This window comes from Felis catus, chromosome F1 (genome assembly GCF_018350175.1).
Source record: "Felis catus isolate Fca126 chromosome F1, F.catus_Fca126_mat1.0, whole genome shotgun sequence".
NCBI lineage: Eukaryota > Metazoa > Chordata > Mammalia > Carnivora > Felidae > Felis > Felis catus.
In genome coordinates this window covers 61,470,804-61,542,892 of record NC_058384.1, presented here as the reverse complement: position 1 = coordinate 61,542,892, position 72,089 = coordinate 61,470,804, and the positions used below count along the sequence as shown (strand labels likewise).

Here is a 72,089-nt window from a genome sequence, read left to right as displayed (position 1 = left end):
CCAACCTTGCACACAGCGTTCATGGCCTGACATGGATCTCCGTCCATCGCTCCCTCAATTCGGGAGGTCTCGCCCAGGTTCTTTCTTCCTCATTTTCTTCTTGTGTTTGTTGGTCCCTGGGAGACAGATTCATAGGGCTTCAACGCAGGTACAGGGGACGTTGTCTTCTCAGTGTATCGTGAGCTGCTTCTGGTTCCTATGCTCAACAGCTAGCAAAAGAGATACTCTTCCAGAAATAGAGTGCGACTCTCCCTCTGGTTCACTTCATAGGAGACATGAGGACTTTGATGATGGGGGGGGCACAGTCTCCCCCCCGCCCCAACACACAATATTTTAGGGATTGGAGAACCTTCCACCAGCAACAGGCATCCTTTTGCTCCATGACAAATTGTGCTGAAGGTTTGACAACACCAAATCCATCATAAGGATTGGGCCAGCTCCTTCTCTCTGTCAGCGTAACAGATGTGGCAGCAGCCACAATGTCAATAAAGGTTATGTCCTGCTTCAGAGAAAAAGAGGCCAAAACACCATTTAAGTAATTGCTTGGAGGAAAAAAAATCAAGCTAGCCTTCTAGGCAGGCAATGGCATTATCAGGAAGCCTCCACACATAGGCTGCTTCTCCCTTCCTTTCCCGAATGAGTTGAAAGTCATTATCAGAGGAAGAAATGTGGGTCTAGTACCAAGAGAAAGGGCAAGGCATGCAAGCTGCGGCTTCAGAGGTCCCATCTACTCAGTGTTTGGAAATCCACCAGGAGTCCCTACTCTACCTTGTGACCCAGACTATAATACACCCCAGATGTTATGACACTTTCTTTGGCTATTTGGTGTAATGGGGGGGGGGGTGTGAATCTTTAAAGTGAAATCAGCACGTTAACATGCTTTCTATTTTAATACTACTACATTCTGAATTTTACATGAGACACCCTAATTTGTTTTTTACGCGTAGGGCCTCTAAATATCTTAACCCCAGCCTGAGCAAAGAGTATTCGAGGAGAAAGGGTAACATGAGAAGGGGGGACTGCAGGAAGATCAGTGCAGTTAGGGTGGAAACTTGGAGGCAGAGAGTGGCAGGTGTGGAGGTAGAAAGATACTCAGGAGCAACGAGGGACCAACCACTCTTAAGACAGAGCTGGCCAACCCACCACTAGGGTTCCCATGGTGATGGGGCTCTCCTGTGCAATTATCAACACGAAAATAACAGGATCGTACCCGCATCTCAGACAAATCACGCTGAGAGCTGTGTGAGAGATCAGGAAGAGAAGGACAAAAAAAAAATGGAGGCAGGCAAACCAGTTAAAAGGATGTTGAATTCGACTTGGTAAAATATAATGCATGTCTGAACCAAGACATTGGTAGTAAAGATGGGAAGAAACAATACGTGAGGGGTAAAATTAACTGAGATGTGGAGTAGTTGGACACCAGGGTAGAGGAAGAAAGACTCCATCCACAGACTATGTCATCCGTAGACTCCATCCATGACAAAGTCCTCATTTCTTAGTCTGGGTGACTGGAGATAAAGTGGTACCACTAGCTGAGATGAAGAATACTGGAAGAGGAGCCAGTTGGGGAGAGTGGATGATGAGCTTAGCCCTGGGCAGGTTCAGCTTGAATCTGGTGAACGGGACCAACCCCCGTTTCCCAGCCTGATTCTAATCAGTTGCCTCAGTTGCCTGTGTATGTCATTACTAAAAAGAAAGTTCCATGTCTACGGTGGAACTACACGTTTGGAGTAGGGTGTTGCCACTCAGTCTCTAGTCCATATTTCAGAAGATAATGTGTGCTTAGAATTCATTAGACAGTGCATTCCCATTGATGCCTATTGAATTCTAAACCATTCCTTTCTTTAACAAATATTTATTTATTTATTTATTTATTTATTTATTTATTTATTTATTTTAAAGGAGAGAGGGATAAAGAGTAAGCAGGAGAGGGACAGAGAGAGAGAGAGAGAGAGAGAGAGAGAGAGAGAGAATCCCAAGCAGGCTCCACACTGTCAGCATGGAGCCTGAAGCAGGGCTCGAACCCACGAACCATGGGATCATGACCTGAGCTGAAACCAAGAGTCAGACGCTTAACCTACTAAGTCACCCAGGGGCCCCGTGAATTCTAAACGATTCTTAACCCGGGACTCAGTTGTGACTTGCTGTAGCTTAATACAGCCTAGAGTAGGAGCATGCTGGGAATCCTGGAACACTCTGGAAAATAAGACCTGACACCAGGTAATTGAATTCTGCAGAAACAGATCTCTCTTGTAGATTAGTGGTTTAATACCATACCTAGTCTTTATAATAGACTCTGGAAAAATGCTAGTGTTGACTCCCTTGGTCATCTAAATTATCTTGGATACAAAAGGCAAATACCTATTTAAATTAAGGCAACAAGTGAATATTTCAGTTCTGTAATCAAACAGCAGGGAGTGTAGAGGACAGGGACTCTCAGGGATAACAAGAGCCTGGGCTGCGGACTCCATTGGCTTCTCTCTCTTGCCTTCTTTCCCATTCGTTTCTTTTTGTCCCCACTTCATTTTCTCAGATCACCTTTCTCCAAAAGTTGGAAACATGTCCACTGGCAGATCCCAAGCTGGCATTTAAAGTCCTTCCACTCAAGAGGGACTTCTTATCTTCCCATGGTTTCAACCTGAAGAACACTGGGGTGCGGGTAGTAGAGTGGTCTGACTGACCACACTTCGTAGAATCACACATTCGAAGAGCAGAGAATCAAGATTTGCGTGTCCAGAGCGGGTGCTGTTCTCAGAAGAAAGGAGCTAAGCCTGTGGGATAGAACACGAGATGCGTGCTGTGACATTGTTAGAAACAATATGCAAAGCCTTGTGCCTGCCATGCCTTCCCAAAGTTTTGCATCAGAGGGCAATCAGAGTTTATTATGCAGGCACTGAGCTAACCCTCACTGTGAGGATCTGAAATTGGTCAGGACCCATTACTGTACCCCCTACTCTGATTCATGACTCTCTCCCTTGTGCTCCTATAGCATCAGATGTGTGCATCTGGTAAACCACTTAATACGCTGCCTTGTAATGATTATTTATGTGCCTGTCTTCATCTCTAGACTGAGCTTTCTGAGATCGGTGACTGTGTCTTCATCACTTTTATAGGCCTGGTTCCTGGCACAGATTTTGGCACATTATTTCAGTGGCATTCTAGCTCTTGTTAAAGAGAAGGAAAAAAAAAAACAACAAAACTATTTCTTGGTTTGAAAGCCTGTTCCCAAGTCATGGGAGCAGCACATCTTTCAAACAACAGTATGGAAACGAAAAAAGAAAAGTTTTGCCATGGCAATGCAGACAGATAATGCCATTGAAAAGTCGGATTACTTCTGAAGCTCACAGCCGTCCGCCCAAAGTGACCCTGAAGAGATGTTTGCTGATGGATTGGGAAAATGGAACGGGAGAAGGAGCGATAAGCGGTCGTCTTCTTATATGTTTCATTCAGGGATAATGAGAATACCGTGTGTACATAAAGAGATTAACAAATTACTACTTAGTACGGTGTTTGGAGTTGCGCAGTGGTGAAAGGAGTAGGAAAAGATTTGCGTGTTGTGCTGTTTACACTCTGCCCATGCCCTGCACCAAACAGCATGCATGAGGTTGTGAGTCTTTTGGCCGGTGCGGTTCAGGGTGAGGCTGGTGGGCACAGCGTATTAGTGAGGCTCGTCACGCTGCCGATCGAACACACCAGTTTTCCTCCCCCGCGATGTCCCCATAATCCACACAGCCAATCGGCCACCCAATCCTGAAAGAAACCGCTACATTCCAGCAATTTCACTTGACTTTCAGCTATTTTCTGCCACTCCTGGCCCTCGCAGGTCTATACTGAGAAGAGGGTTTGGGGGAACATGAGAGAACCTCTTCTGGGGCCTTTGCAATAGCGTGGTCTTTTTTAAAGGGCCCACACACCTCCTTCTTTGTACCGCCAGAGCCTCAGACGCTGGGAAATTGATTTTAATTGATCAATGGACTGGCTTCTCCTCCGCCAACGGGCTTGTCATATGTAAGAGCAACACTGAGGATGAAAAATCTAGCCATATGCAGATTCCTAGTTTTGTTCCCAAAATAACTCGTGGTGTTGTTGGCTCCTTTTCCTCGTCGTTACCATCTGGGGTTTGTGTATGTCTGTGTGTGCACGGGCGCAGGCAATAATGCCTCCTTCCCACAATCTGCCAGGCACGGACACCCTCCACCGACCTCTCCCACGCTCGTACACTCACTGAACCGGGGATGGGGCGAGGATTTCAGACGGAATGAAAAGGCCCAGTGTCTGCCTTCCTGCCTTCCTGCCCGCTTGCCTAGAAGAGAGAGAGAGAAAAAAAAGTGCCGAACTGCAAGCAGAGACCCAGGAGACTGGTGACAATGGGAATTCGTTTGCGAAGGACTCGGTTGTCTGTGGCTCCTCGGTGTTCAAGCCGGTGTGTGGCAGCCCTTAAGGACCTGGGGGCCGCAGACACTTTTGCGTAGGCTGAGCAACTGACTCAGAGGATGGCCTGTTTCCTTTTCACTTCAGGAACTTATTTATTCCACATCCCTTTGGTTTAGAAATGACCAGGGCATTGAACTAATTAAAAAAATAATTTAATATGGAGGAATAAATCCTACCCGAGCAGAGACCTTGTCAGCCAATTTCAATCCGGAGTGCAACCTTAGAACAGACTAGTAAATCTCCTATAATAGGGGCTTCCAGATCCAGTATATCACGGCATGCTTTGCATACTTGTCAGGAAGCACAATTCACCCCGCCGACCGTTCTCGCAAACTTCCTGAAACATGAGGGGCTCGGTGTGTTAGTGGGGGGCCGAAGGGCCCGGGGGGAAAAAGGGAGGCTGGATCCAGCACTGACCATGCAAGGAAAGCGGGGCTTAGTCTCGGGAAGCCAAGGGGAGCTAGGGATTCATGGGGAGTGCAAAACGGAAGTTGGGGACGATGCAACCAGACAGCGCTCTGCCTGCTCCCTTTTCCCACGTGAAGCACGTGAACTCACACGGGAAGCAGCTAGCCTGGTCTGTGGGCCTTTACCCCCCCCCCCCCCCAGAACAGGTCAAGGAGAGGACAAAGGAACCATCGAGCAAACAAAGACCCGGAGGAGGACACCAGGAGAGGCTTCATGATAAGTACTGCTACTTGGAGTGAAAAGTGTGAAACAGCAGCCTCCTTCCTGGCCGTGTCGGTGTGAAATGAACCATTTCTGCTTGGTTTTCCTGTGCCTCCTGGAAGAGAGCTCCGGAGGCTGATGCTCACGGCGCACCCCCGCTGGGCCACCCTTCGGAGACACTGGTGTGGGTAGTGGCTGTCGCGACTTAGGGTCATCAACTCTGAGAAAGCCCCTGCGACCCTAAATTTCTGTTTGTAATGTGAAAGGTACCCCATTCCGGGGGCCCTGGGTGGCTCAGGTGGTGAAGCGTCCAGCTCTTGATTTCAGCTCAGGTCATGATCTCACTGGTCATGGGTTCGAGCCCCACAGTGGGATCCTTGCAGACTATGGGGAGCCTACTTGGACTCTTCCTCTCTGCCATTCCCCAGCTCTTTCTCTGTCTCAAAATAAATAAATGAACTTAAAAAAAAGTACCGCATTCTAGATTCAAGTCTTTTGGCGAAGTCTCTGTCAAAGGGACAGAGGGACGAAGGGGTAAGGAGAAAAGCTGAATAGTTAGTGAATTGATTATATTTAAGCACTTTCCCTGATTTAGATAGTAAGTCCTAGAAGAGAAGGGGAAAGGACATGCAATCCTGAGTGTCTGAGACAGAAGAAAGGGACATTCTTGACAGACCAGGTGAAATTAGATATTCGGTGTGCTTCCCAGTTTCCCTTCGTGAAAGGATATGGATCTGGTGAGACAATGTGATTGGAATAAACATTTCCTGATTTCATTCTCATTCTGCTGATGATCCAAGGCACTCAAAGTTCTTTCCCGCATAATGCCTCAGTTTCCAGACTATGGGAAAGAAAGTCTCTCTCATTTTTATTTACCTCAAAGGAAGAGACCGGGACCGGCCTTAAAAGTTTAGGATGAAGGACTCTGGTTCCATTGATCTCTTATATAATCATAATCAGATTATAATCACATGTACTGGGATTTTGTGCCAGGGCCATAAAAGTGCAGTAGTTTCAGATTTGAGCAGGTTTGCAGGGGTTTTCAGTCATACCAGCCATCACGTGACTAGCAAACATCCAATTTCCGAGGAAGTCACTGAGATGAAATAGGTTTCCAAATCCACACCATTATTCATTAAAATGTCATTTCTCCTTGGAAATTTCGAGTTCAAGGGAAAATGATGCATGGTCATAGGGTAAAGAAAGCAAAATCAGATACCGACTGCTCCTCCGAAGAGTGTTGTAGATGACTTCTGATGTGTTTGGCCTATCATTAGGATTTCAAGCTGATGGGGCAACAATGGTTTTATTGGGGGGAAAAATCTCTCTTTAATATTAACGGAGGGTGGTGCAATAAATCCTACAACTCACACTGAACATATGATTTAGCTTTGACCATAACCAAGAAATCATGAACATAGGGATTTATCTCCGTGATGTTTTGACCTCTTGCTCAGGGAGTCTCATATTGTATGGACGGAGATGCCAGACCCCATGCTCCACGCAACGTACAAGGTCAAGATGGACGTGACTCTTCAGTCACAAGGGCCTGCAGGTTTTCTAAGTGGCACATGTGTCCTCACATATTTTTCTCCTGGGTTCTATGGTCCTCATCCTATCCATTATTTTCTCTGAAGAATGCTAAAGAATGAGGCTCCAAGAGAAAAGATCAGAAGCTAATCATTTGGAGTAATTTGAAGAGCAGAGGAGGGTGAGTCTTTCCCATGAACTATGTGTAAATTTCTCACTACCAACACGATGCTTTTTTTAGGATAAAATTTTAAGTCCTTAAGGATGATGTAGAGAAAAGTTAAAAGGAAGAGGGGGAAGTTAGGGAGTAAACAGGTACTTTGATGACATATTATTGAAATTAAATTAATAATTTTACTTCCACTATGTGCTAGGCACTGATTCAGGACCTTTAGGGAATATTAATACATTTATGATGAGTCACCTGTCCTCATGGAAGCTTCTGTCTTGTTGGGTAGAGATACTTACAAACATTAGGTGATATCCAACAATAAAGGATTTAAATAGCATTTCTAGGCAACAGGAGCAATGTTATTAAAGGGCATCTATGATTAATTACTGAACAAATTGTACAGACAATAATTGCTGAAATATTTAAGAGAAAGAAGAGATCCCTTTAGGCTAGACTTGGCAGGGACATTGTTAAGGAAGAAAAAAAAATGCTTTAATTGACTCTTGCCAGGATGGGAAGTGATTTGGATAAGTAAAGAGGAGTACTTTATCTCTTGATTTTCAAAAGAAAGAGAAATAAATGATTATTCATCTCACAGTTATATACTATTTTACAATAATCCTGTGGAATACATATTATCATTCCCAATTTATAAAAGAGGAAACCAAGGCTCATAGAGGTGAATTACTTTGCCTAACGTAGCTATCCGAAATAAAAATATGGCATTTCACATCCAGCCAAGATGTAGTGGTAGAGAACATATTTACCTTTCCAGCTTAAAAAGGCAGAAAATTAGAAAAACATATATGAAGCAAATTTTTAGTCATTAGACAACAAACAATGCAGGACTGTGATCTCCGGTGAATGAGAAACAAACAAGTGAATCTCTATGCTCCCCCCACCTTGTTACTTGGAGTTTCTAAGACACAGAATAGAGTAGAAGAATGCAAATAGAACCCAGTAGTCTTGAGGGGAAGCTCAGGTAGCTAGAACATTTGGAATAGAGTATCAGAGAAGAAAGAATTTTACAGGGAGAGCTCTGGAAATCTGCAGGGTGGGGGGTCTCTCTGAGTCATCGATTGTGTAGTAGTCTATAGACACATGAGAAAAAAAATAAACTATTTGCATACAGGCAAAGAACCATGGGCAAGTAGTATGCTGAACAATTCCTAGAGCTCACAGAGAGTAGGGAATAGTTTGTATTTTTAAGAGCCAGAGTGGAAAGACCTCATAAAACATGGATCATTTGGCAGAGTACTCACAAAGGTATTGCCTTGTTAGTGGGAATAAATTAGCTCTAAAGAATGCCCTTGGCCTGCCTCAACAAAGTGTAAAAGTGAGACTCAAAAGGATCAAACTAATAATAAGTAACTTAACTGCCTTCTAGGGCAAAGTCTAAAACTATTTAAAGGAACGACAGCAACAACAAAATCCAGCACTAACAACATAAAATTCACGATGCCTGACATCCAAGCAAGAACGCGTAGGCACGCATATAAGCAGGACAATATCAACAGAAACATTCAGAAAACAGAGTGATAACGGAAGTAGCAGTAAAAGATATTAAAACAGGTATCATAAATATACCTCATCACCTGTTAAAGAAGGTAAATTAAACATGATAGGGAGAAAATGGAAATCTATAAGAAAGACCCAAATGAAAATCCTAGAGATAAAAAATACAATATTGAAATTAAAAATAAATTCAATTTAATGGATTAACACCATAGGAGGCATTGCAAAAGGACATGTTAGTGGAGGTAAATGCATAGTAAAAGAAACTGATGAAAATGAAGCCCAGAGAGAAAGAGACCAAACAGAAGTAAAGAACAGGGCCTAGTAATTGTGTGACAATATCAAATAATCTAAAATAGGTATAAGTGGATTCCTAAAAGCGGAAGAGAGAGGGGACTTTTACCAATTTGATGAAAATTATAACCCCACATATCCAAAACTTTGATGAAACTCATGCAGTATTAACTTTTAAAAATTCACACGAAATGACTAAGGGTTAAAAACCCAGGATAAAGAGAAAAATAAAATGATTTCAATGTTAAAATAATATTGAAAGCAGCCAGAGGAAAAAAGATACATATATCCAAAGAGGAGCAGAGTAACGGTGATGAGAATGGTAGCTAGCTTTTTGTTAGAAATAACGCAAGGCAGAAGGAAAGGAGGTTCAATTTTTAAGGAATTGTAAGATTAAAAAAATCAATTTCGAATTCTATACTGAGTAAAAATATCTTTCAACAAAGATATAAAAAATGAATATGGGAAGGGGGGGGAAGGGAAGAAGAAAGGGAAACCAACCACAGGAGCCTCTTCAATACAGAGAACAAAGTGAGGGTTGATGGAGGGAGGTGGGTGGGGGATGGGCTAGATGGGGGATGGGTACTAAGGAGGGCATTTGCGATGAGCACTGGGTGTTTTATGTAAGCAATGACTCCCAGAATTCTACTCCTGAAGTCAATATTGCACTGTATATTAACTAACTGAAATTTAAATTAAAAAAATTAAAATTAAAAAAAGAAAAAATGAAGACGTTGTAAGATACACAAAAGATAAGAGAATCCACCCTCCATGAATCTGTACCTCCAGGAAGGTTAAAAGAATTTCCTTCAGCAGAAAGAAAATAATGCCCGATGCAATTTACAGCTATACAAAGAAATAAATAGCACTGGATATGTTAACATGTGAATAAATATAGAAGGCATTTTCAACTCATCTTAATCACTGCAAAAGATAATTGACTATGTAAACTAAAAATAATAACAATGAATTTGGAGGTTTATAATTTGCATCAGAGTAAAATCTATAAAAGTAAGAGTTGGAAGAGGGTAAATTAAAATATTCTATTGTAAGCTTCTTACACTATATGCAAAGTGGCATAATATAACTTGAAAGTAATTTGATAAGCTACAGATATGTATTATAAACCCTAGAGCAACCACAATAAAAAATAAAAGAGGTGTAGCTAATAAGCCAATACTGGAGAGAAAATTTCCTACAATATACCCAATTTTTTCAAAGAACATAGGAACAGAGGAGAAGAGGAAGAAATAACTGATTTTAAAAATAGAAAACAAACTGAAAACTAGAAATTAGAAAAAGAAAACCAACTGTATTCCTAATTACACCAAGTGTGAATGGCTGCAATTAAAAGAGATTGTCAGTGGGGCGCCTGGGTGGCCCAGTCGGTTAAGCGTCCGACTTCAGCCAGGTCAGGATCTCGCGGTCTGGGAGTTCGAGCCCCGCGTCAGGCTCTGGGCTGATGGCTCAGAGCCTGGAGCCTGTTTCCGATTCTGTGTCTCTCTCTCTCTCTGCCCCTCCCCCGTTCATGCTCTGTCTCTCTCTGTCCCAAAAATAAATAAAAACGTTGAAAAAAAATTAAAAAAAATAAATAAATAAAAGAGATTGTCAGAATGGATTAAAACAAAACAAAACAAAACAACACCCACCAGACCCAGGTAAATGCTACTTATGACAAAGTATATAGTGACATAAAAAATGTTTTAAAAAATCATTAAAGAAATGTATAAAGGATGTTCTACCAGAAAATATTTAATTAATGCAAAATAAAGAAGTAAAGGGAGAACATCAGAGACAAAAAAAAAAAAAACAAAAAAACAAAAACAAAAACATGAGATTTGTAGAAACCAGTAAGTCACTTGACGGACTTACATACAACTGTATCTATTATATTACATGTGAATGGCTTAACCAATCCAACCAAAAGATAAGATTATCAGACTGCATAAAAAAACACAAGATCCAGATTTGTGCTGTCCACGGGAAACATACTCTATGTTTGAAGATACAAAAAGACTTGGAATAAGACAATGGGAAAATATGTACGATTATACATGAGGGCTTGGGTGACAATACTAAAATCAGACAAAATAGGCTTTGAAACAAAAAGGTTACTAAAGATAAAGAGAGACAACTCATGATGATAAAAGGGCCAATCTGTTAGGGAGTTGTAACTATTATAAGCATACACACACCTAACAACAGAGCCCCAAAATACATAAAGCAAAAATTGACAGAATCCAGAGGAGAAAGAGATCATTTTAACAGTAACAATTAGGGACTTCACTAATAGTTGGAGACCTCACTTTCAATAACAGATGGAAATATACATAAGATCGATAAGAAAATAGAAGACTCGAACAAAACTAAAAACCTATTAGAACCATCAGACATTCACAGAACCCTCCAACCAACAAAGGCCGAACATACATTTTTCTCAAATGCACGTGAAACATTCTCTAGGACGAGACCACGTGCTAGGACATAAAACAAGTCTCTTGAACACACATTATCTCATTTCTAATTTTAGTCCTCTCGATAATTGTGTGAGGTAAGCCTGGCAATCACTAATTTCCTCACATTACAGAAAAGCAAACTGGGGCTCGGAGAAACCGTGGTGTGGTTTCCCATACCATTCCGAAGAGAGAGCGTAGACACTTGCTCTCACCTCTTCTAATTCAGTTCTCTGGACAGCCTTGACTTGTCCCAGGGGTGCGGAGGTAAGGAGGGCATGGGGGTGCCAGCCTCTCATCTTCCCCGCTGTCCCAGAATCCTAGAACAGTGGGATAAAAGAAGCAAATTTCTTCTGCACTAGCCGATTAATGATAATCCCTGCACTATTTCAAGCAAATAACCGTAAGTGTCGAAAATCTCAGAGCTACCACGGAAACTCTCGTTTGTTCACATCGATCTCCTGGCGACAGCTACCATTCAAAGAGGGCCAGGCAGGATCTGGCTCAAAGACCAAAAAGACTCACAAGGTGTAGCACAAGGAGACTTCTGGGGAGATGATGCCGCTGGGGTCGGAGAAGGTGAGGAGAAGGTGAGGAGATTTTGCTTTGTTATTCTTGCAGAGCATAGGGCTGGGTTGAATGTTTACTCTTCATTGCCACCTCTTGGTTAACTATGTCTTTGTTTTACATCCAAGAGCTGTGTGTGTGTGTGTGTGTGTGTGTGTGTGTGTTTAAAGGATTCCATGGCCAAATAAAACCAAGGGAGTCTGTCTCCCAGGGTGGGTTAGTTGGTTAAGCATCTGACTCTTAATCTCAGTTCAGGTCTTGATCTCCGGACGGTGAGCGCAAGCTCTGCGTTGGGCTCCACACTGGGCATGAAGCCTACTTAAAAGACAAAACAAACAAAAAACCACCACCTACAAAACACACACAGATAAGTCCAGAAAACAGTGGGCTGCTGAGGAGTATTAAGGGGGTGTTGGGCCTTCGGTACTTATTCCTGGTGCATTACTTACCACATTAAAGCACACTTGCCTAGTGATTGGCCACTGCCAATGTGAAGCTCCTACAATCTCAGGTTAGGTCTTTTACTGTCTGTGTCTATGCACCTAGTAAAGAAAAGGCACTGAGTAAATACTCAGTGATGATAAAAATAATGATCTCCACTGAAACAGGAAGGAATGCCGTGGTCTCCGCCCTTGAGTCAAGAGGTTCGCATCCTGTAGTCATCCATTCCTGCTCTGAACACTCAGGTGCTTATGAGCGCTGTTCCCACATCCCTACTCCGCAGGCTCCCGGTCCAAACCCCCAAACTCCCAGTGGGCCTTTGGGCACCGCTGTGGATGTGCTGCATGCTTGAATATTAAAGTCCTCTGCTCTCTCTCCAGCTTAACCCCGGCTTCTCAGAGCTGGCCCTCTGGGACCTCTCCAGCCTTTCAAACGACATCCAGGCAAACCAGGCTGAATTATGAAATCACACCATTACTAATATCAAATCCCAGGCCTCGTATTTTAATATCATCTATGAAGTTCTGTCGGAAGGCCAAGATTAATTTAATATGTAAAACAATAGATACCTCAAATTAATACAAAACATTGTAATACAAATGACTTTTATTCCGATTTGAATACAGCACACAAAGGCTATAAGTAAATTAGTTTTATTGATCTATATTCATAGAATTATTTAAATGTACCCTCTGGTACTGAGAGCCAGGGGTTTTTCTGATGCTTGCCATTAATGCATTTTTCATTAGTGGCTAGTGCTGGGAAGCCCAAATTTCATTTGGCTGCAAAAGATTAATTTCCTCTTGACAACCGTGGCCAGATTTAAAAAAAAAAATGGGAGAGTTGAAACAGTGACTTGGAGGACAGTTCTGAGAACTATGAATTAGAAGACCAGGAAAACACAGATTATGTGTGTGTGTGTGTGTGTGTGTGTGTGTGTGTGTGTTTCTTGACTGTGTGTCTGTGGGGAAGAAACAGAATTTTGAAGAGAAATAAATCAGAATCTATGGTTCTTGGCCCTGTCTCAAAATCTGTGTATTTGCCACAATCATTTATAATTGACAATTGCCCTCTTTTCCACCGTGGAAATAGAAATAAAAAGGCACATAGACAATTAATTTCCAAATATTTTGGATCTATCATGTCCCTCATTTGCCTGTTGGTTTGTTTCTCTACAAGTCTGTCCTCATCAACCTCACAAAAGGAGCATACACAATAATAGTAACAATACAATTAAAGCTAATGAGAGCCCTGAAAATTAATTTTGTTTGGAGATTTATTGGAAAATTTGGAACTCCCATCGAGATAATTTATACACGCCGAGGAGTCACAAAACCAAGCCTCTGAATTTGACTGCCGCTTGGGTGTCACAACAGCTGAATGTTTCATGGCGTTTGCCCCCTCCCGAGGGCAGGGCGATCACTGTGCCAACTCTGTGGGGAGCGTCCCTGGTTTCTCCTCTAACTACCTCATGACTGGAGCCTGCCACTAACCTCTTTAGACTATGACAGTACATTACTGCTGGGATGGATCGTGAAGACTTAAATGTGAAATATTTTTATAAGAAGGCAGAGCAAGCAGTCATTTTTAAGATGTGATTTGTGAACCGCTAAATGCCCCCTTGTTTAAAATATATCTCTCACAGACTTGCCCCAGTGCCAGAAGATTCCCCCATTTAGGAAGCAGTCCTTAGATATGAAAGTTCTGTGTATTTTGGAGAGGTCCCCACAGGGTCTAAATTCCCCCAGGAAGATGAACCCATTATCAATTATTAGCACCTGGGCTTCAATGAGTCCTGCAGATTGTCTTGTAAACTTACAGCTTTCACAAAGTGTGGTGGGCAGAAAAATAGCCCCCTCCCAATAATGTGCACATCCTAATCCCCACATGTCACATGGCTACATGACAAAGGGGAGAAGGTTTCAGATGGAATTATGATGGCTCATCAGCTGACTTTGAGATAAAGAGATTACCTTGCCTTTCCCAAGTGGGCTTGATGTAATCATGACAGCCCCTATAATTGGAAGAGGGAGGCAGAAAAGAGATAGGGATGTGAGGAGGACCCAATAATGCTGGAGGAATGGGGTCATAAGCCAAGGAACATGGGTGCCTAGAAAAGGCAAGGCAGTGGATTCTCCCCGAAAGCCTCTGGAAAGGAATATAGCCCTCCCCAAACCTTGGTTTTAGCCCAATGAGATCCATTTTGTATTTCTTATCTACAGAACTCTACGATAATAAATTATGTTGTTTTAAGCCAGTGGATTTGTGGTAATTTATTATAGAAGCAATAAAAATGAATACACAAAGGAATGGGAACAGGTGCATTTTGGTAAATGTGTAAGCAAGTAGAGATTAAATGGAAAGGGGGAAAGGTCGAGGCAAGTACTTCAAACAATAAAGCGTATTGAGGAATATATTGTGCGGTGACATTGTAAGGGAGGAGGATGGGGGTTACTGGGAAGATGAGTGATTCATGTAGACATTGGACAAATGCAAGAGGAGACACACAGAGAGAAGGTAAACGAAAGGCAGAAGGCACTGCATTCATTTTCTGATGCTGTTTAATAAAATTCCCACAAATTTAGTAGTAATAACACTTATTTATTATCTCACTTCATAAATCTGGGAACAGCTGTGGGCCAGGAATTGGGGAACAACTTAGCTGAATCCTCTGCTTATGCTCTCACAAGCCTGGAAACAAGGCATCAGTGAGGCTGTTCTCATCTGGAGGCTCAAGCGGGGAAGAATTCATTTCCTCGTTTATTCACATTGTTGGCAGGATTTATTTCCTTGTGACTATAGGGCTTGTCTGGAGACTACTCTCAGGTGCTAGAGGTCACCCACAGTTTCTTGCCACATGGCTTTCTCCAGGGTGATGGTTTACTTTATCAAGTTCACAAGGAGTATCTTTAGCTCCAATTTGCTAAGACTGAGTCTTATATATTATAAGGCAATCACAGGAGTGATTTCCCAACACTTTGCCACATTCTCTTTGTTAGGAGCAAGTCATAGCTTTCTCTCAAATTCAAGGGCAAGGGATTACACAAAAGTGTGAACACCAGGAAATTGGAGAGTTCTGTCCACCACTAGACCTATTCTGTTCACCACTTTGACCTATCTCACAAATTTGCCTGGATCATGTGTCTTGGGAAAGCTGTCACTGCTGCTAATGATTTGTCTGATCGTAAGATAATGGAATTGATCCTTCCATGGTCCCAAGTGGAAGTTATTGGATCTCCAAACAAGGTCTTTGAAGAAAAGTCATCTCCTTGCTTGGTGTTTGTTGGAGGTGATAAACCTCATACAATAATGAATAGAGTTTGACCCTGGAGTATTTTTCCCTGGTCACTTACTTCTCCTGCTTCCTTGTTTCAGCTCCTTCATTACCTCTGGTTTCCCTAGGCTTCCTACCTCTTCCTTGCAGGCAGAAGTTTCCTGGATGAAACTCAAATATTTAAGGCAGTTTCTTGGGAGGTACCACCAGCCCCTGAGGCAGATGAGAGAGCACAGGATCTACCTCGTGGAGGCCATCAGTGGGAGGCTAGAACCACTGCTGCCATAGGGAGACGTGCCCAGCATTTCCGGAGGTTTCAGGTTTTCAGTGGAACCTGAAAACACAGATTATTTTGTTGTTGTTCATGTGAAATGGTCCAAGTCTGGCATGTTAGAAACAGATTCGATTGAAAGAAATTTAAGTGAGCGAAACAAAACAAATCTGTGGGCCAATGGGGTGTCTGTTTGCAATTGCTCCCCCAAAGAGGCCCTCTGGTTGTTGATGGGAATTCTATAATGTGGCAGAAAAGGCAATGATGAAGGCAGAATGTGCCGGCAGAGAAGGCAATGGTGGAAGGCCAGGAGGACACTTCTGAGTGACTAGAGATAGTGATCAGCAATATTTGTTGAATGAGTGATTGAAGAAATGATCCTCAATTTTTTAAATAGAGAGGACTTCTTAGGTTTTAGCAAGGAAATCAGTAGGTCTCTTAGTGTCTCCACACAGCCTCTGTTATGGATGTATTTTATGTAATTTTACATTAGAAAAGACTTCAGTTTGCCTGCAGAAATCATAATTATTATATGGGAGATATTGGGGAGAGAAGAACAATGTAGCTAGGTTGGACTAAGCTTATTCAAATTCTGAATGATTCTGCCTTGTTTTGGGCTAGTGGTGGCTAAATAACTCCTTCACTTTGCAAATAGGGAGGCTTGGTTTTCAGCATACGACTCTACTTTCTGGAGGTACTCTACAACTGGGCTGTGCCTTCCTCTAAGCATTGAAGGAATGAAATCACTCTTCCCAGAAACCTGAATTAACTTGGACAATTTCAGATGAGTCCTGGAAACCAATAAGTGAACAAGTCCAACCCAAGCCAGTCTGCAAGTAAATTAGATGATGTGTGTGTGTGTGTGTGCGCGCGTGCACGTGTGTGTATTTTCTTGTTTTGTCAGAAACATGAAAAAGGACCCTAGGAAGTCCATGAATGAACCGTAAGTGAAGAGCGAAGAGGTTCCTCCCAGGCTGTGCAAGAGTTGAATTTTCTTCTGTGCCGAGATTGGGTGATTCAGGATGGCAAGATGGCAAAAATACAGAAGATTGCGAGTATTAAGGCAAGGCAAGAGAATTAACTGGTCAGATAATGCAAGACCGATCACATGGGCACAATTTTTGCAGAGTATTTGTAAATATTTCTGCACTTTATTAAAAGGAGATCCCACATTGGAGCTCCCTCACTGAGAAGCAAATAGCCTAGGAAAAGCACAATTCAAAGAGGTGCATATTTTTATATTTCTACCTGAGTATTTTTTCATTTCAAGTAATTTGGGCAAGAGTTGCTTCGGAACCAAGGGAGAAATAGAATGCTTATGATCAAGGCTGTAGGAAGCTTTCTATGCCCAAGTCTGAGGAAGCGTGTCATAGCCATCCTGGTCGTGTCTCTCCCTTTCTCCCTGCGTTGACCAGAACCATATAGGCCTAGATCAAAGGCAGATAGGATGGCCCAACCTGATCTGAATTTAGCCTCCAGGGGAGCAGCCGGGATGATTTAATAGATCTCTGTTCATCTCCAGCTTCCACAGAGCTCAGCACGTCTCAGGCAATCATCGATTGCTTTAAGGAAATAACGTCTGGCTGGATCGTGGTTATTATTACAATTAGCCCACTGCTTTCTAGCAGTCTAATGACCATACCTTGCCAGCAAGGATTGAACACTACCAGCAGGTGCACATATAATGCCAGAATTCTAGGACTTTGGCACAGTTGTCTCTATCATGCTTCCTGTTATCTTTTACATATGACAAACCGTCTTAGAAAGCACTTCACTATGCTGCAGATTTATTTTTCACCATAGTGAATAGTGAAACCCTCTTTATCCTTCACAACCCAGATTAAGTGTTCTCTGCTTCCGGAAGCCTTTTCTGAGCACCTCTAGGTGAACTGAATGTCTCCCTCTTTAGCAATTGTCTGCTCTTTAATTACAGCATAGCTCCTTACATGAATAGTGTAGTTGTGGGTTTTTTTCGTTTTTGACTCTGAGCAATTCGAGGGTAGAGACTGGCTGATCTCTAAATTCCCAGGGCCTAGCAGTGGACTGTTAGAGTAGTCTGTTAAATATCTCTTTGAAGAATTGGAAAATAAATGAATGGCTCCTTTGTTCTAAAGGATACAAAAAAGTAGAGAAATGGGTACATCAGGTTTTTAAAAATCCAGTCAAAAAAATTTTTTTTGCACTAGAAGAAATTTTAAAAAAAGTTCCGCGCTGTATCCCAAAGTTTCACCTCAGACTCTTTCCAGTCTTTCTTTTGACCTGGGTATCCTGAGCCCCTACTATGTGAGAAGCACAGTTCTGAGCCCTGGAGAGTCCAAGGTGGCGGAAACAGGTAAAGGGCTGCATTCATAAAACTTACATTAAAATTGCAGATTTGTTGACTGTAAGTTTTCCCCCCAAAATGGCTTTTAAAGAGTAGTCTCTGTGTATAACATGTCACTGTTCCTCTGACTCACCTCCCTTGGGCTGTTCCCGTGGTTCCTCCTCCCAAAATGCAGGAGCCAAGGAGGCAGGGTTGAAAACAGCAACCTTCGTAGATCCAATAAAGTATTAGCTTTCCTCCGAAGGAATGTGTTTTATTTATTTATTTATTTATTTATTTATTTATTTATTTACTTATTTATTTATTTTTGTTACAAACTACCTATTTTTGAAAGAGTGATGTGTCTATAGCAGGCACTTTATATGGTCTATCTCATTTAAGGTAGACAACCATCCTAGGAGATGAATAATAAATGTGATCCCCTTGTATGACTTGCATTAGACATGCCACAGAAGGAGGGGGGATGGGGTGAACCAGGAAGAGAGGAGGGAAGGACAGAACCCTTGCAAATTTGATCCCTACCAACACTCTTTGTTGCCGCAGCTACGGAGGAGATTGGGATGGGTCAAGCACTGCCTAAGAAGGGTTTCACACGGCCTGAAGATCCTTCTAGCTCTCGCACTGGGAGGGTTTTCTGATTTTGTTTTTCTTCCTGACACACGATCCAGTCTGTATTACTGGAGGAGTGTTTGATAACAGAAGCCATCTGTACCCATGCTTGCATTTGTACATTTTTTTTTCCCCTCCGCACAGTAACAGGCAAGAACTGAACGAATAATATCCTGAGTAAATACACTTTGTCTCTTATTATTCATAGCTAAAGTTGTTCAAGCATTTTTGTAAAAAAAACAAAAAAAACACCCAACAAAGTAGCTTAGATCCATAAGACTGTCTCTTTAGGGAGAAAATACCAGGAGATGAAGTCATTTGGAAATGAATCTGTTTTGCATTGTTAGTGTTTATTTCTCTGTAGGACTGTTGGATTTAGAAGGCGTTGGCTATGAGATAAGCATGATTCAAAACTGTGCCCATAAATTGGGCTCTGTTTCATTCCCCATCTTCCACACCCCCCACATTTGCCTTCTGGCACTGTGAAAACAAGAGGCACCACCCTTTGTGTCTTCCGGAGTTGCCTCTGCCTGGACGGAAGGCAGAGCTGGAAGCAGCCAGCCCTCTGGAAGGTAAGGCATAAGCGCGGATTTCTTGGTCCTGCCTGAGACCTCCGTGCAGGGCAGATGGGCTTGCCACGGAGACGCCGTAAGGCTGGTAGAGACACCCGTGGACTAGGATGGTCTTCACTCTGTCCTGGCTTTAAACAGACACTGGAGAGCAAGTCTGCATGAGCACGTCTTCATGCAAGGTGCAGGTCTCATGGGAGTGGGGGGAGAGCCACGAGCAGTGAAGAATTCCTCTCATTCAGGAACTTCCAATTTTGTAGCTTAGGGTTAGGGTTAGGCTTGAACATAGATGCATAAAGAAACATCAAAGTCGGGAAACATTTTTGTGTGAAAATCTCTAACAGTACTTGCTCGCAGCACCATTTCACTCTGCTGTGTCTGCACGGTGACTCTAAGAGTCTCAGCTTATGACATCTGCAAAACGGGGACAATGAAAGTTACCTTACAAGAGTCCTGTGCAACTAAATAAAAAGAAGTTTATTAAAGTGTTCGGTGGGAGGGGCACCTGGGTGGCTCAGTTGGATAAGCGTCGGACTTCAGCTCAGGTCGTGATCTCACGGTTCATGGGTTCGAGTCCCAGGTCGGGCTCTGTGCGGACAGCTCAGAGCCTGGAGCCTGCTCAGATTCTGTGTCTCCCTCTCTCTCTGCCCCTCCCCTGCTTGTACTCTGTCTGTCTGTCTGTCTCTCTCTCAAAAACAAATAAACATTAAAAAAATTAAAAAATAATAAAATAAAAAAGTGTTCGGGACAGTGCGCACCGTGTGGTGAGTACCCATCAAATGAGAGCGATTGTGACAGTCTGCCTATTCCCTACAGGACAAACGCTCTCCCTTCCGTTCTGAGGAAGAGAATTCCCACTTGCTAAGAGCACCAATGCACTCAGGTTAAGTGGAAGAATAAATAAATAAGTAAATAAACAAATCCGCTGAGCCTATCTTTCCTAGCTTCTAGCTCAGATAATAATAGCTAATGAGATGTATGAAACCAGTAGGCGTTCTGAGGAATCTCTACACGGGGACCAACTCAACGGGTGAGTGTGCCCTTTGCCTCCTTCCTTCCTGCTGCTCAGAGTCTGTCAAGATGGCTGGCGCCCTAGGGGCCAGCTTGACCAGTGTGTTGGCTTTGAGGATGCAAGGCATGTGGTAAGGCAGTGAGAAACAACTGGTAGAAAGATTCTTGTGCAGAATTCCTTTGAAGCTGTCATCCCAGTCTTGGATTGTCTATCTTTAGAACTCCTTAATGTGAGAGAAAAATAAGCCTCTATCTAAGTCGCTATTATTTAGATGTTCTACATTAGACAAACCAACTTTCATTCTTCAAAAAAAATTTTTTTAATTTGTTATTTTGAGAGAGAGAGAGAGAGAAAGAGCATGAGCAGGGGAGATGCAGAGGGCATGAGAGAGAGAGGGGTAGGGGGGAAAGAGAGAGAATCCCAAGCAGGCTCCGCAATGCTGGCACAGAGTCTGACATAGGGCTTGATCTCATGAGCTGTGAAATCATGACCTGGGCCGAAATCAAGAGTCAAATGCTAATTGACTGAGCCACCCAGGTGCCCTGACACCAATTTTAATTCTAATTGATGCAGTTTATGGCAGTATTAGTAAACAACACACACACACACACGCACACACACACTCAACATGGTTGAACAGAAGGTCATCTTAACATGCCCACTGAACTGGTGTGTGACATGTGTTGAGCACACAGTGAGTGGAACAGATAGTGAAAGCTACGAGAAATAAATGGGAAGAGAGGTCATGGTAAGTCGCTGTCAATCTATGAACCCACAGGAAAAATCAGATCAAACCCATTCCACCTCAAGTTAAAATCCTGGATGTTTTCATTTTTTATATTGGATCCACATCTGACAGGTTACGTTTTAAAAAGTGAGCAAAGGGGCGCCTGGGTGGCGCAGTCGGTTAAGCGTCCGACTTCAGCCAGGTCACGATCTCGCGGTCCGTGAGTTCGAGCCCCGCGTCGGGCTCTGGGATGATGGCTCGGAGCCTGGAGCCTGTCTCCGATTCTGTGTCTCCCTCTCTCTCTGCCCCTCCCCTGTTCATGCTCTGTCTCTCTCTGTCCCAAAAATAAATAAACGTTGAAAAAAAAAATTTAAAAAAAAAGTGAGCAAAAACTTATAATTCTTTAGGTATTTTAATACCGCAACTTAATAATATCTGGGGTCTGCCTGACACCCTTCCAGGGAACAAACCATCTCTTGTTTGTCTATAGTTCTCCCTGTCCTAACAAATGATGTCTTCACCACCCGCCTCTTCTCCATTTAACTGCACCTTCTTATCTTTTTTTTTTTTTTAAGTTTATTTATCTATTTTGGGAGAGAGTGGGAGAAAGAGCTGGGGAGGGACAGAGAGAGAGGGAGAGAGAGAATCCCAAGCAGGCTCTGCGCTCTCAGAGCAGAGCCCCATGCAGGGCTCGAACTCATGAACCAGGAAATCACCTCATCATTTAGATCTCAACTTCAAATATCCTTTCTCAAGGAGGTCTTCCCTCATTTCCTTGTCAAATCAAACATCATTCTTGCTTTAAAAAAAAAAAGAAACAAACAAAAAAAACTGCCCTCCTCTAGACTGTTGGTTCTTTGGAAGTTGGAGCCATGCTTGTCATTTCCACAATTGTGTCCCCAGCATCTAGCACTGTGTCTGGTATTTGAAGAGCTCTTATAAATAAGTGACTGAGTGAAGAATGTTCTTCCCCTGGCTCTACAATAGTCGAATATTGAGACAGGTCACCTCGTGTGGGCAAAGTTTCAGCCTAAACTATCGCATGACTAAGAAACCAGTAAGTGATGATATGACTGTGCCTGATGGATTTTCACGTCAACATTACCCACTCTTGACTTTTCTGCCCAAAGAGATAACGACCTCCTTAATCTGTTTTGTTAAATGAAACAAAGGGAGGTTTCTGTGAACACCAACACCTAGCGGGCAGAGAATTTCCTGCTTACCCATAAAGCAGACAGGTATCCCAAACCATTGACAAGGAGAGAGAAGCAATTTAGGTTTCCTGGCTGACAGCCTCTTTTTCCAACAGCCCCTGGCCAAATGGGCAGCCAGCAAAAAGGCAGTTGATTAGGATTGGCTATGCCTGTGAGGGATGATCATCTGGTGAGCAAAAAGAAATGTGTTCAAACTGGCACCAGTTGGAGTAAAGGCTGGACGACTGGAGTCAGTTTCCTTGGCCATTAGGATGCCCCTTACGCATGGCCATTTCAACGGTTTGTCCCTCTCGTATCTGACATTGCGTGGCGGGGTTCTCAAGAACAAAATGAGGCCACAAACAACAGATGGTTTTAGGATAATGTTCTCATTTCCTGTTAATCTCCTGTTCATTTAGCTTTTACTCATTTATTTTTATGTTATTTAAATATTCTTTAGTTGACACACAGTGCAATATTGGTTTCAGGAGTAGAATTCAACGATCCATCTTATCACAAGACCCAGTGCTCATAACAAGTGTCCTCCTTAATGCCCATCACCCATCTAGCCCATCCCCCCACCTACCTCCCTCTGTGAACCCTCAGTTTGTTCTCCATTTTTAAAATTCTCACTCCTAAACTGGTGCAGTTGAACGATAACATCTTTTGATTAGGAAAGGTTAAGATTCAGCTACTCCAGGCTAGAGGTGAATAGGAGCAAAACCATCTCTATAATCACAACTGGAATTTCTCCTCTCAGGAAAAATCAACGTGCCTTCCAAAGAATGAGTTTTCAATTTTCTCAGTTTACGCTCAAGAACAAATTCTCACCATATCCCATAAGCCCAACGGCCATCATCACTGGTCACTTGAATTGTAATCAGAATGTTTTCAATGTCACTGCTCGATCACTTTGCTAAGTGTCACTGCTCTAAACTATGCAATGTTCAGCCTTAAGTCTATTTGCCACCCTGATTTTTTTTTAAGTTTTATCGTAAAAATACCTAAGGTTACAAAAAAATACAAAACAGAAAAGTGGAGCGTGCAATCCTCCAGCTTCAAGAACTGCCACCATTTTGTTCCATTTGTGCTTCCCATCCTTCGATCCTTATTTCTTTATCTTCTGTTAGGCCAATTTGAATCGAATGCTAGACTTGAGTTTTTCCCCCAAATGCTTTGGTTTGCATTTCAAAGGCAATCGTGTTTTACATAATCAAAATACCATTATGATACTTAACAAAATTAACAATAACTCCTAAATGCCATTTACAATCCAGTTTGTAATTAAGTGTTCCATTTGTCTAAAATATGAGTTTTTATAGTTGGCTTGTTCAGTCTTGTTTTATTTGATTATTATACTCATAAATACCTTCTAAATTTCTTTCAATCCAGAACTTAGTGTCCCTCGCCTTTTTATTTATATCTTTTGTTATTAATGTATTAATTGACTTGTTGGAGAAATTCGGCCAGAATGTTCCACATCCTGGATTTGTCTGTTTCTGGTGTCATTAAATTAGTTTCTCTACTCCTTATAGTTCTTATGGACTGAAAGTTAAATATAATACTTTGGATTCTGTTTCAATTTGTTTTTGGAATACTTCAGAGTTATTACTGTGTTCTCTGTAATATCTCACATCAGGAAGTAAATAATGTTTGGTTAACCAAGTTTTAGTGAAGATAAAATCAATCAGGGGTCCAATCACTCTGATGTTTGGACTCAACCTGTCCTTTTCACAGTGTGAGACTTTGTCTAGCTCTCTACTTCCCAACCTGCTGACTCAGTGTTGGTAGTGACTCAATAATGGATTCCTAAAAGTGATTTGAAAAACACCACCACAAGCCCCGCATATAACCAGGCACATATAATGGTTTCCTGGCTGGCGTATCACAGGATTCTGAATGGATCTCTAGGGTGCTTTTTAGGACGAAATACTCTCATCACTGCAGTCTAAAAATGGAGCCTAACTTTAGGAAGCATTAGAGAAATTTGACGGGGATTGATAAACCCACATGAAGCATATTCTCTACAGTTTGTAGGATAAAACACTGGATATATTACTCTCCATATCTATAAATAAAGGAGAAGAGTTGGATCAAGTGATGTCTTAAGACCTTTCTAGTTATCGGGTCTGCCATCAACCTCACTCTGTGTGCAGTGATCCTGGACAAATTGTGTCTGTACATGAGTACTGAATATTGCTCTGTGTATCCAGAATCAAAGGCTTATGTCTAAAGAAGTATATATTCGACGTTAAAAAGTGCTTCTGCTTCTTCAAAATGGAAGAATACATTCTAGATTCTGACATAAGGGATGGATGCATGAGTTATGTGTTAACCTCTGATTAACCTGTCAAAAGAGAATATAAGGATCACAGAAAGGGTAAGCATGGAAAAACCCAGCCTCTGGGTCCTAAAAGGGCAGCAAATAAAAACGAGAGACATCTTTTTACCCTCCTGGACCCTCTGAATGCCTCACTAATGCCTGGCCTCTTCCAGGCCTCCATCCCAGGGAAATGGGTGCTAGCTGACTGAAGAAAGACCACATCTCTCGATCCCCCTCTATCCCAACCCACTTTAAAGATTATGGATTGACAGCTGTCAGAATAACTTGGGACGTTCTGATTGGAAAGGAGGAGACTTGGGGCCTTTCAAATACTTGAAAGTTTCTTCTGTGGAAGACAAACTGAGACCATTCTACGCGGTCCCAGAAACAAAAAGCACAGCCAGAGCTCAAGAATGAGAGAAAAAAGTGGGTAGCATTCAGCTGAACATAGGGACGTCCTTTCTAAGAGTAAGTCTATGAGACAGTCGTGAGACACAGTTGGATGTTTCTCCCGACAGCAATTATCTCTGGAACTGTTGGGGTTGAAGCTAGGGGCCTGGCTATCCCAAACTTTGCAGAGAATCCTGGCTTTGGGTAGTGGGCTAGACTCTGTAATCAGTATTGTTTTCCAGGGTTAATGATGGAATACCTTCTTATTCATCGTTGGCTCCACTTTCTTCACAAAGCCTTTACTTAGAAATTCTGTGAATACCAACTTCTCCTTCATCTGATGCCCCAGCATGTCTTTGTTTGTCCCATCCATTCTGATGCTTCAGATCAACACTTTTGTTTTACATTGTGTTTAGATTTTCCTCCAACTGTTTCATATATATTGCCACCCATCTTCCCTTCTCTCTGCAAGATTGCATGCTCCTTTATATTGTGGGGACTGTGTAATATGTTCTTTTTTTATGTCCCCCACGGTGCCATGTTCATGACTGAACACATGGTTTGTATTCAATAAATACATGTGGAAATGGATTGAATTGATGTTCAGGGACTTTCATCCAAGAAAGCAAAGCTGTACTGCGAAGGCTCACTCTGAAGGGGAAAAAAAAATCAAGTACATTCTCCATCATGGCTCCCCTTAATTCTTCCATAGCTGCTCAATACTTTTCTACTGGCTTCCACCCTCCTTCCCCTTCTCCGCACCTCTCCCCATTCTCTCCTTCCCATAACTCACTTCAGCCTAAGCAGAAAGCTGTCTTTGGCTTTAACTTTCCTTCTGGATGTTCGTCCATTTTTTTTAGAAGGCTAAGGAAGGCATTTTGTATCAGAAGCCTTTCCTGGGTAGCTGAAACAAACAAGCAAATTCTTCCCTCTCATTTCCTATTGGGATCAAGAGGGATAAAGTGGAATAAACACACACACACACACACACACACACACACACACAGCTCTGAGGTTCGTGATTCTAGCTTTACCTCTACAAGTGTGCTAACAGTGCAATGTTGTGCACGTTTTGTTACCTCTTTGTGTCTCAGTTAATGCAGCTATAAAGTGGAGATGATTGGGGTGCCTGGGTGGCTCCATCGGTTAAGTGTCTGACTTCAGCTTGGGTCATGATCTCATGGATCTCATGGTTCCTAGGTTCGAGTCACGTGTCGGGCTCTGTGCCTACAGCTCGGAGCCTGGAGCCTGCTTTCAATTCTGTGTCTCCCTCTCTCTCTCTGCCTCTCCCCCACTCACACTCTGTCTCTCTCTCAAAAATAAACATTAATAAAAAAATTTTTAAATGGAGATGATAATTCTTGTCCTACTGACTTCACAGGGATTTTGTGGCAATGGAATAAGCAATTGGATGTGAAAACACCATGTAAATTATAAAGACGATGTAGATATCAGGGATGTTGGGGTTTTTATTAATATATCAAAAGCAAACCAGCCTTTCCCTATCTCTTTAAGATTTGTCATGTACCAATTGAAGGTAGGTAATCCTTCGCAGATGATGGAGATGTGTTTCTCTCTCAGTGTCTTGTGGGAAGAGAGGACTCCCAGAGCAAACCTAAAATCAAATGATCTTATGTATTTCAAGTTTACAGAAAGCAGTGGTCACTGCATCGTTAAACATGTGGAATCAAGCATAGGGAAACGGGAAGATCAATTTGTTTCTGTTTGCTTGTTTCTGAAGAGCAGAGATCTCATTCAAAATTTAAGTGTGCCTGCTTTCATGCTTTGTTCTTATTCCTAATGCTTTCAAATTGTAATGCAAAATCCCAAAGCTGATAAAGTGATTTTTTTTTGTTTAAAAAAGGGTTCTCTTTCTTCCTGACAATATAGGGTTGTTTTTTAAAAGATACAGAGTGGTAGTTGAAACACTTAATGTGCCTATGTAATTTGCTAATGCTTTCAGGAATAGGAATGTAACATCAGGGGCAGAGGCATCATACAAATGAAAAAAATTAAATTATTTAAAAGTATAACTTCTTGTTAGGAGAGAAACATGAGACCCTGCTTAATTGAGATGTCCACTCTCTTTGGATTTACTGTAATGTGTACAATAAGCTTTTCACTGATTTGAGAATTTTTATTTTTTTCTAATTCGTAGAATCAAATATAAAAGCATTAACATTCCTGTTTGCCAGCTCCAGCGTCCCCAGACTCTCCCAGTGACAGCCACTGACGTGATTTCCAGATTTTCAGGAAGCTCAGGTTGTGACATGGTCACGACCAGAGTTCGAGGTACGTTACCTGTCTACACCCATCAACGAGTAGAATCTGACCTTAGTTGATGGGTCCAGAATGAGATTCTGGAACCTGATTAATAAGTCCTAATGAATGGTCTTTGTCCGTTGACTTTCAGCTTTTTGCCGCCTTCTCGGCTGTGACTCCCTCATTTCTGTTGAAACAGTTCCTATGACCTGCCTTCTGCGTTGGTCTCCCTACTTAGCACTTTTGTATCTTACCAGACTAGAGTTTAAAGAGAAATCCCTGCAGCCCAGCTAAAGTCCTAGCAAACTGCTCCATCTTTGAAATAGTCCCTCGCTGGAATCGTGGAAAGCATCCTTCTTTTTCCTTATAAGCTATCTAAAGGGCGTGGGCTCTGTTACCGTATCATACACAGCACCAAGAGCCACAGAACCCAACTCCACCCCTCTTACTACAATGCGCCTCCCTTAACCTGGCATTCCGATATACCAGAGTGAAAAGTGTGTAAATACGATGAACACATCCACTAGCTCGATTATGTTTTATGTCGACCCCCACTGCCCCCAGTGACACGTCCCTCTCTTACGGGTGGACATCTGACATGACTCATGTTGTCCTTCCTGATGTCGAGGCAAAACCGCTGCCTAGATTCCCATGGTCATATCCCCCTGCTAGCTTAGCCGGCCATCCTCAACTGTAAACACTCCCCTTCTCTCTCTCTGGTTGGCTTAGTATCGTTAACGCAGTTCTCTCTGCTCTTGGATTCCACTCCTCTTATCCCAGACTATATTTTGATAATCCCTTTATACTGTACCCTGCAACCTTCAAAAGAAAAAAAAAATGAATCTGTATAGATTTCAGTAAGAACTTTTTTATAATCACCCATAACATAATATATACCTCTTATATAATAGGGCAGAACTAAAAACAGTCCCGTGTTGGTTTCTTAAATGAGTTTTATTTTGTAGCTCCATAGAGAAGGATTCAGCTCCTTAAGAAGTAAGAATCATTTACATTTTTTTGGTGTCTCCTACATTAAGTCCTTCTCAAAGAATACATAAAACACAATAAAAAGCAAGAAAAGTGTTTTTAGGATTGGAAGACCCATGTTCCCATACCAACTCTGATGCGGTCTGTCTGACCATGGAGAAGCCACTCATTTCTTTGGTTTTTAGTCTGTAAAACAAAGGAGGTAGACTAAGTCATATGCAAAGTTCTTTAGAGCTCGAACGTTTAATGGTCTATTTTAATTTAAAATCCAGATAGTTGCAATAATCACTGTTGTCACTCAGGAGACTCGGTTTATTCTGAATTAAAGTTAAAGGCTAATATTGGTGGGTCAGCAGAGCTGAAATTCTTGTTATTGTATATTACTGAGACCCGTTTCACTAGCAATATGGCAATACAGAAGCCAAAAGACAAGTACGTACTTATTTCTTACTCCTAGGGTTTTCAATCCGGATGCAATGCCCACAGCTGAGAAATGGGTGTAACTGTAGCCACATCACATGTTTCGGGCACTTGTGAGGCCTGTAACTTATGAAAAAGTAACGGGTAGATCTTGTGCACTGATCAAATGTAAACTAAGGCCGACAAAATTAAATAACTTCTAAACTAATCAAATGTATTGTCATTATTACCTAAAGCAGGAGTAATCAGCTTCGTACCTCTAAGAACCAAATGTTGATATAAACTAGCGAGGCAGCTGGGTGTTAAATGATGAGTGTTAAATGATGAGTTAAATGACCCTCCGACATAGGGTCCCAGCTTGGCAGAAGCAGGATCAAGTGAGGACCTCTGAGGCAAGCTAAAAACTACATCCTCTGTCTAAAGAACTGGGGGCTACTAATCTCCAAGCAAATGTCCAGTAGAAAGATAGACCTCATTGTGTGGGCAGGATTTCAAGTTTTTCTGTGGGGTGTGGAAATCCAAATCAGTGGGCACGATTTCCCAGCAAGTTCTATGTCGGCCACTCGTTCAAATTTAAAATACTATATGAATCCACATTGGATAGGTCACACAAAATATAACTTCAGGCCAATTACCAACTTCTGACCTAAGCTTTAACTACCCTTGTAGCTCAAATCTTTGCCGAATGCTCATATAAGATATCCCAGTTGCTGTGAGGGCAGCTTCTTCCACTTAGCAATGATGATCACAGGGGATTTAATTTGGGATTTGGGTGAGCAAAGCCAGAGAGCCCTGGAGAAATATGGGATGACAGTTCTAAGAGATGGAAAGCGTGAGCTTGGTGAACAAATGTGCATTTTGCTTACCACCCGGAAAGGAGATTCCCTGGATGCCTGTAAGGATGGTTACCAAAATGTTAGCTGGCAATGCACAGTCAGATTCTATTAGAGCACACAATAGCAGATTCAGTTTCCAGGTCCCCAAGAAACCTTTCCTTTCATTGGTTCTATACTACAGATCATTTCTGAAACTATCATGTTATCCTATTAGAGAGTAGACTGTATGCTTCATGAAGACTGAGCGAGTGTCTAATGTATCCTTCAGTCCTCCGTGATGTTGAACACACTATCTTATATGTGGTGTTCAATAAGTCTTGCTGAATATTGAACAGATTTGTGGGGTTTATATATGTCAGAACACAATACATTTTTTGAATGCCATGTGGTCTAGCTCAAAACAAAACGAAACAAAATAAAGGAAGGGAAAGAATCTACGAACCTTGTTCTACTACAGGTTCTACAATTATGGAGTTGAATGACCTTGATCACGTCACTTAAAATCTCTAGGATTCAATTTCAACAACTGTAACCCGAAAGAGGTGAATTAGATAGTAAGTTTCCATCTACTTTAACAGTCTATGAGTGTCTTCTGTCCTTGAAATCAACAGAGATGCCTAAAGAATGCAAATCTTTTTTTTTTGGGAAAGCCAGGATTTGTTGCTTTGACCTCTAAGAGAGGCCGTGCCAGATCCCTTGGTCCTCAAGTTCATTTTCTGATGTTGGCTCCAAATGGAAAATACTTGCTCTGCCCTGCAAAATGTATTTTTAAAAAGCCCCAAGGTATATTTCCCTCTGTTCTACCTGTGGACATGTTAATGATCTGATCAAACAACACCCCAACCCCATTCCAGCTACTCAAGAGGTCAAAGGAAGTGCAATGAAACAATCTTCTACTGGGAAATTCCAAGAAATAAAACCAGTTTCTGGAGCCGCTGAGATAAAGTCAAGGTTGAAATGCATTTCCTCACTTCTGCTCAGAGACACAAGAGAAGATCTACCCTCGAAGCCTGGAGACGGGCGCTCCAGGAATTTCGATAGATGCCTGACAGGCCTACATTCATCATTCAGTCCACCATGAGAAATGGTGATTGGGGGCTGATGTTATCAAACTGCTTAATCTCACTCTCATCACACTGCCTTTTCCTGAACCCTGCTACACAATGTTCTGGAAGAGAGACAGTTATACATTTGCCTCTGATGGCAGTTTCTGATTATCAGCCACCAGGACCAGCCTGGGTCTACTTGTGAAGTAGACATTTGTCTTTAGTGTTGCAGTCACTTTATTTTGGTCACTCACTTATTTATTTACTTCAACATGTACTTATTCATTCATTCAACAAACATTCATTAGCCACCTTCTGCGGCCAAGCACAGTTCTGTTCCCTGGGATCTAAATATGAATCACACAGTAGATGAGTGAATAATGAGTGACTGAACGAACAAGAGACAGTTCCTGCTTCCAAGGCATCCCCAGTCCAGTGGAGAAGATACACCAGTGAAGAGGCCATTATAATTCATCATGGTTAGTGCTATAGCAGAGATGGGCAATGTATCATGGGTCCCACAAAGGAGACACTGATGCTCTCCAAGAGGCTCATGGATGACTATTCCAAGCAAATAGGCAGTTATGCCAAGCAGCCAGCCTCTCAGAATGGCAATTGGTTCTGGAAAATTCAAGACTCTTAGCTGGTAGATTGCTAGTTCAACCCTGATGTGAATGAGATCACCAGGGATGGAGGAACAGTAGGGAACAGACATAGCCTGAAACCTGTCCCCTAGTCGGTGCGGTCTGAATTCCCAACTTTCATTATACGAGGCACCTTATGTCTTTAGTCTACATGCCTGTGACCCTGATGGAATCTCTTTGGATGTTTTTCATGTTCAGCTGAAAAAGGCTGATCCAGCTTACATTTCTAGTCTTAGGTGGCAGAGCTAGAGGAAGCTATAGATAGTCGTGATATTAAATATGCAATCAAGTCTGAAATTCTAATGATGGAATTTCAAATATGAAGCAAAAGGGGAAGATTTTCAAGGGAATGAGTTTTCCCTGCTGGCTGTGAAATTATATCTCTTGTCTCTTCTGTCCGTGGGTCAAATCTGGCTCATCCATTGCATCTATGAAGTTTTCGGTGCATGTATTAAAAAATCTGGTGCTGCCACAGTAAACATATCATGGGGATAGTACCACTAGCTTATTATTGGTATTTTATTAATCAGGCTTCTATTAAATCATGCATTATGATAGGTGATTTAGATACCTTGTCTCACTTACTTCTCAAAACAAAGATTTAGGGTAAAGGAGCAAGAAGGGTGGCTGACACTTTTAGCTTGGTTTATACAGGAAAACATTTGAAAAATGATACCCCAGGAATTGGGTCCTATATTAGAACTATCAGGTGAAAAAAAATGCTTACTCGTGTATGAAAGTTATAAATTTATTTATTAATACAACTAATGAGATAGAGATTAATGTTCATAAAATGAACTGACTTATTACTGGAACGATTCAAGTAAACAGCAAATAGTTGGTATTCTCCTATCATGTCATGGTAATAATGCCAATGACTTTCTTATTATATTGCAAAGAGTGGCTCCTTGCCCTGAGAAAAGAAAAATTCTACTCTGATGCCTGTCCAAGATCATTTTTGTCATCTTAAAAGGATGTGTGGTTCATTGAATAAATCAAATAAATGAATTTTCATTTGGAAGTCCATCTGGCGTGCAGAAGAAACCAGGCAAGAATTGGGAGGTTCCTTGTCTTTCTGTGGGCACTGCCCCATGTGACCTTGTGCAAGTTCACTCACTCTGCTTGCACAGCAGCACCTGATACAGACATTTATTAGAGTGATGGATACTTCATAGACAAAGCCTCACACATCTGAGTCCTCCGGAGAATGTTGGAAGATTGAGCTCCGGTAACCCCCAGAGGAGAGGTCCTCAGGACCAGGAAGAGTGCATTAAGTGTGTTGTTCCTCTCTCTGCTCCCTCTCCTGCCCTCTCCCCTCTCCCGCCATTAGGCATTTCCTCTCTTCTGTCGCGTAGGGGGGCTTTTCCAGCTGAACGCGTTCTTCCCCAGTGAGGACAATAATTGTAATTTATAATCTTCATTTAATAATCTTAATTTATTGAGTCCATACTGTGGTCCAGGCACTGTTCTAAATGATTTACATACATCGAGTCATTTAATCCTCACAAAACCCCTATGAATGGCACATATTATCACGTGCAATGTACAGAAAAGGGAAATGGGGGGAAAGGCACTTAAGTAACTTGCACAAAATCAGATTTGTTTTAAAAGGTGAAGGCAGGACTCAATCCCAGCCAGTCTGACTCTATATTCTACCTTTTAATATTACAGAGTCCGGGTTCTCCTTGGGTGACCTGCTGTCATAGTATCCAGAACATTTCATTGTACTCCACTCATTTTTGTCATGCACACCCCACTGTAAATCCTTGTAGGGGAAGAAATACATTGTATTCATCTCTCCTCCGGACTTAACACAGAATCTGACACACTGGAGGGCCCTGTGATGGTTGAGTGAAGGCACAGCCATGTTCCCTAAGAGCATCATGGTACAACTTTGGAGACCTCACTTAAGGCAGAGGGTTGAAATCCAAGAACCGCCAAAGGTCATTGGATGAGTTTTAGGGTGTCCATGACCCCCTCACTTCCAAGGATTGTAGGCGCTATATTATGGATAAACTTCCTTTCTTCCCCTAGGGAGAAGCCTTCTACAGCCTCTATAGCCTTCAACGGAACAAAAAGGGGCCCCGAAAACGTTTGGAGGGCAATTGGAAGCCTCATTGGCTATTGGGAGAATTGTAGAGACGATGATCACAGGAATTCGATGGCTAAATTGTCTTGTCCTTAGCGGTACTGAACTATAACAAAATGCCACCTTTAATCACACATAGAGAAAGTCGTTTGTTCTACAATCTTTATTATTAAAATAGGGACACTTAAAAATATTATAACAAAAAGTTACAGTAAGTAAAAGTCAGTGAATGGTGTATAATTAGATGATCTTTTCTTCAGGAATATTGTGTTGTATCTTTTATGCAAACCGATTTCCATGGATTTTTTTTTTGTCAATGTTAGTGATTAATTACAAAGGAATTAATGAAATTGATTAGGTTACAATGTACATTAGTCTTTTAGTTGGGTAAAAAATCACGGGTAACTCTGAGATTACCATCTCCCTGGGCATACCTTATGTTAATAAACAATCTATTTTATCATGTCTCAGTCTTTTTCAAAAATTTTATTCATCCTTTGTATGTTGTTTAGATTGATTTCTCACTTGGAAAATATTTGTTTTCTCAGATTAGAGAATTCCTTAAATGTCTAAGAAGATGATAGAGGAATGGTTCAGAAATATCTACTAGAGTCAACATACATTTACTGAGCACTTCTTGTTTGTGTAGGACTCAGCAGAGACTTTAGGAGGTATCCAACAGACCAGAAGACAGAGGCTTGCCCTGAAGAAACTTGTATTCCCGTAGGTAGTTCATAGGTGTCTCTAAATATTAGGCTTAGTGGTTTAGAGTTGATGTAAAGGCAAGAAATGTCTACAATGGATACTTGAACAGGGGAGGTCATGATCCAAACAGAAAGCCTAATATGGCATAGTTATGAAAACTGAATAAAAATATAATGAAGTTGGACGAATGGAAGCCAATGTAGAAGACTTCTGTGTCATCTAAGAAACCAAATAAATAATGGGCTGGTGCTATGGTGGTAGAAATGAAGATGAAAAGATGGGGATTGAGCTGCCTAGAGAAGATATGGAGGCTTGAAGGACTATGTCATTGTAATCAGTCATGAGGCTAACCGGGTTCATAGCTCCTTCTAGGGGAAACTACTTCACTTAGGCTCTTACAACAAGGCATGGCCTTGTGTTTATCACAATATGGCACCCCCCCCCCCCACTTCTGCAGGTAGTTAATTCGTCCAATAATATACTTCCTCCACAAGGTCTGTTAATCTATATCCAGATTATGGATTGACCTGGTATGAGAGGATGAGCTAAATCAATCAAAGTCTTTCTGGAATTTAAACTTGAAAATGACAGAAGAGAACAATTGGATGCATAAATTGAAACTGAAAAGATACACCAAGATAGAAATAAGTAGAATGGGAGTCATGTTAGAATATTAGTCATATTACATGGGGGCATATTAGTTGGCTATATTTTGGCCAAGGTGATGATGGCACAAATTAATGTTCTTTCATTCATGTCATTCCAGGAATTAGCAATCTGGGGTAGTGTTTCAACCTAGGTTCTCCCAAACACATACCTGTGACAAAGTTTTTTTTCAGGGAGTTTACTTAGGCTGTGATCACAGAGAATAAGATGAGGGACAGGGAAAGTGAGACATGGAAAGACACAAGCCATTAGAAGAACACATTATTGAGGTCACCATAGTGAGCGATGAGGCCTTGATTCCACAGGGACCACCTGAGAAACTTGCAAAATGCCTTCCAGAATTGTCTACCTGAAGAATGGAAGGTGGGATCATTTATCTACCAGTCCCCATTCCACATTATTTCAGGACTGCCCTCGAGGGCATTAACCCTCCAGCCTCTTAGAGAAAAATGCATGCTGGCAAAGCAAGTCCTGCCAGTGTCCTAGCTGTTTGGGAAACTCTAGAAGAAACCAAAAATATGTGGAGCATTCTTGAAGAGAAGCACTGTCAGCATGAAGTTACTTGAAGTCTGTCTGGAACTGCCCCCTGGCAGTTGTGTGGATGGAATCACATGTCTGTTGAGATGATGTAGGTTGGAGCACAGAGGCATCTCACACAGTCCAACCCTCACATTGTCCAAATTTTTTCATGCCTTCATCAAGCCCAATCTATCAATGACTCTTTAAGGTAGTGACTGGCTGCTCCCTTTGCAAGAGATTTAATAAGCAGAGGTGAGTGAAACAAACTACAATCTCATTGCTGGTCCAATGAGATTAGTAATCCAGAGAATTCAATTGATATATAAAATACCTTCCTTCTACCACACAGTTTAGATTTCCCCTACTCTTGCCTGACACTTCAGTTGATCCAAGTTGCTCGCTTGGATCTTCATTTTTGAGTAGTCTGGGTCCACAGTTTGCCTTGGCCTCATTAGACCATGGCTGCTGAAATTGTCCATTCTCCACTGTGATCGAGCATATGAACAGCAATTCTTGGCTCCAGAAGTCATGGCCTGACTCCAGAACCCTGAGGATGTGGGCTGCTTCCCTCACAACTGACAGCTTCATGAACCACTCAATAATTAGGTCAAAGCGATATTCGCAGGCATGGCATATGCTACTTCCAATTCCAAAGAGGCCCAAAGTGCAAAGCACACAAAAGGGATGCTCATTCATACGGTAGACTTTCAGATTCCTGAAAATATTACCAACGTGACAAGTCCTTAAACTTTGGGGAACTGAGCTCCCACACTTGTGGCATGTATGTGTCTGGGATGTACGTCTGCGGATGCTAGAGTATCCAGAATATTTGCCACATTTTGTGCACCAGGTCCAATTAGCATCATCGTACTGGACTAGGATAAGTTCTAAGGAATGTCAAGATGATTGAGGTCACTGCATATTACACTGTGGTAGAGAGCAAGAGAGTTAACCTAGCTCTTGGACACAACAAAAATGTGAATAGGTGTTGTCTCTAGGCAAATGTGAACAACTTCTGGTAGATGGAGAACGCATTTATGAGATTAATGGGGGACATATCAAGTTTCAACTACATTAAAGATACCACATTGAGCACAGCGGTTGCTCTGGGGCGACCAGTTGATTCAGCTTACAATGATTCATAATTACCTGCCTCCGATTATGATTCTTCTAGTTTTCCACAGTGATCCAGCCAGTGACCTAAATGGGGGATATAATGGGACGACACTCCTGCAAACTTTGAGTCTTTGAGAATGGCACTCATCTTTCCAATTCTTCCAAGGATGACTTATTAAGTCTGTTTTCTCTAATGGTAAGGTGGGGTCGAGGGGCTGTTTCAGGAGTTTCCCTTAGCCCTTGTTACCATCCAGGAAACCAATGTGAACATTCAGCTAGCCACTAAGTATACACATTTCAATTATGCTTTTGGAAAATAACGACAGGGCTTATGAAGCCATATGTTTTGCTCCCTCCCCAAGTCTAACTCATTTAAGATCAACTTTCTATTTATATTTACTAATTCAAGTACTACAGTTCTTCTGGTTGAATAAGCTATTTCCTCCTGGAACATGGGCTCTACTTTCTTACTTGGGTCTAGTAAGCTCTGAGCCTAGTATGGGGTTTAGGGTCAATGAGGATATGTAAGGGCAGATTTTAGAGATGATAACCCTCATCTTTTGCAGCATTTGCCTTAGTTGATGAATTTGCGTGGTTTCTTGACCAAAGGAGGCTGATCTCCAACTAGTGCCAGGGCACTTCTACTGGTTCAGAGATTTCAAGGGAACATAAGGTTTCCAGACTCTCAGATTCGTTCATCCACATGTCCCCATTCCAGGTCTTAGGGCCCCACTGCTTTCCCACCAGTTCTTGTCTCTGATGAAAGAGACACGTTATGGCTGCACATTCTGTATTTTTTGTACCCCTTACAAATCACACCCTCGCAATACAATCCTGATCGTGATTTTGAGCACTCTCTCCTATGGATGCAGGAGATGAGGGTCACTTGAATTATAGTCATGGAGGCCTCTTATTTTAACCCTGGACCCTGAGTTGGTTGCTTTTTTTCCTCTAAAGCATCCACAGCAGTTAATAAAAGTGAAGGGCCCTAAGTCTTGACTCCGCAGGACCTGCTGAGAAGTGTTCAGACTGTCTCTCAGAATTGTCTGCCCAAGAGGGGGAAGCAAGGAAATTTATCCAATGATTCCCATTTGCGATTGGTTGAAAGTTTTTTTCAGAGGATATGAACACCTTTACACCTCCCAAGTGTGCATGTGTCCTGGCTCAACAAGATTCTCTGGCCTTCAAATCAGTGGAGAAGCCAAGTGACAGACAGTGAGGACACGCGGAATGCGCCTGATGCAGGACACCGTCGGCACGAAGGGCGGCAAGGCTCTTGTGGAACTTTCTACAGCAGCTGCAGCTGAATTCAGAGGTCAGGGGACGTGACCCAGTAGACAGCAGTCTTGTATTCTGCACAACTTTTGGAAATTCTGAAGGACATCCAGGTATGTAGGAAAGTATTTTGTTGTTGTTGTTGTTGTAATTTTCTGAGTCTACAGCCTAACTCCATTTTCCATATAAATGGGCAATTGCAACATACGCTGTATTTTCTAGGAACGTATCCACTGGCTCAATTAAGGAAAAACTGTACTTTATTATATTTGTATCTTTACCCAGAGTTGTTTACCATTTCAGAAAAATAAGCACATCATCTATAATAATGCAGCTCACAGCATTTAAGTCATCATTTGTAAGTCCCTGGTTGTAAGTACTACATTTGTCCTGGTTCATGTTTGGTGTAATCATCTCACTACATCATTGCATTTTCTAGTACAGTTATGCCTGAGTGTTTGCTTATTAAATTGTGTATCATTTTAAATTAATTAATTTCATTTAAATACCGTAATTATTTGTAATGATGTAATGTAAATGTAAAAACTATTTTACTTTAAGTTACTTTATTTTCTGCATTTATTTTACGTTCCACTTAGGGCATTATTGATTCTTTTCGGAGTCTTTACATGGGAAAAAACGTGCTCACAAATTTCAGGTCCGCCAAGGGTGGCTTGTAAACTATTCCGTGTGAAAACGAGGTGTTTAGTCTGATAGAGTTAAAGCCACTACTTTGGAAGGAGAGAGCAGATACTGGAGACAAGGAGCCAACCACCTCTTCCACCAAGGGACATGGCAAGACAAACTAGGGAAACACCAAGTAGGAGTAAAATTGAGGCATCAGGAAACATGCATAACCGGAAGCTTTGAGACCAAAAAAAAAAAAAAAAAAGTATACAGCAAGCACACAAGTAGTCAGTTAGCTGTACGAAAATAATGGGGCTGACACTGAACATGCTAAAAGGGGAACACCACAGTCAAAATCCTTGAGCTTCTGTGCCGACGTCTGGAGGCGCCTGGATCCGAGTCTATCCCCAGGTCCCACGTTCCCATGAGCCAGTTGTGTTCCAACCCCGCCTCCACTGGTTTCCTCCTGCTTTTGCTGCCCGGCTACTCCACTTTGCCTGGGTGCCTCTGTGGTTACTCGCAGGTGTCTGAATGCAAGGGAAACAGCATCACATCAGCGGAGATGGAGACGGGGAACCAAAGGGAAGATGTTTAGGTCCCGGCGTTGGAGAGCAAGTTCACTGAACGAGACGAAGGAGAAGGTCGGAAAGAATAGTGCTGTCCTGATGGCAGCAGAGTGGTTTGGATCAGCGAGGAAGAAGGCGAGATGTTCATCTTTTTGTGCCGATCTCCGTCTCATTTGAGCTTTAATTATTTGTCCTTACTGGTCTCTTAACTCCTCACTCACCCCTCCAGTTCTCTCTCTCTTCTCAGGGTTTCCTTATGAAATCCCTTTTTATACTTTCCTCTTTCTGCTGTGCAATTATAGAGTGGAATTGACTTCTGAAGTTTTGCTCCCTTCCTGATTGGGAATCTGGGCAAAATTAAATTAGTTAATTCTATCGCTCTAAACACTGTCTATGCCAGAATACGCCAGAAATATAGATTATGGGTCATTTACTCTTGAGCATACCTGTGAGTACAAAGGAACTGATAAAAGTGAGAAGAAGCATAAATCTTGGTTCTCCTCATATGGCTAGTAGGGTAGAGGACAGATACTCTGATCATTTTTTGCATTAAAATATGAATTCCAGGGCGCCTGGGTGGCTCAGTGTGTAGAGTATCCAACTCCTGATTTCGGCTCAGGTCATGATCTCACGGTTTGTGGGATCCAACCCCACGTGGGGCTCTGTGCTGACACTGCGGACTCTGCTTAGGATTCTCTCTCTCCCTCTCTCTCTCTGCCCTTCCCCCACTCATGTGCATGCACATGCTCCCCCTCTGTCTCCCAAAACAAATAAACCTTTAAAAAAAATAGGAATCCCATCTTGCCAATATGTACAAGGCACTACAGAACCACAGATAAAAGTACTGTTAACTTTGTCTGGAAGACCCGGGCAAAAGAAGAAAATACACGGAATGAATTTTACAAGTCAAAGTTCACAAGATAAAGGGAACATAAAGAAAGTGATATATGTTGAGCCAGAGCCAGAGTCAAAATCTTGTCTACTCTTAGGTGTGGAAAATTAAGGAACAAACCTAGAGTATCTGAGGGTAGATGGGAGTGCTGTGAGAATTGAAGGTACACAAATGAAGATCCATAAAAGCTAGGATAAGGCATCACTCTATTTCTGGCTAAGAAGTTTGAACCTTGTATGTTTTTCATCTGTTGCTTAATTGCTTATTGACACTGATGCTAATAGTAATGCAAATTACGTAGAAAGGCACTTTGCTAAGTAATAATATAATTTTCTTACCAACGTAAAGAATACAACGTGCCAATATGATAGTCATACAGAAACTTGTTGGCAGTTGGAAATACAGAGCTTGGGCGTGGGGTCAGAGCCGAACATTAAGAGTAGCAAACTATTGGCGTCTGGGTCCTGGTTGAAATGACAGCAGGAACAGTTAAAGCAAGCCGAGAAGAGGACAAAGGGGAGCACCAGGGGGAAAGCCAATATTTAAGGAATGAGTATAGGAAGAGACCACAATGAAAGAACCTGGAAGCAGGTTTAAAGATGAACGAGGATCGAATGAGGTACCAAAGCTGAAATAAGCAAGAATTTCAAAAAGGGGGCCATTACTAAGCCAGATCCTACAGAGAACCTCCGTAAGGTCAAGACTCAAATGTATCCATTGCGTGCGGATACATTTCTCTCTTCCTGATATTAATTAAAATTTCTAGGAGTAACGCAAATCCAGCAAGCCTCTGAATCATAGTTTCTAGCCTGGAAATATTCCTTTCTGAAGGGTTGGGGCAGAATCGATGCACTGAATCCACTTTGGAAAATCCCACACTGGCAGAACATGTCCCCCCAAGCACGGGTTGATCCCTTACGGCATCTGGAGGTGGGACGGCAAAATGGCTGCGTGTATGGGCTCTGCTTTAATAAAATACTTGGTCTGGGAAACAACTCCACCCCTTAAACAGGTAGAATGACCATTGGAAGCTACTTGACCCGCTGAGACTCAATTTCCTCATTCATAAAAGAGAAACGTTACCAATTTCATAGGGGTGTAAGGGAGGATGAAATGAAATAATTGGATGTAAAGCACTTAATCTGGCACATGGGGAGGGTTCAATAAATAATGGCTGTTATTATTATCCAGGGCTCCTAGTGAGGAGAACCCTGCCATTGCTTGACTTTTCATTAACCATGCAGCACTGGGGAGTTTCTGGCAGCAACTACAAAGCAACTTGCTGGCACACAACCTTTCAATTATCTGCACTACTGATCCCCTCCATTAGCACGGATAAGAGAGAGTATACAGCATAGATAAACCAGAGGGAGGGCAAAAACAGTCCAGCCATATATCTATCTAAATCCCTATTCGGAATCTAGGAACAGTTCCTCAAGGCTATAGATTTAGATTTTGAAAGACAGGAGTCCAGGCTTCTCTGTACCTGAGTTGTTTACCGGGACCATGACGAGTGTTAACTCTTCTCTGTTGTTGCTTTATTTTTACATAACTATTTTTATATCACAAATTTCCATTTAAGGAAATATATACCAAGAGGCTTTTCTCTCTCTCTCTCTCTCTGTGTTGCAATGTTTCACCTCTGATTCTATTTCCAATGCTGTGCCTCAGTCTGGCTATACCAAGAATTACTCAAGTTATTTGAGAGTCAATGGAATGATAATAAAAGTTCCACCTTATGTGACACTGAATTCTCTGCCTTTGAAATATGGAGACAACTTTTTTTTTCTTTTTTCCGCAAGGCTAAAGAAGCTTTATTTAGAGGTGGTTGCAATTTATAGGTTTTATTTTTGGCCACTGGAGGGCTCTCATATTTTTCCACTAATGAAACAGAAGCCTTGAGCCTGACTAAAAACTGGAAATCAGAGATGAAAGTTTACAGCCAGTGAGTTTGTGGTTTCTGCCCAAATCTAGGTGCAGACAGAATTTGAGGACAGGTGAATCTAATGCTTTAGAGCAGTGATCTGGCCGCACGGAACAGATGCTGAGTTACTGACTGTGACTCAGGTCTCTGACTTCAGGGAAAAGCACACTGTACCCTTACAAGGTAGTGATTGTTCTTTGTCTCTTTTCCTTTCTGTCTGATTACCTCCCAGCTCCCTATTCATTCAAGATTTTGGGGGGGGGCAAGAAATTATGCTGACATTGGTTCTCTTGGACTGGATTCTCTCTCTTATCCCTAAACTGCGTCTACCTCCCAAAGTCTGTCCTCACTGGTGACCTTCCGTAACCAATTAATAAAGCACTTCTTTAGAGCCTTTGATGCACTCCAGCAATAAACACCTGCCCCCTGATCACACACACACACACACACACGACCATTTGTGCTGCCCTCAGGGCTTTCAGATCTACTCAGGTCAACCCCATGGTGCTAGATACTTGTGTTAGATGTTAGACTTTCCAACAATACTCAGGTTGGTATGCAAAGAAGGCAGGTAGGAGTTTGGATAATAGCACCCAAATGGATATCATGACCTTAGGGCTGAGCTCAGCTCTTGTGGCTGCCGAAGGAATAGGTAAGAAATGGCAGCAGGTATCTTCGGAAACAATAATACTCATAGGAAAATAATAGAATTGCTTCTCGGGCTTGAAATCGTTTCTCCCAAGCAGTAGCTACGGGTCGGGACAAAATCTGGCTCTTTGGTGAGAAAAGCCCGTTACATCATAAGTCAAGCAGACTGAGATTTTGATGGTGGGGGGAGTCAAAGAAGTAAATCAGGAGGGCAAGGTTTAAGACTTGCGAAGGCCTTGGGGTGCCTGGGTGGCTCCGTTGGCTAAGCATGTGGCTTGATTTCAGCTCAGGACATGATCTCGCAGTTGGTGAGATCGAGCCCTGGGTCGGATCTGTGCTGACAGCACAGAGACTGCTTGGGATTCTCTCTCTCCCTCTCTCTCTTCCCCTCCCATACTTGTGCGCTCTTTTGTTCTCTCTCTCTCTCTGTCTCAAAATAAATAAATAAAGTTAAAAAATGTTTCTCTTAAAAAAAAAAGATTCGCAAAGATTCGTCTTGGGTATTTGTGAAGAAAGCTAAAGTTTAGAAGATCCACAAGTACCCAGAGATTCACTCGAGACTATCAGGTACCTAGCCTGGAGCCACCTGAGTCATCGTAGACACCACCTATAGGACTAAGTTACTGAATTTGAATTCCTTGCTAAGCTTACAAGAGGTCCAGGGAACTGTAGAGCCAGCAGCTGAGAACAGATGAGACAGTCTAACGTAGTCCTTACTGGTGACTAGGTTCCTCCCTCCCTCCCTCCTTCCCTCCCTCCCTTCTTCCATTCTTTCTTTCCTTCCTACTTTCCTCCTTCTGTCCTTCCATCTCTCCCCCACCCCTCTCTCTGTTTTCCTTCCTTCCTTCCTTCCTTCCTTCCTTCCTTCCTTCCTTCCTTCCTTTTTTCAAGATATCATGGACTCAATCTTTTGATCGCCTTTAGTTTCATCCCACCTCACTGAGTTTGAGCTTTAGAGCATGATTGAAATAATACCCATTTTGGTCCTAGAGGCCCTTTCTGTGAGTGATTTTGTTGTCTGTCTACCAGAGAAAGGTTGCTCTGTGCTTTATATGTAATTGCACTGATTCATAATCCCTTCTCTGCGCTTACAAATATATACTGTGCCCACATCCAATCTCTAAATCACACACAGAATTGGTCTTTAAAACTTGTCATCCAGTAGTTAGTAATCATGTAACACGGTGGTTCATTAAGGAAGACAAATGCACGGCACTAATGTAAGATGAAAATAATAGGGGAAAACGTAGGTGGGACATATGAGAACTTTCTACTATCTTCTCCATTTTTCTATGCATCTAAAACTGTCCTAAAATACAAAGCTAAAATAAAAGAGTGGCCAGCCTTGCATCTACTCTAACCTCACTATCCATTAGAGCTGGAGGGGGAACGATGGTAGGAGACACATCAGGGAGGCGGAGACCAGCCATCAGGGCTGGCTTAATGCTTAGGTACAGAGTAGGGCTGCAGCCATGGGACAAGGGAGATGACTGTCTCCCTCATTCTGGATATTTCTGTTACAAGCATGGCAGATCCCCACTAGGACCACCAAGCTCTTCCCTGCTGCTGCTTCCCCAAAGATCATTTTTTTCTTTTCTGAGAAGCATCAGCCTGCCCTCTTTCACCCCAGAATCCTGAACTGAAATCAGTTCCCAAGAAGTTTCTGATTATCCTTGCTTTTTCAGTTTCCCTTCATGATGACTCCTGATACCCGGACAGGACCTTCCAGCTCTTTTTTCAACCTCCCAGCTCTGGCCTGCCCCCTGCTGCTTCACCCCAACCTCCTTTGCTGGCTTACCCAGAATGCCTACTCCAGCACCTTCTCCATGTGTGAATTTTTGCTGAAAGCTGACCGTCGGATGTTGGCTTTCTGATGATGCTGAACATCACAACCTAACGTTGAAGACAAATGGCTTGATGCTTAAAGGTGAAAGGACCAAAGCTAGTGCCAGGTATGTGTTCTTCTTCCTTCCTTTTGGGTAGCTCCCTATTTTTGACACCTTGTCTTCTTCGAGGAGCTTGGGGCCACCCTATGTATCTATGTAACCCCGAATTCATGATGGTGACTCATCAGATCTGCTCCTACTCTATACCAAACAGTTCCCCTCCACTTCCCTATCCAAACCTTTCCATTAAAGCCTAATTTCTTTCTTCTCTGAGTTTTCATTTTAATCAACGTGCCATGCACATGACACATAATCAATAGCCACTTCCTCTTCTGGGCATGTGAGTGGTTTATCATTTCCTGCCTCCCTGGAAGCTAGAAGTGGTCATGAGATCTGCTTTGGCCAGTACAATGGGAATAACAGTGACGCATTGAATCACGAGTCGGTCCATGACCCTCCTGTCTTTACCTTCTCCTGCCATGGTGATCGCGGGGCACGAGTCGATACAAAGGTGCCATAATATCAAGGCAGCCTGCAGTGCTGAGTCAACACATGGAGGACAGCTGCCCTGGAGGGTTGCCTGGACCTGCTGAGGACTTTGTGTAAGTTCAGTTGTACTAAAAGGAACTCAGATTGTGGGAATACTGTTTAGCACTGTGTAACCTAGGATACTTTGACTATTATGGCTGAAAAGTAATCTCAAGAGTACAACACATTGTTAGTAATTGATGATATCTTAATGTATTACTTTTTCCAGAGTATTTCCATTGTGATATGAGATCCCAGGGGACAATCTATCTTAACTGAGACAAATGAACTACTAAGATGGAGTAGGAGACTCTTGGGCATCTTTCGATTAGAAAAGATGACATTTTGGAAGGAGACAGTCTTTCTTTGCTCTCTAATCATACCATGGTGGCATCCGGCCAGATGATTATCCACGTATACGTTTTAGGCAGCACCACTTGTGACAAATACAGAAACTGCGGAGTCTGACCTCTTGTTATCAGTTTTTCCCCTTAAATCCATTCTGAATATCATGACCACGACGGTGGAAGTCAATCACTCTGCTCTCAGCATTCCTTGTGTCTTTAATTTCTACCCAGGTTTGAGGACATGGGCTTTTGGGGTGTGTCGTCACTCTTATTCTCTTCAAAGACTCTGTGACATATTGGCCCCCAAAGACATGTAGAGAGAATGTGGTGGTAGAAGCAAGATTTGAACCCAGTTCCTCTTGAGAATATATGCTCACTTTACCATGAGTGCTCTCTCTCTCTCTCTTTCTCTCTCTCTCTCTCTCCTTAGGTGGAACCCACATTTCCTCCAAGGCCCAACTAAAGCTTTACCTCACCAGCAAAGTGTCGTCTCTGGAGTCCTCTACGCCACGGCCATTCCCTCCCTTGCAATCCTTACTGGGTTTGGAACCATGAGAGCTTGTGTCCAAAGATGGACCTCCAGTAACCCGTGCCTGTCATGTTTAAGCCCTCAACAGGTTATCGCCATGACTTGCATTTTGACCCATAGTATGTGATGGAAGCAATACTATGTGGCTTCTAAGGTTGGGTCCTAAGAAGCCTGGTGGCGTCTTCCTCAGCTTCTGGAAACGCTCATTCTGGGAGCACAGGCTGTGAGGAAACCGAATAGCACGTGAGATGCCTGAGACCCTCTGAGACTACTGCTGTGAGGAAGTAAAAGTGGCCGTATGAAGATGCCATGTGGGGGGGGAGACAGATGCCTGGGTAGCACCTATCAGTGCCTGCCGCCTGGACAGAAGCACCACTTTTGCCTCAGAATCCTAGTCATAAAAAAGCATTCTGGATGTCTAGCCCAGTTGAGCCTGCAGATGATTCCAGCTCCAGTGGCCATCTACCAGCCACTACCTGAGAAACCCCAGAGGACAACCACCCAGCTGAACCCAGTCAAACCACAGAACCGTGAGTTACCATGACAAAATGGTTTTTTGAAACAACTGTAATTTGGGGAGGTTTATTTTCCCCCAGTAGCTACTTGGAACACGAACTTACCACATACTGTCCTCTCTCCCCACTACGGGCGTGTTGTAGCATCTGGTAGCCGCTTTTTCTATTCACTTCAAAATTTTTAATAATTTATATAATCGATCTACCACCGTCACCTTGATTGAAAGCCTTTTGGAGGCTTGTCTTACTCGAGACGAATCCCCAGCTTAGCACCTAGGACATGGTGAGACGTCAACAAGTGTTTACTGATTGACCGCTAAGCTCCTTCAGGTCAGAGACTGTGTTACATGGTATATTTCCTACCATGGCGAGCACAGAGTTTTACTGTAGACCTTCAAGGGTATTTATCGGTGAGGCTTACGTCAATCAGCACGCTCCAACATGCTGTAGCTGATGAGGGCCTCCTCTGTGATCTGTTTTCCACAACCCCCCTCTCTGTTCTGTCTGCACCCCGTGGGCTCTCGCCTCATGGGGCCATGCTTCCTAATCTGTGTATTTAATCACGCCGTTCCCTCTGCCTGGAATGTCCTCCCGCCCTCCACCCACCCATTCTGCCTTGTGAAAACCTATTCATTCTGCAAAATCCAGCTCAAAGATTGCCTTCTTTTTCCACTTTTCCTGTCCCATTGTGGCACCATAATAATCCCCTTTCTGGAGTTCCTGGTACCTGTTGAGTACTTACCCCATGGCATTCCAGCGACGCTTGTCCCTGTCTCTTTTGGCCAGCGAGCTTTTCAAGGACCGAGGCTGTGGCTTATTTAATGCTGACTCACCAGCACAATAAATGGCACAAAGCAGGTGGTCAATAAATGACTGTCAGATGAATGAACACATTTTTACAAGGAGACAACGACTGCGTGAGAGATAAGAAATCAACTCGGGGCTGCGTGTTTTGTCACCACAAAGTGCTATTAATATACACCTGGCACCCAGCTCCTTACCTGTTCTTGCTTCCGTCACGCCTTTAATCTCTCACCACAAAGCCGACAGCCATCCCTTCACCAACGCTTTGCCTTTCTCTGAGCCCTCTCTAGTTTGTACATTTGTGTGTGCGCGTGTGTGTCCTGAGATGCCCGGAGCCTCTTCATATGCAGCCCAAAATAGCACTGACCTTTCGGCGGCTGTATCACCTGGCAGCTCACATCTAATTTCCTTCTGCAAGAGTCTTGCTCCCTCGCATTTAGCATTTCTGCTTTCCAGGTTTCGCTCGCGGTGTCACTGAGTCTGTTTTTCCCCCAGAGAATCTGGTTTCCATTTTTTTTTCTAATTTGAACTCTACCTGGCTTTTTATTTCTTTTCCCACAGGCATTCGGTGGTCCAGGAAGGAGGAGGACTCGGGAGAGGGGGCCGGGGGGTGGGGGGGGCGGCTGTGTGGTGCGATTTCTCTTCTGGGCAAGGAACACCTACAACCTGGAAGACAGCCCTGCCCCAGCCCATCTTGCCCCTCACCCTGCCTGCTGTCCCCAGAGGACTTCCCAGCTTTTCCATGAGTTCAGAGGAAGCATTTCATTGGGTTGGGTTTTTTTTTTTTTAATTTATTTTTTTCTTACCTTTCCTTTTCTTCTTTCTTTCTTTCTTTCTTTCTTTCTTTCTTTCTTTCTTTCTTTCTTTCTTCTTTCTTTGTTTCTTCTTTCTTCCTTTTCTTTTTAATTTGAATGATAGTTCTCCCAGATTATGTGTTAAGGAATTCTGGATGATATGTTAAGAAAATGCTTTCTCAGCGATTCTTAGAAGCCATCTTTCTCAAGGGCCAGCCCCAGATTCCAGCTGACATCATTCTTTGCAAAATGGCCTCCTATAGAGAACCAGAAAGATATCTCCATCACGGTACCTCCTGGGAACCAAAACATGGAGCTCTTTGTGAGTCCGAGAACCGACCCTGTAACTGAGTCAAATGAACAAAGACATTGCAAAAGTGAACAACACACAGGCTTATAAAATCCGCGTGTTAAAAATTACTAACACAACATTTCTGGAATATTCCCCACGTTCTTCTGCTTTTGTGCTTATATATGTGCTGTTTCCTCAGTTGAGAAGAGTCTTGCTCCCCTTCTTGCTTTATTGAAATCTGACTTGTCCTTCAAAGCACCCCTTTGAGGCCACTTTCTCTTTGGAGAGTTACCTTATCACCCAGAGGTAGGTTCTCACTCTCTCTTCCAAACTCCCGCTGCTGTTTGTTTATACCAGTGTTCCAGCTTCTAAAACAGCCTGATATTTGAGCTGCCTATAGAGGCATTATTTCTCCCGCCAAACCGTAGACTCTGTGGGGGCAGGAAAACTGCCTTACCCCTCTAAAACATCTACCAAGAAAAGCTAAACCTTTTGAGACCGGGTCCTTGAATGGTCCATTGTCATTCTGCTTCCAGAGGAAAAAAGGAACGCACACAGAGCTCAGTGGCACTGTGGTTCTGAGAATTCAGCCCCTTCCTAGTTTATTTATTCATTTGGAGAGAGAGACAGGCACAGCGTGGGTGGGGGAGGGGCAGAGAGAGAAGGAGAGAGAGGAACCCAGGCAGGCTCCACGCTGTCGGCACAGAGCCCGGCGCGGGGCTCGAGCTCACGAATTGTGAGATCATGACCTGAGCTAAAACCCAAGAACCGGGAGCTCAACCGACTGAGCCACCCAGGCGCCCCTCTGACAACAGTCTTGCAAACAGTTATTTTCGCGCTTAACATCTGAGGGTTTGTACATTCCAGGAACTGTGTCTTACATGCAGTATCGAATTTGATTCTCACAACAACCTTAGGAGACAGGCATTCACATTCTCCTCATGGAACAGATGGGGAAACAGGTTCCAGCCAGAAAGGCTAAGCCATTTGCCCAAAGTCACACAGATAGAGAATGGCAATGTCAAATTCAAGCCCACACTAGCTGAAGGCAGGCCTCCTGCTCTTAGGCAATGCTTCTCTCAGTCTGCGTCTCCACAGGTGCGGACAGCTCTCCCTTCCTTGTGACATGGATCCTCTCCTGTGATCATAAATGATGAATATTGCAGGGTTGTGAGCATGGAAGTCACAGGATAAAAGGATTACAATCTACACCGCCAAGCGGAACAATAACTCTAATTACTACTACGTACAAATGATTCTTACGCTACTCATAAGTGACTCCTATGTGTCAGGGCTCCCTACATCCTCCCCACAACCTTCTCCGCCCTTCACAACAGCCCTATAAGGAGCGTATAATTATCTTCAAGAAACAGACAAGGAAACTCAAGGCCATCAAGGTGCTGCCACTTGCCCAAAGCCCAACCGTCAACAGGTAATAAAGCCAGCATTTCCCCGCCGTGCTATCCACACTGCTCTAGAGAAAAGGATGACAACGCATTCGGAAGTGATTCACTCGTGTCCCCCCCAATTCAAGGAAGGTTCTTACCAATATCGCTATTGTTTTTATTATTTCTTAAGGCCTCTTTATTTACTTTTTATTTGTTGATTTTGAGAGAGAGAGAGAGAGAGAGAACTAGAGAGAGCATGAGTGGAGAAGGTGGCAGAGACAGAGAGGGAGACAGAGAATCCCAAGCAGGCTCTGAGCTATCAGCGCAGAGCCCGATGCAGGGCTCGAACTCACGGCTGCGAGATCACAACCTGAGCTGAAACCAAGAGTCAGATGCTTAACCGACTCAGCCACCCAGGCGTCCTTGTACCTCAAGTTCTCTTTAACCTTACGAAGTTTAGATGATTGCTTAGTGCCCTCTGATCCTATCCTAGGTTTCCAGAATTTCCCAGGCCAGGCAGTGCTGAGTATAAGTGTGCTGGATGTTAAATTGAAATCTTCCATTTTTCTGCTCCCCTGTGAATGACTGAAAGGCAGGACAGTTTCTTAGCTGCCTTTGACACCTCGATTCCTGGCAACTAGTAGGTGGTAAATAAACATCTAACTGCATTGTTGTTTCTCCGGTCATTTTCCCACTTCATCCCCTTCCTTCTTCCTTTGCTGCACCCAGATTACTGCACCAGCCTTGGGAGGGCAGCAGCACCTGTGGGCACGAAGGACCCCAGCGATAGCTCTTGGAATAAAAGCGTGGCTGTCCCCTCCTCAGGCGGCCGGCCACGCCCGAGGGGACACAGCGAGGCCTCCCCTCTCTTCTCGCGTGGAACGCCAGCTCTTCGTATTCCTGTTTAGTAGCACTCATGTTCGGATTCATTAATTAATGAAGATTAATCAATAATTAAGTGTTCTATAGCCACCCAGAGGCCATTTCGTGGTGCGGTGATATATTTATTGCCTCATCCCGTGGAAGGGCTGTCTGTGCGGCTCCCGGGTCCCTTTATTGTAGGATGTCTGGGCCACAGCCTCCGATTGGAAGCACCTCCCTCCTGGCCCCTTCCCCTCTCGGGGACCGTCACCCAGCCTCCGGGCGCAGCTGCTGTCTGCACCGGCTCCAGCCTCTCAGTCTGTCCCTTGTAGATGGCAGGCTGGGCTCAGGTTCCTGGAGCTGATCTGCGCTGGGGCTGCACCGGGGGTAGAGCCAGGCGGCTCGGGAACAGTGCCCTGGGTGGTTTTGAATCCCGCAGGTTTGCCCCGGGAAAAGCAGCAGCTGGTGCTTGCTGCTCAGGAGAGACAAGACCGTCAAGTTCAGGGCTCTTTGCCCTGTTATTAGAAGGTACCCCCTACGACCTTGAAACAGTGCAAGTGCAAGGTCGTGGAGAGTGGGGCTGTTGGCAAAGAGGCAGAGCGCCCTGCTCCCCGCCGGGGGGCGGGGGGCAGCATCTCTAGGGCTCCAGGAGGGCGCGTGTTCCCGCCAAGTCAGGTGCAGGACACAAGCACACGTACGTGCTCCAGTCCTGGGGTCACCTGCTAAGCGGCTGGCGCTCGAGGCTTCCATCCCGGCACCAATTAACGTGAGGCCCAAAGTGTGCCATCACTGTCCAAACCCCTGCTTTCCACTTCTGGCTAAATGTCACCCTTAGGGAAGAAGCATTGTTCCCTGGGCCCAGGGCAGCATCCGCTGGGGTAAAAACTGTGTGCAAATAAGACAAGTTCAGCCTCCAGGCTCCCCAGGCTCTCCTTTTAGATGTATGTGGGGGGAAGGGGAGGCTGCCCAGAACCCCATCCCCTCAAACTGCCTACTTCTAGCAACACCAGCGCTCAGCTCCGCCATTCATATTGTTTAAGAGACCAATGACAGCTTAACCAAAGCCAGGTGGAACTTCCAAGCCCGTTCTGTATAAAGAAAAATGCCTGTGGTCTGGCATGTTGGGCTTTTAGTCGAGAAGGACCTATTTACTCTGGTTCCCACTGACAATGACCCCGTTAATAAATCTTAATAGCCATGACATAAATATAGACAGTGTTGACTGAGTAGTTACTACGTTCCAGTCTCCGTGTTAAACATTTCCCATTGAGCAACCAGAAGAGCCTGGGTCTGAGATCTAGAAATCATCATGGAAGGAATAGGGATTATACGTCAACTGGGCTGGAGCAAGCACTTTCTTTCGATTCTCTCCTTTTTTTTCTATTCCCTGCTGCCCTGCGGCACCAGGAAGAGCAGGCGACCTCCCTCTACTTCCCTCTACTTCCCTCTACTTCCGGTCAGACCTCCCTCTACTTCCGGTATTAGGGGAGCAGGAAAGCAGTTTTCGGAGCTCGTTCTAAGAGGGAAGTGACACACTAGGATATGATCGTTTGCATTTAATGAAGAAACTGAAGCTCAGAGAGGCTGGGGGACTTACCTCTGGTCACACAGCTCGTGAGTGGCTCGGATGAACTACAGCAGCTCAGTCTGACTCCAAAGCTGCAGCTAGAGAAGAGCTAGGTAAATTTGATTTTCTTCCCATTTGTAAGGGGGCATCCTTTTCTACGAAATGTATCCTATTTTGACAAAAGGTCAGGTGCTAAAAGGTTTCACGTGGTGCTCGTTGTTCGTACATACACAAATGAAGCAAGTACTTAGAATCTCACTTTTCGTTATTAAAGACCTGAGTTGTTTAGATGAGAAAATGGCGACCCTCAGTATTCACCTTATTGATTTATGTACAATCGACAAGCACCTTGTAGAAATGCCATAGATTTGAAGCTATGATACAGACCAGGCTGCTTCTCTTGCCCTGAAATTAAACATTGTTGAGATCCAGAGTCTCCACCTTATCAAAAAAAAAAAAAAAAAAAAAAGGCCATCTCCTGGTCACCACACTTGGTGACTGGGCAAGCTATTGGTTCAGCCCTCTTTCTTAGAGGCCGTCGCTTCTAGAAGAGGAGAAGGCGAATAGCAGAGTCTCTCGATTCTAGGGAAGAAACCAGGGTACCATCTGCTAAATCTTGGCTTTCCTATTTTTTGTAATTTTCTAAATGTTTTGCATTCCCAACAGAGTTCCAAGATGGTCAGCAGTTAGTACTAAAAATTTTCATTATGATTTTTAAAAAATTGAGACAAAGGAAGGGAAGAAGGTACATGTGTTTTTTTTTTTTAAAACTCAGCAGCAAAATGTCTTTCCTGTGTTCCTACCTCCTGGACAAAAGCACAGTCCCGGGGGGGGGGTGGGGGAGGGTAGGCTAGAAAGCAAGGTACATGCAGGGCAGTGGGCTTTGTCCATTGGCTTCATTTTGAAGCTTGTGGGGGTAATATAGGAGGCAGCATATGAGGAAATTGCCCAGTGAGAAAATGGCACATAACCAACGCAAAGATACAGTGCAGAGCAGCAGAGACCGGGTATGAATCTATGGGGAGGGCAGAGGAGAACTAGAAAGACAAGGCTGAAAGAGAGGGTAAGAGACTGTTAGGAAAGGTCTCATTGACTTTCTGTGAGAAGTCACAATCTCAGGTACCAGAAGAGAGAGAGTAGTTGAAAGGATTCGCCTAAAGGAGATTGTGACCGTGCAGGGGTGTCTTGTTGAGATGTTGCTAGAAATGAGGTCAGCCATTACCTGCCTCAACCCACCATCCCTTTGATGTAAAAAGCAGTGCACAGCTCTTCTCTACTTTCTTCCTGTCTGAGGATGTCGTGCGGATCTCTCCCTACTCACAATATAACCGGTCTACGTGTCAGTTCGTTCAGTATTCCCAGCCCCCAAAGGAATCTTCTCTTTCCCCTTGTTGGCCTTGTCCTTAACCTATAGGCATTCCAACCACATTCTTTCCTTGACCCAAAGTCCTGTTAATCTATTGTCCAATCTCATGTCTTTCTTTCCCATCGCCGATCTTCCCGTTCAGTTTACAGCCACTACTTCCGGTCTCCATTCCCCATTCCCTCCTCAGCAAGCCAACTCTACCTGTGAATACATCTCTCAACCAAGTCCTAAAAGAACCATCATATTGCTTTTTTCTGCTTTTTTCTGCTTTTTCACTCCTCATCTTACTGGATTTCTGTTCCTCCTTCTCCAACACCTTCAGTCTTTCTTGACACTTTTAGGAGCTCTTGTAGCCCCAAGGTTCAGGTGCACAGATGTATCACTTTCTGCTGGTGGCAGACATTGGAAATTTATCAGTTCATAGAAATCATCCCTTTGGCTTAAAACCGTGAATTTTGATGGGGCGCCTGGGCTCAGTCGGTTGGGCGTCCGACTTCAGCTCAGGTCACGATCTCACAGCTCGTGGGTTCGAGCCCCGTGTCGGGCTCTGTGCCGAGAGCTCAGAGCGTGGAGCCTGCTTAGGATTCTGTGTCTCCTTCTCTCTCTGCCCCTCCCCCCCCCCCCCTCTCTCTCTCTCTCTCTCTCAAAAATAAATAAACATCAAAAAACTTTTACAAAACCCTGAATTTTGGTTAACTGCATGTTCAGTTTTCTGGGTTCTTTGCTTCCCCATTTCCTATTCTTTTCATCAGAGCAATCATGGCATTAGGGGAAGGACATGTGATTTGAAGGGTCTCAGGAAGCTCGGTTTCTACTGTCAGTATCTATCCTCACTGCAACCTGATGAACCTTCTGCATTTCCACCATGGCCAAGGGCCCAGTTTCCTGGATCTCCTCATCCACCCTGGGAAGCTCTTGCAGAACCATCAGGCCGTTATCCGGCTCTTCTGTGGCTGCCTTGGGGACGTTTTCTTTCTGCTTTGCCCACCCTCTGCCAGTGTCCCGAGCAGTCTGAGTGCTGTCCCTCCCCCCAGCTGGGTATCAGCCCACTCACCACTCACACACACTGCACTCAGAGCTGCTTCGAGAGGCTTGGCATCACCAACACTACAATCCTTTGCTTCATTGTTAACATCCAAAAAAGCTGGAGACGCTGACCTCAGAAAACCCCACACCAGGATGTGCCTGTCCCTGTTGGTCAGGCCCTCCGTTCTCGTTTTATTTCATCAAGGGCTCGACCATTCTGGATTGGTCTTTCTTCACGGTGATGCTGAAAGCATCAAAAGTACCAGAGCTGAAGGTATGCTCCATAATTCTTCAATCTATCACCCTTGGCTTGACCTCCCTACCACATTCCCATCTCTCTCGGGAGAAGTGCCAAGCCAGGGGTTGTTTTCAGGATTAAGGCCCAATTAGATTTATCACAAAAAAAGAAGAAAGGAATTTGGGCCATTTAGTGCCAGTTATAGAAAAGAAAGGAGAGGAACTCTTGATCGAAAGAAGAAAACTAACGTTCAGATCAAGAAGGCTTAGGCCATGATGTAGTCTCAACCAGATGATGCAAAACCCCCTAATTTCACACTGACTCAGGCTAAGCATAGGCCTGAATGGCAACTATGTATTTGCAGTGAACCCAAACTCAGAAAAAGCTACATTCTTCCTTAAATGTAAACACGGGTAACCCTCGCTTCACATAAAAATCCAGAGAGCAGAAACTGATAGGCTCTCGCAGGTATTTACACAAGCTAAGAAAGACGGTTATGTTTTTCTTTTCATCAAACATGTTATTATCTGTATATACCTGGAAGTGCCCCAAATTCTTCTCTCTTAGAAGTAAAATCAGGCCTTTGTCTAGTAAATTCAGACATTCCTGAAGAAAAACATAATGTCTATCTCCTATCATGTCATGTCACAATTTGGAGAACAGTGTGCCTCCCGCTTTGTTATTTCTGTGCCTGACTGATCCCAGTGCCTAATTCGCGGAAATGTCCTGAGATGACACTATAAATCAAAGAGTCATCCTCTAGAAGCTGGACAGCTTTACCCCAAGGTGCTGAATCACCTGATCTCCGCCAGCAGAAACAGTGGAGGTCTTGGCTCCTCAGCCTCTTATTTGAGTCAGAAGTGAAAAATACAAAAGGGGCGAGAAAAATGGATCGGGTTGCCTCATCACCACCTCCACCACCACCATCATCACCATCACCAACATCATCATCATCATGATCATGGACGTTGCCAGTGTGGGTTGGTTGTGTAACCCCAGCACGCTGTAATATATCAAGGCCTGGCCCATGTAGGTCAGATCCTAAGGCACTCAAAAGGATCGGAAAGCACAATCCTATGATATGACACTTTGGCGTAAGGATGATTTTGAATTAAAGGCAATTAAGAGGCAGCAAATGCAGAAGGAGCTCTTTGGTCTCCACCCAGCTGCCTAAAAGCAAGACATAAATTTCCTTTGGGGAAGGTGTTCCCCTTCCCCTCGCCTGGAGCGGGGGGAGCCCGTATCACTGGAGACAGAGCGGCACCAAGACGGGTCTGCACAAACAAACCCTACTGAAGTGACCTCACCTTCCGTTACTTTCCCACAGGTGCCTACCTGCCCACAGCTACTGCCCTGAGAAGCCTAGACCCCCTTTTCTCTGTCCTGTCATTTCTCTACGAACTTATTGTGCTTCGTTAAGACGGGATGAAGGCTCCGACTGCTAACCTTCTCTCTGCATTACTCATCATTGAGTTCTCCACCGGGGCGCCTTGCACACGTATATAATCTGAGTTGTTTTCCTCTTGTGCATCTGTGTTTTGTCAGTCTACTGTGCAGATCCCAGCCTCTGAATCCAAGCGAGTAACACCAAAGGGAGGACCAAACTGAGTATTTCTGCCAACATATAAAATGAAATACTGATGCCTGGGTCTCTGGTGAAGCTAAAATTCACTAAAAGCTGGTCAGGGCCTTGCCATTTTGGGTAGACTTCATGTTTGAGTGACTGGCTGCAAGAACGCAGATGGGTGGCTGACGGTGTCGGGAAGTTTCGGGTGAAGTTATGCATCTGCCCCAGGTGGGGCAGGGGATGGAATGAATCCTTGACTCTATGGATGCCAGCTTCCTCCAAGTCCAACCTACGTTTTTTTTTTTTTTTTTTCCCATGAAGCTATGGATCATTGTTGGCCTAGGAAGTCAATTATTCATTTAGTCTACAGCTGCAAAGTTCAACCAACATTTGGGTTTTCCGTGGCTACGTTAGACTACGTGTATCTCCTTTGACGGTTTCAACATAAATTAAAAAAATAATAAATAGGGGGAGAAAAAAACCTGTATTCTTTTCCCATTTCCTTCCCTTTACATCTTACATGTCTATAAAATATCTACTTCAACTCAAAACTTTGGAAACTAAGAAAAAAATAAAAATAATAAATAGGGCGCTTTTATTGTTGTAAATTGGAAGTTTATTCAAGGATGTTTTATTTAAATTTTTTTAATGTTTATTTCTTTTTTTTGAGAGAGAGATATTGTTGTAAATTGGAAGTTCATTCAAGGATGCTATGTTTTAAATAAACTTATTTTGCAAAACTTGGGACACATACCAATAAAGCACATTATTATTATTTTACAGAATACAGTCTAAAGACATTATCAGACAGGAGCACAGCATGTGGTATAAAATAAAGGCACCTGGCAAAATACAGTGGTAAACGGTGTCCATCATCACGTGTAAAGACGTGAGGGAAAAGAAGATCCAGGGGTTTGTAGTTTACGGACAGGAGCAGGTCAGCGTGTCAGCTTCTGTGCTTAGTCGGCTGGTGGAGAGTTGGGAGTGTAGGGAAAAAGCGAATAAAACAAAAAGATGGGGTAGCAGAAGGCGGAGAACAAAGTTCCAAGAGTGCTGTTGAAAGTTCAATCAGGAATATTTGATCTAAACCACCATTCGGGTTAATTAAACCTACTAGCGAATTTTATATTTTCAGTGATTACGTAATGAAACATGACACAGAACAAAATAACTCGGTATGTCTGATTTACTTTGCTTAAAACCACCTTGCCGGAACAGAGACCGGGGAGATGCACCAGCGTTCGAATTTCTCTGTGAGCCAGAATCCCGAAGCATAAATCTTACGACAAATTGCCCTTATTGCAAAAGGTCAAAAGCCTTGCCACTCTCTCTTGTTTGACAGGAGGGGAAAAGGAGAAGATTATCGTGTGGATCTTCATTTCGTAGATTAGGAAGCCCGGCCCATGGCTAATCCAGCGTTCTTGCTTTGAAAAGCTAGCAGAGGGCCTTCAAGTGGGAGTCAGCTCGCCGCACTTCCCAGCTCCACACCGGGTGTTTGTATGGAATAATGAGGCCCATAAGCTTGGGCCTGATAATGCTTTTATAATGTAAAGGAGGAAAGCCAAGTAAAGTGGATTTGTGCATCCCTCTAATGAAAAGTTGGCCTGTCTGTTTTTATCAGACTAATGAAGCCCCTACCCCATTCTCTGGGCCAGTGTAAGCCTCACAATGGAGACAGTGAGCTCTCTCCAACAGATGCTATCTGCTACTCTCTCCGCAGAAGAGTTCATTTTAAAGGGATCCTGGCTTGATTAAGGCTTTGTGAGCTTCCCAGCCTCATTACAAATCAATGGAGATGAACTGAGTGCTTAATACTCAAAAGCCAAGCTAACAAAAGCTGACTTATTACAAGCGAAGGGGCTGGGACTCTCCAGGGTGTCTCAGCTTTGTTTTATTTTGTATTTCAGCCCCCTGTCCCCTCCCCTTCTCTTCCTGGCCACCCCAACCCAATGGTTTTCAGGGGAAATATTCAAGCGCCTCTCAATATCTTATTCCTTCTTCCTTCTTTCCCTCTATCTAAAATTGCAACCTCTAGAAGAAGAATATTTCCCACGGGATATCATGCCCCACTGTGACCAGATGAGTCTTCTGAATGGCCGGGAAGAGGTCTCCCTTGGCCACACTGCGTAGCTTTTCTTTTTTATACAAGAGTGAATGGTTCCAGTATCATTTGGAAAGCCTCCTGCTTACGATTTCCCATTTACTGACTTCCCACGGATACATTTAACAGACACACCAGTGTAGAATGGCAACAGGAAATTGGAAATACCTGACCATCCTTGAAGAAATGGCATGAGTTGGCATAAACCTACTTCCAGATCCTAGAGCGATTTCAGACACGTCTCTGCCTGTCTCCCTCTGTCTCTCTTTTCTGAGAAAATTGCACTTAGAGTGTTTTTCTCCTCCATATTCAGAGATAGGAAGGTGTCAGAACTGTAATGAGATAATGAGAGCCCCATATGGGAAGGGGGAAAAAACCCACTCCAAACGAAGGAAATTTCAAATATCACTGTAAAATCAAGCCTCATTGTCATAAAGTCAAGAGTGTGGGAATGCTCCTCTTCGAGAAAGATCCGAAGGATCCTTACAAGATACCACCCTCTTCACTTTCCCTGCAGAAATAAATAATAAAAGCAAACACCGCGCATCGACTCTGTCTTCGTCTCGACGTTAAGCATTTCACACGCAGTATTTCATTGAATTATCAGAATAATTCTGTGAGGAAGGCTTGGTTAATGTTTGCACTTTCCAAATATGGGAACGAGAGAAAAAGAAGTATAAACATACTTAGTAAGCAGGGACTGCATTGAAGCCCAGATCTTGTACTGATTTCCAGACCCTGTGAGTTAAGTGATTGTACTAATCTGCCACAGTACAGGGTTGGGGGATAAAAAGTTTTAAAAAATGAAAACAAAGATTTTACTGGACTGAACCCAGTCAGGGTTTGAGATCCAAGGAGCACGTTCCGCAAATGGCTTGCCCCTCCCCATTGCACGGTCAGTGGTCCTCTGCTCTCCAGTTCCAAGGCTCTTAGCTTCCTCCGAAGGGAAGAGGCTGGACTTGGGAATCAGATGCATCAGATTTAAACACCAGATCCTCGGGCAATTTGCCTAATGTTTGTGAGTTCCCTCTTCCACATCTGAAGCGTGAAGCTCGGGTCACGTGAAGGTTAAATGTGAATATATGTAAAATGCATTTAAGAAGTGCTTCTTCTTTACCTCTTTCTTCTTTCTCAGGTCTTTCTCTTTCCCCCAAACCCTCCAGAAAAGATCTGCTAGACTAATCTGCAGTAATGGCTTCTAAAGCTTAATATGCCATTTTCCCCGGGGGGGACAATTGCGTTTTAACAGACTTAAAATTCTGTAGGACACACAAAAAAATGGGTTTTTAGTTAAGCGATTAGATTTATTTTGGGGTGGGGTGAATCTGTACCTTTGACATATTTCCAAGCAATAAACGCCCTCCTTCATTTGTGGGTAGATAATAGATCCACGATGAATCACAAATCTTTGAAATATTTACTTTGTTAATAAACATAACGTAGCGACAACTATCGCCTACAGAGGGCAACAGGAAGAGTAGAGATACTTAGCAAATGTCCAACTGTGATTCCTTCATCTGGGAATCTGACCTGCGTTCCATACTCTCCGTCACTCAATTCTTTCCCCCCTCTTTTCCTTGCACAGGGTCAGAGATGCTTACTGTTGGCCCCACAAAAGAAGAGTAGCTTCAAAGTACAAGCTGCCCAGAAACAATTGGCAGTGGCAGAAATGATTGTAAATCGTCACATAATTATTGTCTCCAATAGCTTCTTTAACTGAAAAGATGTCAGGGAACAGGCCCATACAGCTCTTTGACAGTTGTGAGTTCCAAAGGAATTTCCTCCTGGAATTATGGCCCTTTGTCACCACCCTTCATTGCACACACACGTATAAAGCCGCATGTATGCCACATCATGCCGTATAATGTGGTGTTTTGTGCCAAATCCAACTTTCAACAGCCCGTTGACCTTCCGCAATTCAAGACAAGAACCGGGCTCCTTGAGAAATTCTTCCATTCTGACCCCAGAGGATGATGATTTCCTCCGGACAAAATTCGCCTCCTGGGAAGTTCATGGGCAAAGCAAATTCCATTCCTAACACAGGACAACACCCAGCAGTGAGTTATCGTACCGCAAGCTTAGGACATTGCTCAGGGACTAGGTCAGGAATGGCGTATCTGACAGAACAGACCAGAGCAGCCAAGCCCTTTGGCCTGCTTCCACTCCCAGCTCTCTGTTCCATCTAATTTATTCACTCAGCTACATTTACTGAGCAAGAGCCATTTTCCAGGTCTTTGAGGTGGGGTCAAATTAGAATTCCACCGTGACTTGTTCTTACCAACGGGTCTGCAGCTGTCCGGAGAACTGGCCGTGTAGACCAAGACCCAAATAGCATCCGCAGCTGCTGTGTGAAGAAAACCGTGTCAGGGACTCTGGGTCCAGCCACCGAGGGGACCCTGACACGTGAATCCTGACCCCACTCAAGAACCAAAGTTCTTGTCCTTTCAGAACCCTTGGTTTAGATAAAAAGGTGGAAGGGAAGCCAACTCTAGTGTTTTTAGTTTGCTTTTACTGCTTTTCGGTCTTTGTTTTGTTTGCTTTTTGTTTAAATATACATGTCTCCTATGTGTGTATCATCGGTATCCACAGAACTGACTGCCTAATCTTTTGATCATTAATTTCTGCCTTTGGAAAAGAAGAGAATCAAGATAAACCACTGAAATAATAGGATAAATGTTGCCAAAGAGGAATCGTGAGGCAGGGACCGTAATGATCACATTACGGTCCCTGCTTTGCATCACTTTTTAAACTAGACTTTTTGCTTTGAAATTAACTTTAGATTTACAGAAAAGTTGCAAAGATAGTGCAAAACTTTATCCACTTCCTCCTAATAACTATGGTGCAAATCTGAAAGCTAAGAAATTAACAGTGATACACATCACTAGTTCCCAAACAGCAGGCTTTATTTGGGTTTTGCCACTGGTTTCCCTCATGTCCTTTTTTTTTAAAAAAAAAAATGTGTTTATGACTATTTTTTTTTTTTAATTTTCCAGGGTCGAATCCACCACACCATATTACATTTAGGACACCACGTGCCTTGCAATTTTTGTTGATATTACTAAACATTAAATTTAGATTTCAGACATTCCCCATGACCTCAGAAATATAAGCAACTCACTGTTGGCTTCCATCGAAGCTTTCTTTGTAACGAAGAATCAACAGGGTAATTATTATTTTTTATCAGTTAAGCTAGTAGAGCCCAAACGGGCAAGAAATCATGTCTGTGGTTAAAGATCACCTTGTAAAGTCTTGGCTCTATTTCCAAGGTAAAATCTTTCTCTCGTGTCTCTGAACCACGTGTTGGTATTTTGTGTTCCCAGCTTGATCTTCAAACTCCTCTTAAGGGCTTGGCTGAGAATCGATCTACTATTATTTATTATGACTAATTATTATTACTGGCACTTTGGGCTACTCAGTGTAGGAAACCTAGCATTACTGGGCTCTTAAGTCCCCCGTTCCTGTCCCCAGTTTTCCGTGTTTTCATACTCACACTTGTCCAATGCCCCATGTTGATATCTGATAATCTATAGCGCAGCACTCTTTGGAATAACGCGTCAATGCTCTGTCGTAATCCAAGCATAATTCCCAGAACTGGCAACATTTCTTACCACAAAGGAAAAGCCAACGTTACCACACAGTGTCTATCAATCTTACTAGTATGGCACCGCTCTTACAGGCGGGAAGAGAATATTCAAATGGGTGTCCTTCATCTGTTTGTGAATTTGAAGGACTCCTCAAATGGCATCAGTGAAGATTAGAAAAATAAAATGGAAGATAAAACAAAACAGTGGTGGGAAGACAAAACAAGGAATTAACAATTTCCCCAGAACGGGACTCTGTTAATTTGAGCCATTGCTATCTCAAAAGTATAGTTTTGGGGGTGCCTGGGTGGCTCAGTCAGTTAAGCATCTGACTCGATTTCGGCTCAGGTCATGATTCCAGGGTCATGGGATTGAGTTCCATGTCTAGCTCTGCACTGACAACAAGGAGCCTGCTTGGGGTTCTCCCTCTCTTTCTCTCTTTCTCTCTCTCTCTTTTTCTTTCTCTCTCTTTTTCTCTGCCCCCCCTCCAGCTCATGCATGCTCTCTCTCTTTCTCTCCCTCTCTCTCTCTCTCAAACTAAATAAACATTAAAAAAATATATAGGTCATGATCTCACAGTTCTTGGGTTTGAGTCCCACATCAGACTCCACAATCAAAGTGTGGAGCCTGCTTGGGATTCTCTCTCTATCCCTCTCTTTCTGTCCCTCCTCTGCTCCCATGCTCACTCTCGCGTTCTCTCTTTCTCTCCAAAGAAACAAACTTAAAAAAAGAAAGAAAATCCTATCAAGTACCTTTTCTAACCACAATGACATCAAACTAAAAGTCAATTAGAAGTACCAAACAAAAAACAAAACAAAACAAAAGTATCAAGTATGTGAAAACAAAACAAAAAGCAACATTCATAAAAGCCAAGACATGAAAAAAATGTGTGTGCACTGTCAGATGAATAGATAATGTGGTGCGTATATAAGGTATATGCTGGCTATATTAACCATACCGTATTGCCTATTTGAAAGATGCTGAAGGGAGTAGCTCCTAACACTTCTTATCACACCCAAGAAATTTCTAACTGTGAGGTGATGGATGTTAACTAGATTTATTGTAAATACTTTGCAATATATACATGTATCAAATCCTTAAGTCGCACACCTTAGTCTGATGTAATGTAATATGTCACTTACCTTTGAGTAAAAGTGGAAAAAATATATATAGTTTAAAAAATTAATATGGTTAACTTTCCTTTTTAGCTGTCGTGAGCCGAATTCCTTTGCCCATAAGTCAGCTAGTCATAAGTCTTGTGGGCCACATTCCTTGGTCTGTAAGTAGCCTTTCAGGCAGTCACAAGGACGTCTGTTAATGCCAGACATTCCCCGCCCCTACAAGAAGACTAAGTGAGCTACTTACTGGACACCATAAACCTCTGGAAACTGGTGACGGGAGATACTATCTGGGTCTTTGGGCAGAGGTGTTACAGTGGAGGTTCTATTGATGAAGGCAGTGTTTTGACCTCAGGACACAGGTTGTCGGACAGACCCAGAAATGGGAGTAGCACTTGACAATTCTTGAAAATAGATGCATAGCAAAGCACCAAAACAAGAGATGTTGTGGCTGCAATCTAGAGGTCTGGAATAAAAAATGTTTGGGGCCAAAGTGGAGGAGATGGTTACAAATGGTTTTGTAGCATAAACACAGCTGGGGATATTTTATTTAAATGAACCGAAAGGGCAGCTTTTAAAAGCAAAGCTCATCTTGAGATTCATAAAACTGCACCCATTGCAAAAGCCTTGGCCAGCAAGCACAGTAAAACATTCAGGACAGCTGGGGTCAAAGAGTCTTTCACAAATATATTAAGGAAGAAAGGCATACTAGAGAGAGAGTGGTCGGCTAATAAATCAGAAAAGGGATGAAAATCATGATGGCTCAAACATGACTGAGTTACTGGACTGACGTATGGTCAAAGAAATAGATGTTAGCAACAAAGCTACGGAAAAAGCAGCCTGGGTTATTAGAAGGCAATGAATACTTTGTACATATAAAGCAGCTATTGATGGAAAGCACTATTAGAGAATATTTGAAAAATCTGAGACATAAATCAGTAGTCTGGGAGGAAATATTGCCCAGCTCAAGCCGAAGATGATCTGGTTCTCTACCACGCAAAGTGGTATATACTGCAGACCTTACTAAAATGAAGGGGGTTGGGGGGAAGGATACCTGTAACTGTCACAGCATGAGCTATGGAACCGAAATCAAAAAAACAATCATGAAGAAAAGAGAGGAGGAGGGCGGACATGGAAAACAATTTTTTTTTCATAAAATGGTAAAGGTTAATGTCATCGAGACATGGCACACTGGTTTCCCCCACTATCTGAAAGTAGAAGATTCCTATGAAACCATATTAAAGCAAAGAAGCAAAATTCTTATGAAATGACCATTTTGTGAAAGCAAAGTCTTCTTCGGATTTCTTTCCATTAGGGAAAACAAGTACTAACAGAGGTCATTCGTAAAAGTGAATGGATGCAAAGTGAACTTCCAGATAGCGGAGGGAAAACGTATCTGATGTGTGGCAGGAATAATTTCAGAGTTAGCTGGATGCTCGATAGAGGAAAAAATTGAGCAATAATTTTGGAATATGTACTTCAACATATAGGTTTCTTTTTGCTTGAGATCCCATACAAGTGGATTGGAGCTGGCTAGACAAGAGACCATTTCCACTGGGTAGAGCCAGATGATGGGATTTATACCAGGTAAAGCTGAAAGGGAAAATAAATTCAAGAACCTGAAGAGAGCCATGCCGAAGGTCATTGGTAAAAGATGGGCTTCAAATATGGAAAGGTGTAGTCTACACGAGAAGCTCTTGGTATCAGAGGCAACATAGAAGGAAAAGTCAAAGATGGACTCTGATGTTCTGAGCTGGGTGGAGACAGTCCAACTAATCCATGAACTCACCGTGGGCTCTTTCATCCACATAGACAAATCATGAAAAGTCGGAGTGTTGACATCAGCCACTTTGGACCCTTTCTTATTCATTTCTGTCATGCTCTCACATCGATCCTGTTTCCACTGAACCGAAACCATCTTTCTAGAACCTTGAAACTCATTGCAATGTTTGGCTATATGCTAGCTTCCAAAGGCAAAGTTCACCCGACAGCCATAGTGTATGGCTGATATGAGCACACGTCTTTGGCAACAGCTATAGAGTATCTTGTAGACATCATTGTATGGCCAGCAAGAATGGTCTACACGTCAGGATTGGTTTTTTGATCAGTGTATCAAGAGAAGGGAACCCAGCAAATGTTTCTCCCCAAAAGCCAATTAAATGTGAGGGGATCATCGTTAAGCAGAAAGATGAGCTAACAAGGTAGATAACAAGTTCACTTATAAATTTATTGATTATTTATTCTCCCTCCCACTCCTGGGATTAGTTCGCCTTTGCATTTGCAACAACAAAGAGAAAAGCACCATAATATTAAATACAAAGAAGCACTCCTAGAGATGTCATTGGTATTTACAATTCTCGGGGTGAGGCCTTTGTATCTTATAGTTCATTTATGCATCTTTTTGGTGGAGATTTCTCCTTACGAGGTTATGTTAAAGTCTCACTGTGCAAATACGTGGGTGTGTATGATGCATTTATTATTTTAAATCCCACTGGGAGTTAACTGATTGTCTGTCTGTCCCTTCTCTTTTTCTTCACCTTTCTTTCATCTGTCGTGTGTGTTTTTTTTCCTTCCTCCCTCCAGTATGTTTATGCATTCAGAGAAGAGTCTTCTGGGAAAATAATGGAAGGGAAAGCTTGTGATTTATCATTACACTGTAATGGGTGCCCTGCTTCCGCTGACGGAGGTCAGCGTCTCTTAGAGATACCACAGTCCCTCCTTATTAACGTTCTGTTCCCACTAATGGCTTGGGGTAGGGCGGCCAGGTCTTACAAGGAAGGCATTTAAGAAGGGCACTTTGTTTAATGGAAGCTGGGGTGTTTTACGGGGACACACATAGCACCAAGCTCCCTGGTGAGAGTGACACATTCACAGATAAAGAACACCCTCCCCCCAACCCAGGCGGGGGAAAAGAAATGAGCTTTCAAAAGTTCTCAATGTGCCCTTTTCCCTCACGCCGATACTCAGCTGTCCCTCCGTCTGTCCTATCCTTACTCTGAAACACCTCTGCGGTTACTTCTTTCCACCCTCGCTGGCCTTCATCATTTCAGGTTCTCCATCATCTCCCTTTAGCTTTTCAATAAAACTCTTCTTTCTGTCTACCCTGTCGCCAGTCACCTTCCTAAGTCACTGGTTTCATCACGTCATTGACATAGGCAAACCCTTTGTACTTACAAACCAAGAGTTGCGGTGCTCTGGCTTGAGGTCTTTTCCAACCTCGCCCCTGTCCCCCACTTCCCTGAGCTGCGGCCCTACAAGCTACCTGACGCTTCCAGAATCGGGAGCCCGAGAGACGCAAGGTGACTGAAAAGTGTGAAGTAGGACTGTGTGGAAGAACCCACATTTAATTATGCAACATGGCAGAGGGAATAAGAGCTTGCCCTTTCTGAATGCTTTTTGAGTGAAGTGGAGGGGCACACTACTTTAGAATATGGTCATCTTTGTGTTTCTACCCTGGGCGCCGAGCTTAGCCCATGGTGAGTTTTCAAAACATGTAATGACCAACTGAATTGGAGTCAGTGAAATTCAAAGGCAGAGAAAGAAAGAAAGAAGAAAGAAAGAAAGAAAGAAAGAAAGAAAGAAAGAAAGAAGAAAAGAGAGAGGGAGGGAGGAAGGAAGGAAGGAAGGAAGGAAGGAAGGAAGGAAGGAAAAGAGAGTAAGAAAGAAAAAAAGAAAGAAAAGAGAGAGAGAGGGAGGGAAGGAGGGAGAAAGAAAGAAAGAAAAAGAAAAGAGAGAGAGGGAGGGAAGGAGGGAGAAAGAAAAAGAAAGAGAAAGAGAGAGGGAGGAAGGAGGGAGAAAGAAAAAGAAAAGAGAGAGAGAGGGAGGTAAGGAGGGAGAAAGAAAGAAAGAAAAGAGAGAGAGGGAGGGAAGGAGGGAGAAAGAAAGAAAAAGAGAAGAGAGAGAGAGAAGGAAGGAGGAAGAAAGGAAAAGAAAAGAGAGAGGGGGGAGGGAAGGAGGGAGAGAGAAAGAAAAGAGAGAGAGAGGGAGGGGAAGAGGGAGAAAGAAAGAAAGAAAGAAAGAAAGAAAGAAAGAAGAGAGAGGGAGGGAGGGAAGGAGGGAGAAAGAAAGAAAGAAAGAAAGAAAGAAAGAAAGAGGAAGGAAGGAAGGAAAAGAGAGTAAGAAAGAAAAAAAGAAAGAAAAAAGAAAGAAAGAAAAGAGAGAGAGGGGGGAAGGAGGGAGAAAGAAAGAAAGAAAGAAAGAAAGAAAGAAAGAAAGAAGAGAGAGGGAGGGAGGGAAGGAGGGAGAAAGAAAGAAAGAAAAGAAAGAAAGAAAGAAAGAAAGAAAGAAAGAAAGAGGAAGGAAGGAAGGAAAAGAGAGTAAGAAAGAAAAAAAGAAAGAAAAAAGAAAGAAAGAAAAGAGAGAGAGGGGGGAAGGAGGGAGAAAGAAAGAAAGAAAGAAAGAAGAAAAGAGAGAGGGAGGGAGGAAGGAAGGAGGGAGGGAAAAGAGAGAAAGAAAGAAAGAAAGAAAGAAAGAAAGAAAGAAAAAAAGAAAGAGAGGGAGGGAAGGAGGGAGAAAGAAAGAAAGAAAGAGGAAAAGAGAGAGGGAGGGAGGGAAGAAGGAAGGAAGGAAAAGAGAGAAAGAAAGAAAGAAAGAAAGAAAGAAAGAAAAGAGAGAGGGAGGGAGGAAGGAAGGAAGGAAGGAAGGAAAGGAGAGAAAGAAAGAAAGAAAGAAAGAAAGAGGAAAAGAGAGAGGGAGGGAGGGAGGAAGGAAGGAAGGAAAAGAGAGAAAGAAAGAAAGAAAGAAAGAAAGAAAGAAAGAAAGAAAGAGAGAGAGAAAGGAAGAAAGAAGCCTTAACTTCAACGTATGGAACTACAGGGAAGTAGTTACTTTTGATCTCATCCCCTAGGTAACGTGTGTTGTGAGCTTCAGAGCCTGGTGACCACGTCATCGTCCACTCCATACCCTGCACGTTCATGGTAGTTCTTGTCTTTATATAAATGATGCATTATGACTACAAACTGGGTAGAGCTTCACGCAGGGATGTTTGTGATCTGATGTGATTTATTCTTCACTTTCCAGAAGGGGGTAAGGAGCCAGAGGCTTGCCAAGGTCACAGAGTAACAGGGCCAGTGTTTGTAGACGGGAAGTGGATTCGCCATCTTTGCGCTGTTTCCCCTCAATTATCAACCTTAAATGCTGCAATCAATCCAGTCACCTCTGTTGCTGTCTTAGTGGACTGCTAAGCAGAGAGAGAACATAGACGTCTTGTTTTCAGACTCATGTTTATCATCGCATGAGTCAGACCTATTATTTAGCGAAGAGTCTGTCCTGGCGGGCTCTCAGTGTTCTGAATGTTTTTCAAATTCAACAAGCCTGTATGACTGAAGGACAGAAAATACTCTAAGCATCCTTCATGAGCAGCTTAGTTAAATAAATGGCACAGATACACAATAGAATATCATGCAGCTAAAAAGAATTAGGAGTTAAGGGGAGCCTGGGTGGCTCAGTCGGTTAAGCATCTGACTTCGGCTCAGGTCACGATCTTGCAGTGCAGCTCGTGAGTTCGAGCCCCGCGTCGGGCTCTGTGCTGACAGCTCAGAGCCCGGAGCCTGCTTCGAATTCTGTGTCTCCCTCTCTCTCTGCTCCTCCCCCACTCATGCTCTCTCTCTCTCTCTCTCTCTCTCCCTCAAAAATAAATAAGCATAAAAAAATTTTGAAAAGAATTAGGAGTTAAGAAGACAAGCTGTATTTGGGGGTTAAAAAAGCAAATTGCAGAATATTATTTACTGATGGTTCTTTTGTGTAAATTTGTTACAACTGCTTTTACAGCTGCCTCCGCTCCCCCTCGAAAACTTCTAGAAAGCTAGACAAAATGTTGCTGGTCTGTACCTCTGGGGAACAGGACTTGGTGGAGACGCATTGGCTGATTATAACAGACTATTCGTATTTTGATTTCTCACTATAAATTCATTTTGCAGACGAACTACTAATGAAAATCCAGAAGTCCAACAGCACGTTTTATTTTAGGTCTAAAAAATGTGAAATTTTCTTTGCCTGTGTTTGGCTGCTATAGTAATGATGGGCATAGGTTAGAAGGTGTTCTGTCATATAACCAATTGAATAATCCTACTGAAGACTAATCAATTGATCCATCCATCCAGACATTCATCCAGCTCTCTCTCTCTCTCTCTCTCTCTCTCTCTCTCATCAATATATACATATAGTTAATTTTCGCCATGTAATTGCATATGCTCCACCAGTTCCAAATTTTTGTTTGCCTTCCTCTCTTCCATTTCTGAAACTGCCTGCTTCTTCCTATTTTTTTTTTTAATGTTTATTTTTTGAAGGAGGGAGAGAGACGGAATGTGAGCAGGGAGGGGCAGAGAGAGAGGGAGACGCAGAATCGGAAGCGGGCTCCAGGCTCTGAGCTGTCAGCACAGAGCCCAGTGTGGGGCTTGAACTCACAAACCGTGAGATCAGGACCTGAGCTGAAGTTGGATGCTTAACCGACTGAGCCACCCAAGTGCCCCTCTTATTTTTTTTCCTACCCTCTTCTCTAGGACATTTTCATCAGTTACCCAAGGAGTCAGTACTTGCTGCACTGAGTGGAGAAGATTGTGTGCCCACAGTTGGTGCAGGGGAGGTGCATGGGGCCTTCACTGCGGCTAAGACCTCTCATCCTCCACGGACGCACAGGCACATGAGCCCCATGCATTGCACGGACAATGCCAAGGACGATGCATTGATTCACTTGGGAGACAACCCACCTGGAAGAACTTCAGATCCATTCCAACTCCAGTGCTCTAAGTAGTAGTCTCAGTACTACTGTTATCGAAGGTGTGATTGTTAGTGAAGGAAAGATGGATGTTTTTCCCAACATCGACAAAAAGACAATTTTCCTGTAAGAGTATCTCTCGTGACTGGGAATGTTTAAGGGAAGGGTGTCTCAGCCTCTCTGGCTCATCAACAATAATTTATTATGAGTCCTATTATTTATAAGCCCTCCCCAGGCTTACGAAGGGTTTCAGCTTATATGTCATTTTCTTTCCTTCACCCCTACGGGATGGGAAGCATCCCTGTGTCCCTGCATAGAAAGGCGCCAGGCTGGGTTCATGTAAATATTTCAACTTTGTGTTCAGAAAAGAAATGATTACAGGCCAAAGTTATATTCTAACTCACTTAAAACAAGAGAGAAATTAATTTTAACAGAATCTATTGATGAAGAAGGATGAATATATGATTCATTCCCTTTCTTGATTTAATATGGATTTTTATTCCATGTAGTATTACTTCCTGAGTGCAAAGACTAAATTCATCTTTTACTTTTCAATCAGTTATCATCTTATCATCGAATAGAACACAATTAATTGGACACTTAGTTTATTCAATCATTGTAGTTGCCAAAAAAACAATAAACTATTCAATTTTTCTTTGTATGTAATTAACAATTGTATACAGCAGAAAATAATTTGACATTATTAAGCAATTACCACTTAATTATTTCAGTTAGCAAAATCCATTAAATGCCATTCAATCAGCTTTCTTTCTTACAATTATGTTATTTAGTAAATTATATCTCATTCACCATGAAAATCAAGACAAATTTTAAAAAAATAATGATTTTTCCAGCGTATTTTTAAGAAAATGAAACAGTTCAACATGGTGAGGATATTTTTTGAAGATGGACGCTTCCGAGAAGGCAAAATTTGTCAAGTTTTACAAAATTGCAGCTTCTCGTAGACCCGCGGCACTCTTCACTTTTCATCCCAAGCTACCTGTGGTGATAAAATTATCGAATCTTCTTCAAGACGCTAGTGTTGAAAGATTATCAACTTCAGCTAATTTTAATTAAGCTTTTCTAGCTTTACTTTCTTCCTTCTCTGCTCCCCACAGAACTCGTCCTTACTCTTGACGTCTGCACTGAATCGTGTTCAGTCTAGTGCTCGACCGTGGAATGTGTTATTGCCCTGTCGTTTTTTTTCATGTTACGTAAGTCTTTTCTTCTATCAGAACGTTAACTTCCTTAAAAGCAGAAAACAGTGTGTGTGGTGAGTGTGTGTGTGCACATGCACGTGCATGTGTGTGTGTGTGTGTGCATTCATATGTGTTTGTGTTCTCCATTTATTTAACAGATTACTGCACATATGGTGGGAACTGATTTTAATGGAAACAAAATAAACTGGGTTGACTCTTGGCATGTAGCTTTCACCAAGGCCTGTGGGGTGTTTTCTGAAGAGGTTAAAGGATTTAAACAATTTTAACGATCCAATGACAAGATTCATAAAACCAACTCGATCCAATTTTCTGGATTAGTTGTTCAATCAGATCCCTGCCTCCCAAATCTGTTTTATACGTTTAAAAAAAATTGAATTAAAAAGTCAAAAGTCAGTGCTGCCACATCAGCCTCTTGAAAGGTCATTTAAGTGGCTCAGAGTCAACTGTTGTTGGATGAACAACTCAGAAAAGAAAGTGACCACATCGTGATTCTTTTGGTTAAGTTGAACAGATGTGACCTGTCTTTTATGTTACCTCTTTTAATTCTCCCCATGATTTTACTTTTTTTTTAAGTTTATTTATTTTGAGAGAGATAGAGCACAAGCAGGGGAGGGGCAGAGAGGGAGAGAAAGAGAGTCCCAAGCAGGCTCTGCACTGATAGTGTGGAGCCAGGTACAGGGCTCAAACTCATGAACCGTGACATCATGATCTAAGTCAAAACCAAGAGTGGGACGCTCAGCCAACTGAGCCACCCAGGCACCACCCCACGTGATTTTACTTTTAAACACTGTTTTCTTTTTTTTTAATTTTTGTTTTAATGTTTATTTATTTTTGAGACAGAGAGAGACAGAGCATGAATGGGGGAGGGTCAGAGAGAGAGGGAGACACAGAATCTGTAACAGGCTCCAGGCTCTGAGCTGTCGGCACAGAGCCCGACGCAGGGCTCGAACTCACAGACCGTGAGATCATGACCTGAGCCGAAGTTGGACACTTAACCGACTGAGCCACCCAGGCGCCCCTTAAACACTGTTTTCAAAGTACTTTGGACTGTGTCTTACGTCTTCAAATCCATCGGTCCAAAATTGACTTTTATTTCAAGATAATTAGCTCAAATATTTTGTCTTTGTGGGGACTTCACAGACAGTTCCTTCCTAACCTGCCTCAGATACATTTTTCATCTCCACCCCGTTGGAACTCACGTTGAGTCATTCTTTCGAAGCATTTATCACTTGGAAGGAAGCTGGTAAGGTATATGTCTGTGTCTTCTTTGCCTTCTCAAATACACACTCTTTCAGGAGAACAACCTCTCCGTATCCATGTTTGTTTCTTCAGAGCATGAACATGGTAAAGACTTGGTAATTGCTGGAAAAATACAAAAGCCACTTCCAAGAAAAACAGGACGGGAAGACAGAAATAGTCAATTAGAGAGACAACTGTACCCTGGTTGAGATGATGGGGTCTCATCTCAACCCGTTATTGGCTACTGTCCCATTTACACACACCTGATGGTAACGGGGGGCGTAGGGGTGGAAGCAGGGTCTGGTAAAGCAGAGCACAGCACCCCAAAGCTTTCCACCTCTTACGCCATTTTCCCCCGTGACCTACTCTGCTCACTGCTCTCTTGAAACTCAGATGGTCACAGCCAACGCTCTCAGCTC

The 72,089-nt window shown here is 43.0% G+C and overlaps 2 long non-coding RNA genes across 3 annotated transcripts; one reads left to right on the top strand and one right to left on the bottom strand.

Annotated features, from left to right (window-relative positions):
• Window positions 1–37,569: 37,569 nt before the first annotated feature.
• Window positions 37,570–47,418, bottom strand: LOC123382891. The gene is made up of 2 exons (XR_006592022.1): window positions 46,795–47,418; window positions 37,570–38,485 (listed from the first exon to the last, which is right to left on the bottom strand). It is a non-coding gene; the product is annotated as an uncharacterized LOC123382891 (long non-coding RNA).
• A 3,995-nt stretch (window positions 47,419–51,413) lies between these two features.
• On the top strand, window positions 51,414–69,865 carry LOC123382838. 2 transcript variants are annotated; one of them, XR_006591880.1, is made up of 2 exons: window positions 51,414–51,612; window positions 68,997–69,865. It is a non-coding gene; the product is annotated as an uncharacterized LOC123382838 (long non-coding RNA). The 2 variants fall into 2 exon arrangements; XR_006591881.1 differs by lacking the exon at window positions 51,414–51,612 and adding an exon at window positions 67,279–67,521.
• Window positions 69,866–72,089: the final 2,224 nt, after the last annotated feature.